This window comes from Setaria italica, chromosome VII (assembly GCF_000263155.2).
Source record: "Setaria italica strain Yugu1 chromosome VII, Setaria_italica_v2.0, whole genome shotgun sequence".
NCBI lineage: Eukaryota > Viridiplantae > Streptophyta > Magnoliopsida > Poales > Poaceae > Setaria > Setaria italica.
The window spans coordinates 564,700-635,209 of record NC_028456.1 but is presented as its reverse complement, the minus strand read 5'-3'; the positions used below and the strand labels follow the sequence as shown (position 1 = coordinate 635,209).

At 45.4% G+C, this 70,510-nt stretch overlaps 5 protein-coding genes across 7 annotated transcripts; 3 read left to right on the top strand and 2 right to left on the bottom strand.

The window, feature by feature from the left end:
* Positions 1 to 673: 673 nt before the first annotated feature.
* Positions 674 to 5,295, bottom strand: LOC101763581 (serine/arginine repetitive matrix protein 1). 3 transcript variants are annotated; one of them, XM_004974896.3, is made up of 5 exons: positions 4,895 to 5,295; positions 3,845 to 4,747; positions 3,046 to 3,242; positions 2,833 to 2,947; positions 674 to 1,274 (listed from the first exon to the last, which is right to left on the bottom strand). In XM_004974896.3, the coding sequence occupies exons 1-5, from the start codon at positions 5,123 to 5,125 to the stop codon at positions 1,188 to 1,190; spliced, it is 1,533 nt and encodes a 510-aa protein (XP_004974953.1). In that variant the 5' UTR covers positions 5,126 to 5,295; the 3' UTR covers positions 674 to 1,187. The 3 variants fall into 3 exon arrangements, with proteins under 3 accessions (XP_004974953.1, XP_004974951.1, XP_004974952.1); XM_004974894.3 differs by having other exon boundaries at positions 3,845 to 5,295; XM_004974895.3 differs by lacking the exon at positions 674 to 1,274 and adding an exon at positions 2,255 to 2,588 and having other exon boundaries at positions 3,845 to 5,295.
* Positions 5,296 to 12,015: 6,720 nt separating this feature from the next.
* On the top strand, positions 12,016 to 17,147 carry LOC101756707. Its single transcript, XM_012847341.2, has 8 exons — positions 12,016 to 12,735; positions 14,854 to 15,033; positions 15,158 to 15,226; positions 15,316 to 15,417; positions 15,712 to 15,801; positions 15,996 to 16,232; positions 16,317 to 16,368; positions 16,920 to 17,147. The coding sequence occupies exons 1-8, from the start codon at positions 12,016 to 12,018 to the stop codon at positions 16,925 to 16,927; spliced, it is 1,458 nt and encodes a 485-aa protein (XP_012702795.1). The 3' UTR covers positions 16,928 to 17,147.
* A 17,208-nt stretch (positions 17,148 to 34,355) lies between these two features.
* LOC101763175 lies at positions 34,356 to 38,328 on the top strand. Its single transcript, XM_004974893.3, has 2 exons — positions 34,356 to 35,089; positions 36,147 to 38,328. Exons 1-2 carry the CDS (start codon positions 34,736 to 34,738, stop codon positions 38,070 to 38,072), a joined length of 2,280 nt encoding a protein of 759 aa, XP_004974950.1. The 5' UTR covers positions 34,356 to 34,735; the 3' UTR covers positions 38,073 to 38,328.
* Positions 38,329 to 39,620: 1,292 nt separating this feature from the next.
* On the bottom strand, positions 39,621 to 42,647 carry LOC101762768 (ELMO domain-containing protein A). The gene is made up of 8 exons (XM_004974892.3): positions 42,546 to 42,647; positions 42,358 to 42,426; positions 41,788 to 41,903; positions 41,537 to 41,591; positions 41,246 to 41,366; positions 40,493 to 40,540; positions 40,265 to 40,359; positions 39,621 to 40,186 (listed from the first exon to the last, which is right to left on the bottom strand). The coding sequence occupies exons 1-8, from the start codon at positions 42,645 to 42,647 to the stop codon at positions 40,085 to 40,087; spliced, it is 708 nt and encodes a 235-aa protein (XP_004974949.1). The 3' UTR covers positions 39,621 to 40,084.
* Positions 42,648 to 66,688: 24,041 nt separating this feature from the next.
* Positions 66,689 to 67,354, top strand: LOC101756307 (circumsporozoite protein-like). The gene has a single exon (XM_004977621.1). It carries the CDS (start codon positions 66,689 to 66,691, stop codon positions 67,352 to 67,354), a length of 666 nt encoding a protein of 221 aa, XP_004977678.1.
* The last annotated feature ends 3,156 nt before the right edge of the window (positions 67,355 to 70,510 follow it).

Here is a 70,510-nt window from a genome sequence, read left to right as displayed (position 1 = left end):
ACTTCATTGAATACAACAAATATTCCATAACTTTTTTTTATCATATATATAGTGTTTGAGATAGAATCCGAGAAATAATTTATGCGGATACTATGTAAGTGAGTTCATTCATGGCTTTGTAGATCCCAAGCGTATAACCAACCACGAACTCAGAGTACGTTACAAATTTCTTAACAATAAATTAAATTAGCTCTAATTGTGTAGACCCATTGATTTACTGTATAATAACCTTTACCAATGACATAGATGAGAGACATGAAGGAAGTACTCCTCAAGATAGAAAAAATAAGGGCAAGAACAACTATATGGATTTCTTCTGAACCAGGTAGTAAATCCAACAGTGGAGTTCCATAACGATGGATCAAATCTATCTCCATCAGGACACAGGTTCAGAATAGTTGATCCAAATATTGAACTTCAAGTGTTGATGCAATGTAATATCATTCATAAATGTGAATGCAGAAGATGATATATATACACACACAGATATATATATATATATATATATAATCTCAAATGTAACATTATATATCAAATACAACTTTATATACATTAGCATATTAGAACTAGTATACGTAAAGGAAACAAATACAAAATACTAATATAGAATAAAGAAACAGAAAAGAAAAAAATAGCTTGTCTTCATAAACAGTCAACATGACACCCCCAAGCAGAAATCAGTTCACATCATGTTGATAGATATCACTGACACATAGCACAAGAAGAAATATATTATACAAAAGGAGGAAATGAAAACCCGACGGGTTTGAGAAAGAACGAGCTGAGAAAAATACAACGCATTTTACAAAATGAAAAGGCGCATGTCGCTGCCATATGGGATTATACTGTCAGCCATACAGAAAAAAGAAAAAGGAAAGCCAGGCTAGATAGTGGATCAGATGGATGAAATGAGCGATTGAGTGATCAGAAATTCGAGTGACAAACTCTCAAATCACCCATGCGAGCTATAGCTTTTCCTTAAAACAAATTTGGCCATGATTACCATAAGCCTTCCATCTCTACCAAGTTAAATCTGCAGCTCAAGCTTACTTGCAGGCAGCAACCTAACAGTGATCAGAAGGATACTAAGAGCTAGATGGCACGACACAGCATCACATAACATTATGCTGCAAACTAAAACATCAAAAGCATTTGCGCTGCGACCACCATGCAGCAGTATTTCCATTTCAACAGCTCACAGCAATTTGCTGAACCGCAGGAGCAAAGTTTCCCTGCCCAGTCACTCCTGCAGCCTCCTCCACATTCTGTGATGCCTGCAACATGTACAAATTTTCCAACATCAATTTAGATGGCCTTCTGTATGTGTTTCCCAAAATAAAAATCAATTTCTACTGCGCTGCATTGTATCACTGCATTGCTGCTAGCAATTTAGACACTATCAGCACATTTCACTCAAATTAAGCAACAACAGAAGTCTTCCTATATAAAGCAAAACAGGGATAGCAATGTAAGGCATATAATATATTTCTTGTAACGTTAATAAATCCAAATATTGCTAGGACGGTTATGGAAGAATATGCAAAAACCAACACATTTCGGTTTTCTTTCATGGGAAGTAATTCAATGTACAAATAATTCATAGGATCATTATCCAAGAATATGCACAACAAAAGACTTTTTTGTTTTGTTTCATGCAAGGTACATCAATACTGCGTCATTCAAAAGGTCAAGAATTTTAATTCAAACCATAATAACAATCACCATAGCAAATACTGGTAGAGTTGAATCTTCAAGATTCAAAGCAAACTATTAGATAGTCCCAACCATCCAATCACCATAGCAAATACTGGTAGAGTTGAATCTTAACATACATTCTTGAACCATCCATGGTTGATCAACTTTAACACCATTACTGTTCTCGCAAACAAAATTGGACCACCAGGGTGTAAGCAAAAATGACTGAAACATATTTTTTTTTCCTATAGCAAAGGTGTGCACAGCCACATTTATTAAATGGTGGTTTTCCTTTTTTACCACTACGTTTTTTGTTCTTTTGGCCACTGGATGGGTTTTGGGCCCACATTTTAGTTGAACCAGTTGAAAGTGGGGGACAGAGGAAAGTCAGATAGATTAAAGAATTAAGGTTCCAAACTAATGGTAAAAGAGGGACTTCCCACTTTTAAATGAAAAGAAAACATAGTATAAGGTTGATCCATCAGTGAAGTAAAGAGGCACATTGTCAGGCTAAGCTCCACATGGTGGTAGCAGGGTAGTGCCCACTGCACAAAGATAAAACCCCCTAATAATATCCTGTGCCCAACATTTCCAAGAACCATCATACGTACAACACTGACTTACCCACACATCAGCGCAATAAAGACTACAAAACATCAAACAGTAGCAGTAGAATGAGAACAGGTTTATTAAACAGGTCCCTGATTTCCATTCTCTCAGGTAATCATGGTCCTAATCAGAAACTCTCGTATGGATTAGATTGCATACTAAAGGAATAAAACAACAAAGTCAAATCTAGCAAGCTTGAATTCCAGTATAGATCTTGGTTCAGCTCTCCAAGTGGTACATGTATATGTTTGCTATCTTCTTTTTTTGAAACAAAGCCAGGTTCTCTGCCATTCCATAAAGAAAGAGAAGAGTTAAATAATAATTCTCTTTCAAAGTTCTCAGTTCTTTGAGCACTCAAGGAAAGAGGATTATGAGGAAAATCAGACAACAAATTTTACTCCAACGGTGATGCATGTGTTACCTCCACATTTACCACCATCATAATTGGCATCCCACCAAGAGACATAAAAGCTTTTAAACATAAGTAGCTCAAACGGAATAAAGCATTTTACTGAACCAGATTCTTACCTGAGTTGGTAACTCAAAGCAGACATACTTCCAGTAATCAACTAACTTGTGATCTTCTGGAACCACCTCTGTTGCTCTTCCAGCACAAAAGATTGCGTAAGCATCAGCGGCATACCTGGAGTAATAGCCAGATTCCAAATTACTAAATGGGAATGGTTAAGAAACAAAGCAACATTAAATGAATGCTCATATTCAAGTATTCAACCCACTCACTTGCCAACGCCAAAAAGCTCCGTAATGTAGGTCCATTCCTCTGAAACATAATCCTTAGACAATTTCTGGATTCTGTTTGCTTTCACACGCTGCAACCCCAGAGGTGCTAGATACTCTGCCATCTTTTCAGGATCAGCTGTACATGCAGTCTGTGCATCAGGATAGCGTCTGAAGAAGCCCTTCAATTTCTTCTTGACCTGCAGCAGTAAACAAAGGGCATAATACTTGAAGTTTAAGCTAGAATGTGCCACCAAAGCAACATAACACAGGGAAATAACCTTGGTAATAATAAATGCAAATTCTGAATTAGTACAACAATAAAACCAAACTAGATAAGTAATTTGATGAGCTAGCAACAGTTATCGGATGATAAATAGTCTTGGTAAAAGAAAAATAAATGTGAAACGCCTAACCAAGCCAGTGTTACACTAAAAACATATAACAGATTTAATAAGCTAGCCTAGTCTGCGGTGCTGTCGAGTCCGTAAAAAAATAAGACCAAACAGACCTGTGCCACATGTAAACTATAGCATGTGTTTCACTGATCAAGTTTGTTTGTCGATCCTATTTGCAAATCACTGGAAACACACAAACAATCATTCTATATTGAATCAGGAAGTAGGCAGAGACGACTATTACTAAGATCACTCATTTGGCATGGCAACCTAAGTTAGTCTCTTTCTCTTTGACAGTTACAGAAACTATTCTCAATGAATCAAGCAGTTGACTGTGAACATAGCTAATTATTTGGTTAAGTAACATTCATGGAGAATAAAGTAGGAAAAATTGAACAGCTCACCTGATCTCCTTTTGATAAGTTGAGGAGCATGCATATTATAATGACCTTCCAGGGGTCATGTGCGTACCTCTCCTGCAGGAGATTATAAGGGGAACGCGGCGGGGGTACCAGCTGATTCAGCGGCAGGCGACGGTACTTGTCTGACCGCTTCTCAGCAGCACTAAGCAATGGTGGTTTCTTTCTTGGCTTCTTCGTCGTGTCCATCTTCTCATCAGGTCTTTTCTTTTCTTTTGCCTTTACCGCTACTTGCGAACCTGAGGCTGAGGGTGGTCGCTTTGTGTTCAAGGTCGTTGTCTTGGCAGCCTTTTGATTTGCAGTGAGCTGAGAAGACAGAAATGACAGGTGATCTCGAGGAGGCGGCCTGGCTGGAGGATCAGGGGTTTTCGGAAGTGATGGAGCATTGCGACCTTGCCGGCGTTCAGGTCTGTAGCAGAACTGGTCGAAGAATGCACCAAAAGGCGAGGAATATTTGGGGTCCTGATCAATGGAGTTGGCATTGGCCATGGTGGGGACCAAGCCTTGGGGCACTGGCTGTTCTTTCAACGACGCTATTCTCATCCTGAGGATCTCCTGATCGGTCAGCACTCGAGGCTTGCCGCTGCTTCTCCTCCTGACACTCTTACTACCACTGACGCCACCATCAACTACTGCTTCCCCTCCTTGGGGATGGACATCAACGGGTGATGGCTGCTGGCCGGATTGCCCCTGCTCCAGCTTACCCCGTCTCTGCTCCTTCCTCGCTGCCGCCCGTTCCGCGGCCACCTCCAAGATTTGGAAGGTGGCTGCCGCCGCAGGGATCGACGGCGATAGAGTTGCCGCCGCCGCCTCGTGCTTGCTTCTCTTGCCCTTCTTTTTCTCCTCCTTCTGGACGGCCTCCTCCACCAACGAAGACGCCGCCGCCACCTCCAAGATTTGGGCGGTGGCCGCCGCCGCCGCAGGGATTGACGGCGATGGAGTTGCCGCCGCCGCCGCCTCGTGTCTGCTTCTCTTGCCCTTCCTTTTCTCCTCCTTCCGGACGGCCTCCTCCACCAACGAAGACGCCGCCGCCACCTCCTGCTTCTTCCTCTTGCGCCCCTTGCCCGCCGCCACCCCCGTCAAGGTTAGGGTTTCGGCAGTGACTAGGGGCGGAGACTCGGTCTTCGAATCCGGAGTCGCCGGAGGTCGAGGAGACTCCGAGGAAGAAACCGCAACCTCCACCTCCTCCCTGTGCCTCTTCCTCCTCTTCTTCTGCCGCATCGCCTCCCACCCCTCTACCATGGCCGCCGGCGCCGCCACCGACATCGCGCGGTGCAGCGGCGGGAGCAGGACGGGAAGGATTCGGACGGGGATCGCCCTGGAGACCGGCGGCGGACCGCAGAGATGACTGGGAGTGACGCCTCTTCTCTCCGCCGCCTCTGATTTGGAGAGCGAGTGAACGGGGGGAGACGAAAGAAAAGGGGAATAGATGGAAGCTTTTCGCGGCAAACTCCTCCGATATTGCCGCCAAAACTAATACTATATCTATTCTAATCTAATTAATAAAATAAAGGAAATGATTTCTTCCGATCACATCAAAACAATACTTGTTTCCTAAAGCATTTCTTCCCTATTTTAATAATTGATTGAAAAAAATTCGGATGATTTCTTTCTCAGTAGGAATTTAACCGTTTTAAATAAAAGGATTCTAAAAATATTATGTTCTTTGCAATTATTAGGATTCCAAGAGATAGAAATGTTTAATAGTACATTTTACTGAAAAAATAGTATTACATTTAACGAATAATTAAAAAATAGATGGCTAAAAAGAATACTATTTTAAAATTATTTTTTGAATGAAATGATATTAAAAAAACTCTCTTTGATTCATAACTTAACCCCTGCTTGTAGAAATTTAGCTATTGTTTTTTAGAATTTTCTTGCCTAAAACTTGCCTTTTAGATTGGACGGTGGATGCCATAATGTACTTGTAACAACATAAAATAGACAATAAATCTATCTAGCATTTAAATATAAAATTTAAAACGTTAAGGGCATTAACGGGTTGACTTGTTTCTCATGTTCATATGTGACATACATAGACAGCTAAAACTGAAGATTTAGGAGATTATATTCAAACTTGATACTGAACCTGCACTATATCAATGAGCATGGATCCTCACACCATCGTGCCCCCTCGTACTTACTCCTTGAGCCCAAACGCGGAGTACATGCAGTACTCCTCCAGCGTGGTGGCACCGATGCACCGGAGCTGGCCGTGGCGCAAGCATCGGCTTGAACAGGTTATTGTGATGCGATGGACTGCTAGGTTTTTCTTCTGCTTGGCCATCTCCTCGTTTTTGGTTTTGTGTTTATACTTCTCACCAGAAAGATAAAACGGCATGGCACATGGTCAAGGTTCCAAGAATGGCATTATAAGGTTGCAAACAGTGGCGGAATCAGGATGGCAAACTTAGAGGGGCTTTGCTTCCTCCTCCTCTTCCTCTCCCTCCTCTTCTTCCTCCTCTCTCTTTCCTTCCTCCTCTCCTTATCTATGTCCAAAAATTGCCCCCCCCCCCCCAATCCGCCCCTGGTTGCAAAGATGTTTCAAGACATGAAAACTAGTCCATTTGTATAACAATGAGTTCATCAATACAATTGTTTTGCAGTACGAAATAAAGAAAAGATTCACCATCCAAATTGAAGACGTGGTAACCATGATACAGTTTCCAGAAAGAAAGTAGCTTTGCTCAAAAGTAAACAAGCATACCAGCTCTAATAGCGCAAGCACATTGACCCACATTATCTCAGTTGTTCATATTAATCCATTTGCCATCCAATTCAAGTCCTTAGTGAAGTAGATATTGTTTCAAGATCTCCAATGGGCAGGATTGATGAGTTCACACAACCACCCACATGCGTGTCTGTTGTTCCAAGAAAAATATTGTGAATTCAATTACATCCCGATACTGGTAATGCACCTAGTAGTGATATGACATCTATATGAGGACAATCCATGAACACTTCAACAGGATGAAACTCAACTTAAAATACTACTCTCTGTATTACTGTCCATAACGAAAATCACGTACAATACTCACTACCATGAATACAGGTGTGACACCACGATAGCAAACCAGTCGCAGTAGCAACAGGGCAAAGCAGGAGATGGAATTAATGGAAGGGAAGGGAATTACAAAGGAGCGGATCGAGGCGCCTGCAGAGATGGAAGGAAGGCTGCAGGAATGGCGAGATCAGGGGCGGATTGGTTTTGATCGCCGATTCCCTCCGGGGGGAAGGCGGGCTCTTCTTGGCGGGACTCGGGAGAAAAAGCGCGCGCGCCGATTTTTTTTTTTTCACATCGTGCTCTATAAATAAGCAAGCCCGGCCCTCTGATCGGATGGATCCATCCACCCCCCTATCCCAGCCAGCCATGGCATCCTTCCGTTCCGGCCCCGGCAATCAGCCCGCCGTCACCATCTCCTCCGGCTCGAGCGTGCGCTCCGTCGTCGACCTCTCATCGTCATCCGACAGCAACGAGGCCACGAGCCGGCCTACTAGAAGGGTGGCGCGGCGCCGGCGTCCGTCCTCGTCCGTCCGCTCACCGGCCGCAGCCTCAACCGATACGGGCGGCGGCGGCGGCGGCGATGAGGCCGCCACGAGCCGGCCGAGGACGGCGTCGCGGCGCCGGCGTCCATCCTCGCCGGCGTCCTCTGCCGTCTCCGTCGGCTCATCCGCCAGAAGCGCCGGCGACGAGTCCACCAGCAGGCTCCGTAGGAGGTACAATAAATGGACCCACGAGGACGAGCGCGAGGTCCTCAACATCATGGGCGATCTCCTTAAGGACAACCATGGCGTGATCCCCGGCGCCTCGCATATTCTCAAGGAGCTCCGCGGCAAGCCCGCGTTCAGCCGCCGTGGCCTGCAGGTCAGGGAGCTCTCCGACAAGATGTACCGGCTCAAGCGCAAGTTCGCAACGACCGCCGACAAGGCTGCGGCGAACCGCGGCAAGCTCCCGCGCAGGACCAAGTACCGCGACGAAAAGCTCTACGAGATGTCCCAGGACCACGATCTGTGGCCGGATGTGGCTGCAGACGACGGCGCAGCCTACCTGGAGGCCAGAGGCATCGCCCCTCGGCCCCGCCGCTGAATCTGATGGCCTGGCCATCGATCATCTCTCCTTGTCCCCTTCATAAATCTTTGCATCACTAATCGTGTCATTTAGTGTTATACATCAAGCTATATGAACTAGTATTGTCTTAATTTTGGTTTTATCAACTATTATGTCCACTCTCTTGTAGCGTGTTTTGTGCTTATGCGTTATAGTACTCCAAGTCCATGAAAGTAGTACAGTAACTAGTCTCTGTCTCTGTCTCTCTGAGGCAGCGCATCAAAGTGTCAAGTATGTATACGTATCAAAGTTACATGAGCATCTTGCTCATCCCAGTCGCAAGTTACCTAGATATTGAACATCTCCTAATATGGAGGGAATTCGATGATTGAGCAGTGCACGATAAATTAAGTTTAATTCAGCGATCATAATGCTTGAAAGTAATTCAGCGATGAGAATCTAATGGATAGGGTTAGTGGTCAGCGGGTGGGGGATTTAACTGCAAAATAATCCCATCACTAATCATATCCATTAGATTAGCATCTTGTGACCTTAATTGTTGCACGGGATAGATAATTTGCACAAGATACGTTCCCCCAACGAGTAAAAATTGTTGGTTCCGGGCACAGCCCAACTCAAGCCTTAAAGGTCCAGTCCACTGTCCACAGTCCCGCCCTTGCTGTCGGCTTGCCTTCCCTTAATTTGCTCTCGATTGCGCAACCACGCTGCCCCTCCCTCCTCGCTCGCCACCACCCACGCTGCTGCACAGAACTGTTGAGTCATGGATTACAACCCATATGGTGGCGCCGCTCCAGATCGACCCTATGGCGGCGGCGGTGGCATCCACCTGATATGTGATTACTACGGCATCGTCGACGACTACAACGCTGATGATGCTGGAGACGGCCGGTTCCAACCTTTAATTAATTATTCATCAATTTAGATAGAGAATAAAATTATCAAAATGTTGTTCAGATCAATTTGTTACGGGGTGTTGCATCCATGCTGTCTTACATGATGTTTTGTTTGAAAAACGAATTTAAATTTGTTTTTAAGATTCGCTTAGATTTCGGTTTAATACAAATCAATTTCTACATCTTAGCCCAAGCATCTCTTTAATTTGCATCCACCTCACAAGGTCCAATGTTATCTTTCCTTTTTATTATGTTGCTTGTGACCCTATTATTTTCTTTGCACGTTTATCTAAACCGTCCCACGCATATGCAGGCTAGCTGACACGGCTAATAAGGTCGACTTTACACACTACACGTATCAGCCTTAGCTTAAAAAGTGTTAAAGACCAACCTCAAGCTTGAGGTCGGGTCTTAAGAAATAAAAAAAATTTAACTCTGCAGCTTGGGGTGGGGGGGTGGGGGGAGGCAACGAACGGAACTTCATGCCTCGGAGGTTTTTTAGTTGCGTGCATAAAATTCATGTCACATCGAATATGAGTATTAAATATAAATTAATTATAAAACCAATCTTACGGAGGCTAATTTGCAAGATAAATTTATTAAGTCTAATTTGTCAATGATTTGACAATATGATACTACAGTAAATATGGGCTAGTGATGGATTAATTAGACTTAATAGATTCGTCTCGCGAATTAGCCTCCATCTGTGTAATTAGTTTTATAATTAGCTCATATTTAGTCATCTTAATTAGCCTTTGAATATTTAATGTGACATAAATTTTAGTCCGGGTTAAAGATCCAAACACCCTCTAAGACCCCCTCGGCATTATACGTGGCAACACCGACATCTACAATAGGCGGGACCCGCCCTTAAGACCCTCCAGGTATTATACACTCCCTGTGCTCTAAGGCCCCGTTTGACACGGCTTTGGCTCGTGAAAAAACAGCTCTGGTTCTGGCTCATATGAAAAAGCAGCTTTTTCTAGCTCTGACTTATTTTGTACGAAAATATTTGGCAAAATGGCTTCTTCTAACTTTTTAGAATAGATGTCTATATGCCCTTGGCTGTGTTGATGGTTTGAACCGATGATTTTGTGGGTTGTTATGTACTTTTTTCCTTGTATTAACTATTTTCTTTTCTTTTATATTTTTCTTTCTGTCCGGTTGCTTATCTTCCTTTTCATGTGGTCCTTATCCTTCCACGGTCTTTTTCCTTCCAGCCCCAGACACCAGACTCCGGCCTTCGCCCTGCCGCTTCTCCATGCTCCATTTTGCTCGGCCCCTGCCGAGCTACTCCACCACCAAGCGACTTCCCTGCCACCGCGCTGCTCAATTCCTCTAGCCCCTCACCACATCTGCCTCACCCCTATCGATATTCGCTGCATTGGAGTCGGACGAACGCCAGGAGGCGGCGCCGGCGGGTTGAAGTGAGGCAGCGCCGGCCGGATGAGGGGAGGTGGTGCCTGTGGGAAAACGGGCAGGTGGATCGGGATGCCCTTCGCCGGATCCATCCATTCCGCCGCTGGCTGCCCCTGCCGGTTCATCGTTGAACGGCGCCGCCAGGAGTTCACGTGAGGAGGAGCGTGAGAGAGGAGGCAGGCGGATCGGGGAGAGCAAACCGTTAGGGAATTGATGAGGGCAGTGGCAAAACTTGTAATTTCTAGCAACTTGATGTATGTGGACGGGGAGAAGCTGGGGGAGCCATTTTTTTGGCTCGTTGCGCGTCGTTGTTTCCGCCTGTAGCTTTTGGCCGGCTCACGGGCTGAAGCCGTTTTCAATTGATACATTTGGAACAGCTTGTGCAAAAGTTGCTGCAAGAGCCGCTCGGAGAGCCAAAGGGGGCTAAGAGTTACTGCCCCGCTTTAGCACCGTCTTCCCATTTGCATGCTTTCCTCCTTGGCAGTGGACATCCTCTCCCACGCAGCCCGCCAGCGTCGCGCGTCGACAACAGCACCACGCCGCTATCTGCAGCGGCGGCTACAGGTACCCTGCCACGCTGTCCAGGACGAGGTTGAAGGGCGCCCATAAAACCTCGCTAGGTCCAACAGCATCGTGCATGCTAGGATTAGGCCCTTCGCCAGCAGACCACACAAGTCGCCGTGGCAAGGCAGCAAGGCCCCGCGCGGCTTCGGCTCGGAGCAGCGCGCGCCAAGAGGCTATTGTGCAGGTTACGCAAGAAAGAAAGAGGACGACGGAGCTAGGAACTGTGTACAGAGGGCCGACCAGATATGTTCGGCAAAATACCATATGCATAGACATTAAAATTAGAAGAAGCATATCTTTTCTTTTTTATTATAGCGCTTCTCATGTATTTTAGTAAGTGTATTTATTTATTTATTTATTTATGCAACTGCTAATTTATGCTTTAGCATAGCATCCACTAAAGCTAAATAGGGATTAAAAAAACTCTGTGATTTAGGGGCCATGGCCCCTGCCAGCCCTCCTTGGCTCCGCCACTGCTGGTACTGTATCTGGCTCGCCGCTAGCAGGACCGTCATCATCATCCATGGTAACACCATTGAGTGATTGTAAATGATTCACTGCAAAGAACATCTTAAAAGTTTAAGTATTCTTGCTCACTACTATAAATCATTATAACAAGTTTGTATTCATCGTATTTTTTTCAGGTTGCTTCTTATTTCACCTTTGACATGAGCTTTCGAATTAGTCATCGGCTTGAAATCTTGGATCACATGGCTAGCTTTATGTAAAAATATATGCAATTTTTAAGATCATATATGATTCATTGCTACTGTTATGCAAGACACGATTTAGCTAGGATCCTGCTGACGATAACCTCGACTCTGTTAGTCCATCCATCGACTCTGTTAGTCCATGTTCTAGTATCGCTGACCTGCTTGGGAATATATAGTGACAGTCCATGCAATCGATCTACTGTTTTGTTAATACAAACAATCCGTGATTTAATACCTTCGTTTCTCGATTTTCATTTTTTACCAGATTTTGGATTCATTCTCCCCAATGGCGATGGCGACGCTTCGTTTCCCGATTTTCTTTTTTCTTTTTTATTACCATATCAATGACTCTTCATTAACGCCGGAAAATGAGAATCCGCCGCCACCGCTGATGTGATAAATGGCACCCACCCTCCCCACTTCCGGCGGGTCTCCTGAAAATTCCGCGCTCAAGCCAACCCTTTCGCGCCCACGCTTCCCGCCAAGAGCCGCGCCATGGCGCCCTCGTCGCCCCGCCGCGAGGCGCCGCCGGCCAAGAGCCCCGATGCGCCGCCCGAGCAAAAGAAGAGGAAGACTCCGCCGCCGCATCCGCCCGAGGCCAAGCGGAAGCCCGTGCCCTTCCAGCGCACGTGGCCCCCCGGCGACGAGGTCCGCATCCTGGAGGCCCTCGCCGCGCACCGCCGCGCCCACGGCGGCGACCTCCCAAAGCCCGCCGTGCTCTTCGCGGCGCTCGATGGGCACCTCGAAAGGAAGGGCGTTGGCGCCAGGAAGATAATGGAGAAGCTACGCAGCTTCAAGCGCCGCTACGTTCTTGACGCCAAGAAGACCGCACCGCCGGCGGGTGAGCACGAGCGCCGCCTTTACCTCCTCTCCAGGGACGTCTGGGCCGGCGACTCCCCGCCCAAACCACCACCCGTCGCTCAGGCGAAAAGCCTCACACCGCTGAAGGCACAGACCGCCGAAGATACCAAGGACAGTAAGGACGCAATCCAAGCCAAGAGCGCCAGCGAACCAGCCGGCAAGGACTTGCCCAAGCCCAGGACTTTGGCAGAGATGCGTGAGATATACCCCTACCTTGTTGGTGAGGCCATGATCCTCATGGATCCGCCGATCCTCCAGGAACTCCTCCCCAGCATTGAAGAGAACGTGGCCCGGACATTGAACAAGAAGATCAAGAAGGCGAGGAAGAAGCTCACCAAGGCCATTAATGAATCGGTAAATACGACACATCCTTCCTGTCATTAATTAATTATTAAAGCTTGGGATGGGCTAGGATTTCCTTTTAACTGATTTATGCTTTGGGTTTCAAGAATTTCTGCTCTTAATTTGTTTAACAATTCTGGTTCAGAAAAGTGAAAGCCTTTTCCTCTTCCGGTTCTCTGATGGATCAGAGTACTATATATGTTCTAGGTGATTATGCTTGTTTTTCGAATGATTAGTTTACTTGACTACTACTATTAGACATGGTTCACCTTCGTGTACAATGGATAATCAAGATCCTAGGGACTGATGGTCCACTTAAAAAAATGCTGTGAGCTGGGGTACCATTTGAATAAACTGCATGGAAGTTGACAAGTATGGTAGCAAATAATTATTGTGCCTATGCTGATCTCAAGATTCCTGGTCTTTGTTTAACCATTGAGTTTATAAAGTTGCATCTTTTCTTGTCTAGTTCCCAGATGTAGTAGGTTAGTTATAAGTGACCATCCTCCTGCTTCCAAGGATTAGTTTAATTACATGAGTAGTCTGTCTCAAAGTATTTAACTGGGAACATGCTATTTGATGTTGAAAAGGACATGGCCAATCTTTGTGTGCAGTTATGATCATCACATGCAATCAGGCCATGTTTAGTTACTCCCAACTCCCAACTTTGACACTATGCAAAAAGAAGATTCCCCATCACATCGAACTTGTGGTACATGCATGGAGTACTAAATGTAGATGAAATTAAAAACTAATTGCACAGTTTTGTTGTACTTTGCGAGACGAATCTTTTGAGCCTAATTAGTCAATATTTGGACAATAATTCACAAATACAAACGAAACGCTACAGTGTGCTACAGTGCTGTAACAGTAATTTGGCACCTCCCAAATTCCCCAACTAAACAAGGCCTCAGTTTGCCTTGGACACTGTAAAATATGGAGTGCATCCCTATTGTCAAATTGCTCCCTTTATTATTTTCCACATCTAAAATGAGAATGCTGATGGGGGGGGGGGGGGGGGGGAGAACTGTGGAAGTGCGATTGAAGTAGACTAACAAACTTCATTGTTTGAAGGCACCAAATTCAGCAAAAAACTGAAATTGTGACGTCAAACTCAGCAAATAAACTGAAACCTGTCAATAGCATTCATCACTGTTTTCGTAGCTGCAATTTGTATCGGATGTTATTCCTGCTCATCATGAAATAAAAAAAATGTATATTCTGACAGATAAATGTTACATTTACGTCAAATTACCCCTCCAATTCCAAAAGAATAACGCTGTCCAGGGGTACATATTCGCATACTGTCTATTGGGTGCTAATATTTTTTTATTACTGCTAGTGAAACTCAATGTTGCCAAAATATATAACACTAGGAGATGTCAACAACAGGTGAGGCTTGGTCCCAAATCTCATTCACAAGCTAAAGTTGTATTTTGGGAAAGTGTAATTTTGCCCATCATATGATGGGTTGGATACATGAAAAATATGTATAGATTTTGTAAAACAAGGTTTAAAATCTATTGGAACAGAAATAACTGGTCAATGCTTCTTATCTGGGTAGTGCTGGCATCCAAAGTGACATTCTTCTACAACCAGATGGATTCCCATATATTGCATTTCATGCTTGCTGTGCAGAATCCATAATTTCTAAGAACACTTGCTTCTTTTTCATGTGCTCCTAAATTTGGATACCCTAGGATGTAATTTTGCCTTCATATGCAGTGTAAATTTACTCCTTAGTTTTTTATTCTTATGTGAGCTGGATAAAATCTTGAAGCAGTGACTCATCTGATGAAGTGTTTTTTATAACCTAGTTATTAGCCTTTCACATAATATATTTAATGATGTTTGCTTCTGTCAAAAATGGGTCAGACTACTGTATACATTTCAATGATAGGAAGTAAGATTCTTCTTAGAATGGGAACCTAGCCTTTGGCTACAAAATTAGATTACTATCCCCTTGTAATTAACATTATTAATGTATATATTTATTGAGTTTAGTTCACCCGTTAATTGATTTATTCAATTTATGGTAAGCAGGGAACATAATAAATGATTAGCCTTCTATAATTTTTTGGTACAATACCATCAAAACTCCAAGCTAATGAATGTAATACTAATATGTAGGCAAGAATGAAAAACATGGAAACACCCACAGTTTTTCTGTGCCAATCAACTAAGCTTCAACTACAAAAGCCAACATTGGACAAAACGGATGGTGAGGATATTTGTGATCAAGGACGATTTGCACAACTGGAGCGTGAAGTAGCGGAATTGAGACAGATTCTCATGGCTTCTCAATGTCAGGTATAGATAGAAAGCAGTCCACACCATGATAATTCAGTGAAGTTATTTGCTTACATTTGATATATATACATCTAGTGTGTATTTAAAATTTCTGTCACGACTTACCTCCCCTTTTTGTTTATAGGGTAAAAAACATGAATACGCAGAGAGTGGTGTTCTGTCAGTCATAGCTGAAAATCAGATTTCATGCAATGTGATTTTCCTCCTTTGTTGATTTCTTTGTATTGCATTTCTTCACATCATTTTTTATTTATGTGTCATATCAAGTTTATTTAATTGTAGATAAAAGTGCCAAATGGCTTGCCCCATAGAAAGAATGAGGTGGTTACATCGAAGTTTAAATTCGAGGGTGTCCTTCCAAGCAATGTCCCGCGTGATAATATGGTATCTTCCCCATTTTTTACTTCGCCATTTAGACATATATAACAAAAAACTTTGGGAACGTCCTCCTTTTAGTTTACAGAAATTCATTTTCTAGTCTAAACTTGAAAACTTCTATAAGGGTGCTGCAATACTTCATAGGTTATCTCATCGTTCTCCTTTTCTTTTTGCAAATTTGTGGTAGGTGCTGAGAACCAAAACAGTGGTTAGCTATTCACTAAAGAAACTGTTTCCGCTAGATACGCTGTCCACCTTTATTATATGGAATTTTTCATCTCTTTCTTCATTTGTACACAGAAACTGCAAGGGTTGATAAAGCCACCATGTAATGCGTTTCATGGTAGGACGAGGAAGATTGACGCACATAGTCAGACTCGACGCAATGTGGTTAGCTTCCTTTTTTTATATTAGTGTTTTTCTGGAATATTTACATTTACTGAACTTGCATCATGCATGGTTGCTTATGTATAGATAAGAGGAAATGAAGTCTATGTTGTTTAGCACCAAAAGATCTGTACAATTTTTAGCTGTATACCTATAACTTAGTAGTCTAATAATCTTCCACATTTCCTTCTGTTTAGGGTGGCAAAGAGGTTGTCTTGCTTTCAGTAGTAAGACCACATATTCCAGTAGGCAAAGCTATTCTTGAAAACAGTTCTCAATCTACAATAGTAGGTGGCATGACACTTGGAACCCAATGGTGTAAGGTGTTTCTAAGTGAAGTATTGCAAAGGGATGCTGCACTGATTCACCCAAATGGGGAGATGATGAAGCTGTCAGATGCACTTAAACGTTCCATTGCATGGCCAAGTTCCCTAGTAATATTTTAATTCATTGTTCTAATTATTATAGGTTATTTTTATTGCCACAGAAGTAAAGAGGTAAAAATATTTTCTTCGCAGATCAAAGATAGTGCCATTAAAAAGGCAGCACCTCACCGACCTTCCCATCAAGGTATTATTAATTGCTAGTCATTGGCTTCTGCTATGCTAAATTTGTGCTCTTGAAATTACCATGCAAAATTCTTGTATTCATCTCAGTTGTTTGTTTGTTTCCAAATGTTGCAAGATAGAAACAAATGCTAAATCATTAATTTGGAGATGCAGCTGAGCAGTTTCCTAAAACAAATGCTAAGTTGCAGGTAGAAGCTGATAGTTCAGGAAATTGAAATTGATTTCTGAAACTTACATGGAACTATGATTTTCTTCTTTTCTGTGATAATTGCTTCAACATGGAATGTGTATGCTACATTGATCCAGCTATGTACTGACCACTAGATTGATGCGATAGCGATGCTTACCGAGTATGCTGATCTTTTGGTTGCATGCTAGCACTCACTGGCTACATTTTGGAAGTGTGCGCTCAATAATGTTTCTTTGTGGGAAACATACAATAAAAACATCAAACTGTATGAGATATCTTAGCTAGTTTTGATATAAATTAAAGTATGTTGCTATCTTATTAACACAGCAGATAATTAATTCATTTTGTGTCATGTTATACAGGTCATTGACAAAGCACCTTCTGCAACTGAGATGGTAACATGGATGTGGATAGTAACATATCATGCTTTTGATCTCCAAATAGGGTAGGTTATTTGGGTATGAATGTTCGAAGGAAAAAAAATCTTGGTACACCTGGACGCATCGTTTATTTGGCTTTTGTTCATATGGGTGAAAAATGTGTGCTGCTACTATCTACGATGCAATTGGAGAAATAACTCTAATGATATGTTCGTGTCTATTTTTTCTGATTGGAAATAGCTTTAACTTTTATTGTTTAATATTCCCCCTAGAATTGTTTCACACAAATATTCCTTTGTAGGTGTTCAATTTTCAGCTCAGAGGTGATTCTAGTTGCAGTTATCCTATATCAATCAATCTCGGCTGTGTGCAGAGAACATCCTATTAAAATTAATATGTTCAACCCATTAACTAAAGAACATCCTATCATCCGAATTTAATTTGGAGGGCTCTGTTTGATGGGAAGAAGAGGTAGCTGGAAAGAAGTGGTATTTGATGGAAGAACATCGTGATGCATAATTTCCTTTGAGCTGAATCAGACATACTATGCTACTGTTTGCATCCTAAAATTGGGCGTTGCAATATGTAACTGTGAATGAAATTATTCCATTTGAACTGTTAAAACAGCAAAATGGGTAGTGGATGGCCAATTCAGACACTATCTAACCAAATTACTTGATCTCAATTTCGGCCTTCTTGTTGTATTTCTACTCCAAAAAATATCACGCACACTGTATACTGGAACGTATCAGTAGGATCATGAGATTGAGAAGCTAAAGGTTTTATCATTGGAGACGGGACAGATGCAGTTGAGATTGCGGGGAGTTGTTTCAATGTATTTGTAGTTTCCAAATAAAAAATGCTACCATGGAGGATTTGACTCGTGATCTGGTTCTTTCCATATGAACAGAAGAAAATTTCTTGTGTGTAGCAGATAATCTACAAAAATTTCAGCAAGCAAAGGCCTACGGACTCACCCTGCAGCTAGATTTATGCCTGTGCATTGTCACAGGAGCTGAAAAAAAAAATCAACGCAAGAGGAGCACGACTATGATCTACCTCATCTTAGTAACATTCTGTATCAAGCGCAATGAGTGAACCAGGCAGCACGGAAAGGATGCTTTCACTTAACAGCACTACAGACATTCATATTAACAGGATACGTACGTGTCCTCTCATACAGTTTGTTTCGTTGAAAAGAAACAACTGAACTCAATACACTTGAAGCACCTACATACCCAGAAGAAATCTAATCACCTGAATTTCGCCAGATAAGAGGTCCTGCTCATTACACACCAATTGCAATGTACTGCCAGGACTCATGACATAAAACTTACATTTCCACCATGCATGACGGTGTTGTTTTTCTTATAAAGAAGACCCGCCAGATTGACTAAAGCATGGCTTAATTTAAGGACTTTTCACACGGTTTGAAGAGTACCATTGCATTCTCAACAATCAATATTAGACCTAGTAAACATTGGCATAGAGTCCAAGGAAGCCAAAATTTTCTCTTGGGTGTAAGCTTGGAGTGCATGTTTAGAGCAAATCACATTCATTCTTCAGAAATTAACAACACATTCATGTACAAAAAAATCCTTGCTACACACAGTTCATTTCTAAAAAACAAGCTAAAAGCCTAGAGTGCTTGACAGAATTGAACAGTTCAACAGCCTTATCCAGATATTTTTTAGCAAAGTAAATTGAACTATAGTAGGTTATTAACTTCATCAAGCAAGGAGGAATATTGTAAGGGCATTCCGATTGTAACGCTGGAATATTCACAAAGTAACGACATATGACTGTAAACTCAGATCTGGGCTCAAGAGTTTGACGAAAGCAAACACAGATTAGGTACTGAAGGCTTAGCTGAAACACATGGGCACCTTGACCAATTTCTGAACTTTTTCCCGGATTGCTAAACTCAAATAACTATATATGTGATTGCTGCGCTGGGAGAGCTCCAGCTACTGTTCACAAATGGAGGACTGCCAGCTGTCCCATGTTGCCTGAGGTTCCGTAACAGCGTGTCTTTCTTTCTTTTTTAAACAGACTGCCATCACTGCAGGCGCCAACACCACTGTGCCATCTCCCCGCCGCCCAAGCCTTCCCCACCGCTTGGGCCTCCTGAAAGGATCTTGATATCGCCTAGAGGGGAGGGTGAATAGGCGTACCCTGAAATTATCGCAACTTAAAACAAGTTTATCAGCGACTTCCGGTATCTCCGAAGATGTTCCCGAAAATTCCGTATTCCGAAGAAATTTCCGGATATTTCCGGAGCTAGGAAAGTAAGCACTAATGCAGCGGAATTAAACTCCCTCTGCCAGAAACTAAAACCTCCGGTTTTAGCTCGTGTAGAGAGGACCCCCGGAACTCAGTGTGGAAAATGAGCTCGAGATGTAACCAGACTTAGTGTAGAGACTCGGTAGGTGTTTCTTAGCAGGCTCATAAAGTTCTTGCACTTCATAAACACAAACACCCAAGTAGATCAACTAAATTCACAAGTTTAACAAAGCAAATGAGATCAACCAGCAAGGAGACACGAGGGTTTTTGTCACCGAAGTTCAGATTCACCACTGTGAATCCTACATCTCTGTTGAGGAGCCCATTGAAATACGAGTCTACTCAACTCCCTTCCAATGTGCCAGGTCTTTTTCAACCACTTTCCTCATTTCCACTAGATGACTTTTTTTTCTTGCGGAGGCAAGATCACAGCCTTCACAAACTTGCCACTGCTCACCACACCTTTGGGAGCTAGCCAGCAACGCCTAGCTGTTTAGGAGGCAAGTCTCCAAGAGTAACAAATGCTTCACTTGAAACTTGATAAGGCAAACCAGTGCTCAAGGAACTTAGTGCTCTTCTAATGCTCAAGAATGGCTCCTCTCTACTACCCAACTCACTAGATCTAGCAAAGATCACACAACCTCACAAAAAAGGATTGTGAAGAGCTATTTTGGCTTTAGTTCAGCTTAGAATAGGTAGGAAACACACTAGCAACCAACCACTAAGGAGGGAGTCCCACTTCTTAAAAACTAGCTGTTAGGGTGTCAGGCCAAAACTGGAACTTCCAGTTTTTTCAAACCAACTAGCCGTTAGTGACATGTGGCATCCAAAATCGGAACTTCCTATTTCTAAAACCGGAGCTTCCGATTTTGCCACTGCTTGACTCGACAAAGTGTGTACGTGTGGCTTTTGTGTCTCTCATCAACTCACATAGGAAACTTGAGCACTAAGACTTTATCAAATGATCATGTGATGCATCACTCTTGATAGTACAGCATACCTATACTTAAGATCAACACATAAAGATAATATTCCTCCTCTTGAGCTTCATCATCATAAATCATGCCATAGTTGATCAATATATCCACTTGAGAGCTGCATCCAACTTTGTCTCTTTGATTTGAGCACTTCAACCTTGAGCTAGTAACTTGGATCAATATTCAACACATATGAATGAAACCTAATTTTAGATCACAAGTCACTTCTTCATATGACTCAATAAATATTTGATGCATCTCATTGTTATACTTGTTAAGGCTTGACTTGATACCTCAAAATCCTCCAAGCAATAGTCATTTCACCCTAGCAAAGCTCATGGCTTAAGCCACCACTTGACCAAACCTCGCTTAGTACCTCGTTGCTAATCCCTTGCTTGATTTCTTCATCCAATATCTACCACATTGAGTCTAGCTTCGTTTTGACATCAAGAATGAAACCCGCTTGAGATCATATCTTAAACTTCAGTAAGCCATTTGTAGATAACAAGCTTCTTATTTTATTTAGAGACCGAAGAATATTTCAATATCATCATGCCTCTATCTTCACCTTAATTTGCTTGTCATATATTACACATACGCATCATGGAATCACACAATATTTCTTACTTATGACATCTATCTTTTGTTCAAGTGATCTTGCAATATGAGACTATCAACCAAGCCTCAACTCATCTTTAGCACCATTGCTAGCTTTCCATGCTTAGGTGAACAATGCCATATGAACCTTTTACTACAATCTTTCCCACAAAAATTATTCACCAATAACATTACACTTGCTCACATGCTTAAGGAGTGCATTAGACCTTTAATCTAATCTAGTTGTCATTCAACCTACCAAAACCCACTAGGGGTCTAAATGCTCTTTCAGTGATTGATGACAACCTTGATTAAAAATATATCAATGAAGCTTTTGAGTGCTGAGATTTAGATATGGCTCCCCTCAACATTTGCACTGAATGAAATTCAACATTTTTGGCTTAAAAAGCCAATTTTCACATTTACAAGATAAACATGAAGCTCTCCCTAAATCTCAACATCCGTGGGGTGCAAAAATAAGTGTGTGAACAAATAACATGTGATGCATGCAACTAACAATTCACCAAATAAATAAAATAAGAGAAAGAGCTGCAGAATGCTAGGCCAAAACCAGAACCTTCGATTTTTGCCTCACAGAGCAGACTAAGACAATCTTCATCCACTAAACTTCCACACTAGCATGCAATAGAGTCTTACAAAAGTTAAATAGGTTCAACACACATAGTAAAACACATTACATAAATCTTCAAGTCCATAACGATTGAATTTATTACAGGGGCATGTTGCATCCAACAGCCTAAAGTTTTAATCCTCCACTTCTTCTCCCCCTTTGTCATCCATCACCACAAAGGATCCTGGGGGCTTCTCTTTCAGCTTAGATGAACAATGTCATATGTCACACTTGTTCTTTTCACCATATGAGCCTTTTACTACAATCTTTCCCACAAAGATTATTCACCAATAACATTACACCTGCTCATATGCTTAACAAGTGCATTAGACTTTTAATCTAGTTGTTATTCAACCCACCAAAACCCACTAGGAGCTTAGATGCTCTTTCACCTCCGCACCTCTCGTGCGGAGCTGACGCTACCCAAGCCTCCCTCGGCTTCTCTAGCAGCACGCGCGCCCTCTGGTGGGCACCCACGCGGCCTCGCGCCGGAGTGCCACCGCGGATGCCAGCGCGCATCGGGGCCGGCACAAAGCCATGCAGTGGTGCTGGTGAAGGGCTGCGTTGCCATGCCTGGAGGCAGAATCGCACTACCCCGACCTCGCCGCCCACGGATCCACGTGCCGCACCTCGGGATGGCGAACGACGCGTACGAGGGCAGCAGCAGCCGCCATAGAGCACAGGAGGGGAACGGTCAGCTGTAGCCATTGCGTGCGAGGTCGGTGGCGGCCATGGGAGTAGAGGGGGGAGGGAGAACGATCGGCAGCGGGGTGGCTCAACGGTGGGGGCGAAGCGTGCAAGGCCAGCCACGGCCACGGGAGTACATGGGGAGGGGGATGGCCGGCGAAAGGGAGGCCGGAGGGTGAGGGCGGCGTGTGCGAGGACGCTGGCAGTGAGAGAGGAGGGAAGACGATCAAGAGGGACCGCAGCCCCGAGCACGCCAATGCACCACTTTGCCAGGCCGCCGCCACCGTAGGTGCCAGCGCCGTCATGACATTTCCCCGCTGCCCAGGTCTCCCTCGCCGCCTGGGCCTCCCCACCTCCCGTCGGTGCCGCCGCTGCCCAAGCCTCCCCGGGCTTCTCCGGCCGCACGCGCGGCCTCCGGTGGGCACCTACACGTCCTCACGTCAGAGTGCTGCCACAGACGCCCGCGCGTGTCAGGGCCGCCACCTGAGGCGCGTTGGGGCCGGCCCATATCGCCGGCTCACATGCTCTACGGGCATAGCGAAGCGCGCCGTTCTTCCTAGTTAATCTTGTCAACGGTTGCCATAGATTGTGTACAGCACCCGATTGGCGCAAAAAAAAAAACTGAGGAAACAAATCAGTGCAGGCAATTAATGTTTTGGCGAGCAACTGCAATGTAATCAAATAATCACACACATACCATTCAGAGATGAACGAAGGATGCCTTTATATATGTGCGAAAAAGTTGTGCATGAATTCCCCCAATGTACAGAAAAGTAACAGAGAAGCGCAAAGATGGTTATTAGCTCAACCAAGACAACGTCACGTACAGCAAGGAATAATGAGCATGAAGGACTAAATGGAAAACTACTTGAAAGAACAGGACCTCTCACATGTACCATCCTAAACAAATGCACAGTGCACCACGTAAACATATTTGAACGGATCGGCCATGAACATACATCGGATGGCACGTGGAAAGGAAGAAAACGGAGGGAGGAGCGGAGCACCAAGGAACGTCGGAAAAAAAATGGCGGGCGACCGTTATTTCCCTCGAGAAAAAAAAAAGGCGGGCGCTTCGTGGCGGGAATCGGAGAAAGCGCGCGCGCGGTGAAGGGAGCGCCACCGGCGCCGCCGCTTCTTCACCTTTCTATCCTACACTGCTCTATAAATAAGCAAGCCCTCCTCCGATGGATCCATCCCATCCCAGCCATGGCGCCCATTATCCCGCCGTCCTCCGGTTCCAGCGGCAGCGAGGACGACACCGCCACCGTCGTCGTCATCTCATCCGGCTCTGAGGTGTCCCTGCCCGCGACCGTCATCGCCGTGTCGTCGTCCCCGTCCTCCGGCGCCACCGTGCGAGCGTCGACCGACGGTGACGAGGCCACGAGCCGGGCGAGATGCTCGCCGCGGCGCCGGCGTCCGTCCCCGCTGCCCTCCGCTGCCGCGTCGGTCGTCGGGGGACCGGCCGTCACTGTCGCAGCCTTATCCCAGAGGCGCGGCGACGAGGCCACGGGGCGCCCGAGATGGTCGCCGCGGCGCCGCCGTCCGTCCCCGACGCCGTCCACTGCCGCATCCATCATCCGTCCACCGGCCGTCGCAGCCTCATCCCATAGGCGCGGCGACGAGGCCACGGGGCGGCCGAGATGGTCGCCGCGGCGCCGGCGTCCGTCCCCGCAGCCGTCCACTGCAGCGTCCATCATCCGTCCACCGGCCGTCACGGTCGTTGCAGCCCCATCCGACGAGAGGGGCGGCGACGAGGCCACGGGGCGGCCAAGATGGTCGCCACGGCGCCAGCGTCCGTCCCCGCCGCCGTCCGCTGCGGAGTCCGTCGTCCGTTCACCGGCCGTCGTCACCATCGCCGAAGCCCCACCGCCGTACGCGTCCGCGTCCTTCTCCGCCGTCAGTACACCGGTCGCCGCAGCCCCATCCTACGAGGTCAGGGGCGGCGATGAGGCCACGATGCAGCCGAGGAGGAGGAGGGCGGTCAAGAGGAAGTACGACCAGTGGAGCCTCGCAGACGAGCTCGAGTTTCTCACCACCTTGGTCGACCTCCGCGAGGCAAACAGAGAGGAGATCCCCGCGGCCTCGTTGATTCGCGACGAGCTGCGCGGCGGCAATCGTGCGTTCAGCCGCCGTGACCTGATTGTCACGGAGGTCACTGAAAAGATGCGCAACCTCAAGGACCAGTTCAAGAACGCTGTCGCCAAGGTCGCAGCAGGCAACGGCGGCGGCAACAACCGCCGGACCAAGTTCGACAACCACAGGGAGCTCTACGAGTTATCCCTCAAGGTGTGGCCGGAGCTAGCCCGCGGCCTCTGATGGGCTCCTTGGCTGTTGCATTCATCTAGTAGCAGTACCAGCAGCTAGTCTCCCCTGAGCATCCATGTTTATTTCAAGTACCGTGTGTCATCTATATGTCGAGCCAATCAAAGCTATCTTATGTGTCTTAATTTTGGGTATCAATATAATGCAAGTATCAACTCTCTTAGTCTCTGATGCATATGTGTTAAGTGGATAAATTTGTTGTTATGTTCCCCCATCCTCCTACAAAATTCTCTTCCAGATTGCCTACTCTCTTTTAGCTTTGATTGAGGATTCGAGGTGATTTTTGATAATTTTTGCAGGATATCTAATGGAATGAATTAGATTCAGGAAATTGGCCATTATCACCTCTCAACTCTTATGATTCAGAAAATTATCCATCACTGCTGGCGGCTACCTTTGCTCCTTCATGTCGAGTTGTTATATGTATGGGCCGGAGTTCGTATCAGCGTGCGCAGGTGCAGGCCTGTTGGGCCATGCCACCTCTAGTTTGGATGAAGAGATGGGCCGGAACTAGCTTTTGGTTGGCGACCTCTCGCTCGGCCTGTGTCGTGACTTGTGTCCTGCAGGAGGAAAAAGGACGGGCCTGGGCTCCAAAGGTGGTTCCTGCATGCAGGTTTTCGACCGTGAAAAAAAAGAAAGAAAATGGTGGAGATAAGAGGGGTTCGGCCTAGAGGGCAAAATGGTGGCCTTCACGTGAAGGCAAAAGGGGGGTTTGCTAGGGTTTATTTGTTAGCACATAGCAGGCTAGTTAGTGGGTTAAATTTAGGATTAGCCTAGGTATTAGGTTTAGTTTGGATTCAAATTTGATTTGAATCCAAACTACACATCGTTGTTACGTTTTCATGCTGAAGAGAAATGCCCGCAAGTGCGTTCATCTTTAATTTCTTTTTGCTAGTAATTTCCTACAGATAGTGATAAGCGCGTGCCCCATAATGGTATACATAGCCATTACCCACCCTTGTTCACAGTTGCAATCGAAGCATTTGATCGCAATTTTCATTATCATAATGCATTCAATTGATTTTGGCTATATATGTTGGTTTCATGAGCAAGGTGCAAATCAGTTTGTAGGCTTCACAAGCCCATTTGAGCATTATTGGCCCGAGGCCTCCAGCACAACCACTTGATTTACACTTATTTCTACCAGATGCAGTCATGGGCTTCATTGATTGTTGGATCAAATTATATTTGTTGGGCTGGCTACTGTGTACCGCGAATGGAAAATCCATCGAACTGAGAACACGGATCCATGGTCATCAACGAGAATTAAAGTGGAGTATACAATAAATTTTCAAATTACTCCCTCCGTTCTAAATAAATTATAAGTCATTCTAATTTTCATGAAGAGCCAAACTATTTTATATTTGATCAAAATTATAGAAAAAATCACAAAAATTTATGGCACCTAATAGCTATATGAAAATATATTTAACGAAGAAATTAGTTGTACTTATTTGGTATCATGAATATTAGTACTTTATTGTATAAATTTGGTCCAACTTAAGATATTTTGACTCTCCAAAAAAGTTAGAATAACTTATAATTTGAAACGGAGGGGAGTAGTCAGTGCAACTTAAGATGGCAGTATCGATGTATCGCACCTGTATTACCCAAATTCGCAGCTACTTGCAAGCAAGTATATATAATTAAGAAGATGAATAGGCTGCTGAGCAGTGTTACTTGCACAAGTGTGAAAAACTTGTCGAAATAAAAGATGGATTCAGACGGACGGGTGTTAGTCAAAAGAGATAGAAGGTTGGCAGCATTTTGTTTGTTTACATTGCTACGTGTTCTGTTGTCAATGTGGTTAGGCACGTGTAGGTTGTACGGTGAGGGCCGAATGACTGAACCGGCAAAGCAGGTAGATGATGCGTGCAGTCAAGTTTCTCCTCCTCTTTTCAGCACTGACCGAGTACAATAATCTGGATCATATTCTTTCTGTATAAACTAGTTAGCAATATTGTTTAGAAGCAACTAAACACTCAGTGACAGATAATGGCTGTACTACTGCATATATAGTCTACTCTAGTCTCTAAATAGCAGTAGTACATTAGAAGCAACCAATTACGTGGCACTGCTGAATGCTGATCCATCATTGAGGAATCCTAATTCTAGTTCTAGCCAACTGTAGCAGTCGACTGGATTGCATGCATGCATATAGGCATTATTTATGTGTGATGCTCTCGATTTGACTGGAGCTGATAATATAATTAAGATGTGACGAGATTATCGACAGATTGCTGACTGATGGTGACTGATGATGTTGAACTTGAACATATATAGCTATTCCGTTCCATGTACTTCAATTCGGATCGGACGTCTCCAACAATCTAGCTCTAGGTTAGTAGAACTAATTTTTTATTCATTGAACAGTGCAAAAGATAAGAGACTCGCTAGGAGTGAAGAGATAATCTCATTTATTTCCTGATGCATCTTCCCTCACAGCACAACATTCAAAGATTTCTTTTAAGAGCAAGTATAATAAGGGGCTATAAGCTGACTGAATACTGACGTGGAGGAGAGAGAAGAGGTGAGAGAGGAGAAACGGACTATAAGCTTACAGCCGACTTTGGGCACAGGAACCAAGAAACTTATGTGAGAATGACTTGTGGGCCATGTATTAATGGTGAAGAGCTAACCATGTACGAGTGGGCTAGGAAAAGGTCGAGAGAAACCTTGCAGCCCGCTTGCTAGCTGGGTTATTAAACTTGCTCTAAATTTATCAGCTTAGAGCTGGTACTGCTAGCTCGTTGGAGTCGTTGGAGACGCTCTTAAAGTCACCGATCCACGATCGTAATTAATGGCTCCAGTGGATCGACTTGACCGATGTTATATGTAAGCCAGCAGTAGTATCTTCCTTCACGTGCAGGCCTCTGTACCCTGCTACCGCTATATATACTTGTGCTAATTTTGTGCCCTACACTTGCGCTATTAAAATATTGGATGTAGCCGGACCATTTGGCAGCACAAAATGAATTTTTGATCATTCAAAAAAATGTATGGAAATGAAAAATATAACTGGAAATGCAAGTCACACCTGTCAAATACTGTGCAAAATGAAAATGCAATGTATCCATTATCATGTAAAATCTCCCCTAAATATGTAGTGCATTCCAAAAATGAAACAACTAACCGTGTTGTACTGCAACGCCGAAAGAAGCGATCGTGATGAATCAAAAGGAACTGATGGAGCTACATTATATTCTTTAGTAAAAGAGAGAGAGAGAGAGAGAGCAAGAGGGCCCCAATTATTTACATAGTCCTGTTGATTGTTGACTTCATTGGGGAATCTCAATCATCCACACCAGTACTTTATGCCTAAGTGGTTGGTTACTGTACAATGATCGATCACAGTCCATGCGTTGTATATGCATATATGATCCAAATCACATTATTACTGATCATACGTGATGTAGCCCCAATCTGCAAGTTGCTTCTATAAAATAAAATGTACTAGTAGCATACTCCATCGGCCCATTTATTTGGTCTCCACATGTCGACCATTAAACAAGTGTGATCGATCTGCATCGATCTGATATGTGATTCTGGATGCATCCTGCCGCTGCAGATGGAAGCAATCATGTGTAGTGGTTTCGGTTGGGATCCATCCATCCATCCATCCATATTCCTTAAATCTGGCACCAAAGTGCTGCAAAAAGCGGAGGGGAGGAGAAAGATATCCTGGCGAGGGTGGTATGATCATCGATGTGGACAAGGAGGCTCCTTGGCCGCATCACTAGTGTGCTGCGTTGCGTGCATGTAGAACGCTTTCAAACCAAAAAAACATGGACAAGATGCCAAAAATGGGGAAAAGCGCAGGCGCCCATGGGCCAAAAGCAACCAAGGAGCCTACCGACCTGAACATGATGCACGCACAACCTGGCAAAAGGCGCTGCCTACTCTAATCTCATCTCTCAGCAGTATTAATTTGTTCTCCCGGAAAAAACATAGCACTGACACAACGAGTTGCTATATGCTCCGATCGAACTGTAATCTTGTTGCATGCATTTAGGGTCAATTTGGCAGGACTCCGTCTAGTGGAGTGGTTTTTCTGTTGGAGCTGAAGCTGTTTTGAAAAACGTTTAGCAAAATAGCTTCACCATGTTTTCATGAATGGATTGAAGGTGTCAAATGTTGATATATGATTTGATTGTTTAGCTGAATTGTATGTTCCCTTGCATTTATAATTTTAGTTCATGTAAATTAAAAAAATAAATAGAAATATTTTCTAGATCTCATCTTTTAGACGGTTTGTGTCTTTGTGATGGCCATATCTTTGCTCATTTGCAATTACTAGCTAGTGGTTTTTACAAAAGATGAGGCATAGTCCTCAGCATTAATAGTAGTGGTTTTTACAAAAGATGAGGCATAATCCTTGCATGAACCTTAGAAGCCAACATAATGCTCATGATGATCCAGAAAGAAAGATCACCCTTGCAAGGTCATCACGGAATCTATCCATTGCCCGATCATTTGATTCTGAAGTTGATGTATCGCTTGCATTTTGGGAAGGAAGATGTCTTGCATATCTTGATGGTGGGCACATAATCAAGATTCTGATTACATTTGCAAAAATGTTTATCTTGTGCATTGTTCACACGAATGAAGTTATAGAGGCACATGGTTTGCAGCAATGATCATCATTTGCTTCTCCAATGGAAAAGTCAGCATCTTGAGAAGTACTCTCCATTTTATTTTCAACACTCCAAAAGCACACTCTACCACATTACCAAGACTTGAATGCAAATGATTAAAGAGCTCATGCGCACCACTTGGAGCAGAACCCCTCCTCAATTCTGGCACATGGTACCTTGCGCCCTTGTATGGAGCCAAGTAGCCAGGTCTGTTTGGGTAACTAGCATCAACATTGTAATATTTTCCTAAGCACACATGTAAAATTATACGAGCTGCATTCTAAATATGTCCATGTACACACTTATGACAACTATAACAGAATATGAACATACCTACAAGAGGGTGCGGGAATTTGTCATAATCTGCCTTAGTGCATGGAACAACACATTGATGTCATGCATAGATCCAGGCTACCCAATAGATGCATATGCAAATCGCAAGTCAAAATCAACAACAGCAAGAACATTTAGTGTCACTTTGCCACTTCGGCCAATATATCTTATGAGGCCATGAGGAGGTGGTGTTGTCAAAATGTGAGTACCATCTAGTGCACAAATGCAATCTTTGAAGTGTGGCATCATCCTACGATCATTACTGATCCTTGAGTGTGTAGTACTGAAGTTAGGATCAATAGGTCTTATGTAGTCCTTACACATACCCACCACACAATTCAAAACCTCCTTGAATTTTCTACCGATGGTCTCTGAAGAATAGTTGAATATACCATCAATAGCACTGTTCAACATACCTTGGCCACACACAAGTAGGAAAAATAGCAAGTGATTCTATAGAATTAATGTGAACAGATGACTCAAAAACATAAGAACTCGCTAGCAAATCATGCAGCTGGTAGAATAGATGTGGGTCCATCCTGAACATCTTAAGGCTCTGTCCTGGAGTCTGAAGTTTTTCCATAGTCCAACCAAAGCCACTCTGTGACGGAGTTCTATTCCCATTTTTATCATGACATGTCAAGAAATATTTGGAAGCAAGAACAACAGTCATAAATTGAATATTTTGAGCACCCCTCAACAATGCAAGAGTTTTCACAATCCATTCATCACCATCAGAAGCACTATCATCAGTCTCATGAGAAGAATTATTAGATCTGTTCATTACACAGATCTGTTCATTACACAAAGAACAATCATTAAAATAGTATCATTATTACAAGTCCAAATAGTAGCAGTGGATAGTCATACAGAGCCTGCAAATTATTACAAACCATTAAACTAGAACCATTCGAAGCAACAAATAAATAGTACTAATTGCAAGGATACAATGGTTGCCAACACCCAGAAATGCTCTACTTAGGTACATCATTTCTAGTCATCCACTCATGCTTTCTAGTCAACCAATCAAATCTCTCTTTAGGTGTGTCCAATGTCATGAACATCTCTCTTTCAGCCTTTTTGGTAAAAACAAGAGATGCAATGAAATGTTCATTTGTTCCTGGAACAGCACCACATTCCTTCACCAATACCATGACATTCTGGATAGAACAACCAGATTTGCCCTCCCTCCTTGCAATGGACTCACAAGATGCAGTTGTTCGCTCATTCATCTCTACAATCTTGCCCATTTGTTCTTGAAACCAAAGACCTGCACTTGTCTTAGGTTTCTTTCCCTTCTTGTTATCAACCCCTCTACCTCTCTTCCCTGTCACACAAGTAGGTGTCACCTCCTCCGGTTCACTGTCATCGACATTGTCAGCTTCATCTTCATCATCAAGGTTAATGGGAGAAGCATCACAATCCAAATTTGTTTGAGAAGGTCTTACACCACTAGAAAACTTTTCAACGGCTCTAGCTCCGGAGGGCTTCTCGCTAGGAGCCGTTTCATTTTTATCCCTTTAGCTCGGCTCCAGCAAAAATAGCTCCAGGAGCCGTTTTTGGAGCTCTACCAAAGAAAGAAATCTCCATTGAAAATGTGTAATGCGGCTCCTTTGCATTTTCATCTCCTTGCATTTATTTGTATATATAATTAGTAGGGGGGGAATGCCTAGACAAAAGCGCCGTGTACACTCTCCCTGCGGGTATGCAAATTTATATGATACATTTTAGTTTTGACCACCGATAACCCTTTGAATATTTAAATTGACTTTTGGAAAATGGTATGGCCAGATTCGTTCCAAATAGTAGTTTGAAAATATTACGATTTGTTACATTTTGAATGTGTTCAATATTTATTAATTTATAGTCAAAGTATTGTCTCGCTACTTAGCTGTTTCGCTATCTAAAATAACAATTATTTGAAGCCGAAGGGAGTGGCATACAATATAATAGTCAGTTTGCTACGGACTCGCGGGCGATGTTCACATGCAGTAGCGACTCTGACTCTAGCTGTGTGGATTGATCGATGACCTGCAATGCAACATCGATGATGCATATCGAGGGGCTGACTCTGACTCCATCACTGGTCAATGCATTTGCAAGTGCGTGAGGAGCAGCACCGTACACACTCGGACGACAGGTGAAACGGAAACGCAAATAGGGAGAGCAACGCCGTGCTATAAAAAATTTCTTGTAGTGGGGCCATGCCCCGTGGGAGCTCTTTGTTTGTGAACTCAAATTTCTTTGCTCTCTAGTACTCTACGCGAGGGAGGAGAGCTAGGCCATGTTTAGTTACTCCCAACTCCCAACTTTGACACTATGCAAAAAGAAGATTCCCCATCACATCAAACTTGCGGTACATGCATGGAATACTAAATGTAGATGAAATTAAAAACTAATTGCACAGTTTTGTTGTACTTTGCGAGACGAATCTTTTGAGCCTAATTAGTCAATATTTGGACAATAATTCACAAATACAAACGAAACGCTACAGTGTGCTACAGTGCTGTAACAGTAATTTGGCACCTCCCAAATTCCCCAACTAAACACGGCCCTAGAGTTTGCATGGGTGCGTGTGCCCTGGCTGGTCCGACGGCGAATCCCGAGGAAGCTAGCAAAGCAAGCGAGGCTCCAGCTCCATGTCCATCTCCAGGCCCAGCCTTCTCCTCCTTATAATTTCACGTGCACGAGAGTCCACGGACTGTTTGTTGCAGGAAGTATTTTACAGCGGCGGCAGCCCCAACACGCGCAGTCTCATCCTCCTCATCCCACGCAACGCAACGCGACCCCAGCGTGTCTTCCCAAGTCTGCATGGCCGCGTCGGCGTGTGCACGCATGACCTCTCTCTACTCCACCAAACTACTTACTCCTAATATAAAAATAAACAATAAGCTCCATCAACAAGGTCAAACACTAGTTGTTCATCCCTGTGCCGTCATAGCAAATCTTATGCCACTTCTTCCATCCACTCCTTTCCCTGAATTCCCGTTACAAGTCAATGCAAATTAATTCATTTCTTTTCTTTTCTGTTCATTCCTTTCCTTTTCTTTTGCATGTAATGAGTCAAGTATACAGTACTTTGATGATCCGAATGGGAAAACAACAGCATGCATATTGCTGCGGCCTTGTTGCCTTTACGTACTTGTAGTGCCTGCTCATTGCTCTTTCAACAATTAAAGGCTTTAATTTAGTTGTGCCGGTTGAGTTCCACTAAGGAATGCTCAAGTCTCACTTTTGGGGCCATTTGTCAGGATGTGTTTCTGCGGGTGGCCAGGCCTAACCAAACCAATCATGCAGGGTGATACATCACGTACATGTTGGGTGGAATCCTTCCAAACGCCAGCGCCAAACCAGAGCCATAGACCACGTCGTCGTGGTTATAGCTAGCTAGCTAGCTACTGCTTCGTCTCATGGAATATGGAACATGATGGAGATGATGATGGATATCCACCACGAGGACGATCGAGGCACGCCAATCATCGATCCATCTCATGGAATATGGATCGTCCGTTCCCTTGCTTCGTCTGCAGCTGCCATGCATCTGCAACAGTGAAGCGACTATGCTGTGTGGTTCAATTCGTACGGGCCGGGCCGGGTCCCATATCAAGATCCCATCATATAATAAGCCTTTCGATCCCATTGTTTACCATTCACACCCCATTAGTACATTTCATTGTTGAATAAGTACAATGTTAGTATGAAAATTCGCCCTAAAATAATGTTAGTATGAAATCTCGTTTCTGCCACACATTTGAGAGGAACAAATGCAAGTGCCGCAAGCAGCATCCCATCAGCTCATCATAAAAGCCACTAGAAGCGGCAGGTAGGCGTGAACGTGATTAGGCTTAATCACCAGGCATCACCTCACCATCATGGATGCGATGGGATGGGATGCAATGCAACGCAATTAATCCACATGTGTGAACAGTGAAGGAGGTGCCGACCAAGATGGTGATGCTGATCGAGTCCGCCAATGGCCATGGCCATGGCCGCCCTGATCAATTCATTTCGTCAGAGGTGATGAGACTGATCCACAGGGCGCCGCGCGCAGCCTTCCCCTCCCACTAGTGCCCGAGGGAGGGAAAGCCTGCTCTGCTCTGCTCCTCTCATCCTCATCCACCCTCGCATTGTTTCGTCTTTCGTAGCCGCTACCTACATTAGGAACGACGCAGCAGCCTGAGGTGCTCTCCTACCTAGCTTAGCTACAACCATAACTGCCTATTAATCCTGTTTTTGGAAAACGTACTACTCCAGGAAATGCACGCATAACATAATGGAATGAAACCGTCCAAAGTAGTATCTTGTTCTTTTTCACAAACCATATTTTGCTTGGTTACCAAAGGGCTTAACAACTCCTAAAAGAGATTAGAAACCGTCCAAACGAGCCAAGTGGAATCTTTTCCTTTTTAAAATCCCTGATAGGACCAGAAGTCAGTGGCCGTGAGCCCTGTTCTAAGAAGCCCGAAAAGTTTATGTTTTCCGAACCAGAATATGGTTTTGTTTTTCGTGGCAGCACTGTGTAGATTTTTCTTTTGATCAAAGCACTGTGTAGAATATTGGCCTGTGTCAGCTGCTGAATGTTGATCCCAGTGGGAAAAGGAGGGGAATCTTGAGGTTGCAGTTTCCCAAGCTTGGCGACGATCATCATCATCATCATCAGTTTCCCAAGTTACCAATACCAAATACAACCCGGAGAGACGACGACGACGACGATCGAACAGGAATTTCCGAATAATAAATGTTGGGGTTGGGGGGGGGGGGGGTGGGGGGGGGGGGGGGGGTGTTACGATACGATTCGAGCTTCGTCAGAGTTCAGAGCGAGCTTTGGGACGCGACTGCGAGTAGGTCCGTCCACAGATACTGCGAGCGGCTCCCTGCTTCTCTGCTTGCAGCTTGCTGTATACAATAATTGCGTCTCTCTCTCTCTCTCGCTCTAGCTCAGTTGAGAGGAGGATCGATAATAATAAAATAAATAAACAAACAATAATTAAGAGAGTGAGTCGTCGTCGTCGGAGCAGTACTTAGTCGAGCACAGAGAGAGCACCCAACGCAACAGAGTAGTGTAGCTCAGAGAGGTCCTCCCTACTAGGCAGGCTCCCCTCCCTCTTCCTTCTCTCCCGGGATTCCCTTGCTATGCCATTGCCTTGCCATGTGATGCTCCTCTCCTTCCCTTCACCTGCATATTATTATTAGCAGCCGCAGCAGCAGCGCGCAGCAATTAAGAGCACCACCAGCAAGCAGCAGGCCAGTTGCAGCTCGCCACCTTCCTTCCTCTCCGCTTCTTCTTCTTCTTCTGCTTCTGCTCCAATCAACGACGAGAAGGAGGAGGAGATGGGGACGGGGTGGCGGAGGGCGCTGTGCACGTCCGTCCAGCGGGACGACGGCGATGCCAAGAACAAGAAGCGCCGCCCGCACGACGCTGCCGGTGGAGGTGGAGGCGGATTCTTCTCCGCCGTCAAGAGCGCCGCCACCGGCAACAGCAGCAGCAACCCGTCGACGCCCACCCTGCGGTGCCGGACCAAGCCCCTGCAGCAGCCGGCGGAGGCCGCCCCCGTGACGCCGCCCTCCGCGCCGGCGCCCGCCAGGAAGCACCGGATGCCGCTGCTCCAGGCGCTGTCGGCGCCGGCCTCGCCCAGATCCCCTTCCAGATTCGCGCTGCTCAAGGCCTCGCTCCTCCCGTCCAAGGTCGGTAGCATTTCCTTTCTTATTCTTCTTCTCTTGATCCAAGGCTCTCTCTCTCTGTGTGTGTGTGTGTGTGTGGACTTGACTAGAACTAGAAGTTTGGTTGGGGAAAGCAAGCAAGCAAGCAAGCAAGCAAGCCGATGTGAATGTGATGAACTGAAGAATAAACTTGCTTAGCCCAGCAGCAATGAGAGCTTGTCTTTTGCCTTGCCCTTGGCCGGTGGCGATTGGTGATCCCCATCTCCATTCTCTAGAAACCAGCAATCATTGCCGCCACCCTCCCCTGTTTTGTCCTAATCCTCCTCCCCCTCTCCCTTGAGATTCTTCCGCTCCACCTTGTGATGATTGAGCAATTATTATTATATCATCGTCCTCACCCACAGCTGCTGCAGCTTTTCCAATCACCTTTGTTTTTCCTTGCCACCTTCCTTTGCATCTCAGAGAGATTGCCTGTGATTTCTTTCTGACTGTGAGGATCTATCTTCTCTTCTTTCTACACTGGCTAGATTAACAACACCCAGCAACCTTTTCCTACTTCTTTCTTCCATGGATTGGATTTTGGATCTCATCTCTCCCCCATTCTCCATTTTGGAAGAAAAAAATAAAAATGCTACACTAGAACACCTAGGAAGGAGATGGATTGTGGTGCTCTCTAGTACTGTATTGTACACTTTTAGTAGCAGCAGCAGGATGCAAATCCCCTGCTTTTCCTTGTGCCGAGTGGAAGAAAGGGGAAAAGAAAGAATGAAAAAGCTGAAGGTGGAGCCTAGAGCGCAAAAAGATGGATCCAATCAGATCAGAGCAGCTTTAGCACGAGGGATTTTGGTTTCAGTACTCCAAATGATCCTACTGCTACTGCCCAAAAAGTCCCATCTTTTCCCTCATCCCAACGTGGCTTTCCTCCTCATTTCTTTCTTTCTGCCAAATTTGTTTCTTCATTATTCTCTGTACTCATTCTGTTTCAATCAAATTTACAAACAAAATGTGTGATTTTGTGATCTATATGAAGAATCAAATCTTTCAGCTGCTCATGGTTGGAATAAACAAATGATGTGTGCAGGCCCGGTGCGGCGTGTGCTCCCGCGGCGTGAAGAGCGGCGGCAGCTCGGCGGTGTTCACGGCGGAGTGCTCCCACGCCTTCCACTTCCCCTGCATCGCCGCCCACGCGCGCTCCTCCTCCGCTAACGGCGTCCTCTCCTGCCCCGTCTGCGCCGAGCCATGGCGCCAGGCGCCCTTCCTCGCCTCCCTCCGCCTCCACTGCTCCTCCTTCCACGACGACAACAAGCGTCGCGCCAGCGGCGGCAGCGACGGCCGCAAGACGCCGCCGCCGCCGCCATCCTCCAAGCTCTACGACGACGACGAGCCGCTGCTGGCGCCCAAGGCCGCGGCCAACGGCGGCGGCTTCAACCCGATCCCGGAGGCCGACGAGGACGACGAGGAGGAGGAGCAGGGCGCCGCCGAGTTCAGGGGCTTCTTCCCGCGCCCCAGGACGACGTCGGGGCTCGCGGTCACCGTCGCGCCGGAGGCCGCGCTCGTGTCGACGGGCCGGCGGCACGGCAAGTACGTGGTGGCCGTGAAGGTGAAGGCGCCCGGGCTGCGGTTGTCGTCGGCGTCCCCGCGGCGCGCGCCCATTGATCTCGTCACCGTGCTGGACGTGAGCCAGGGCATGATGGGGGAGAAGCTGCAGATTCTCAAGCGCGGGATGCGCCTCGTCGTGGCCTCTCTTGGCCCCGCCGACCGCCTCTCCATCGTGGCATTCTCCGGCGCCGCCAAGCGCCTGCTGCCGCTGCGCCGGATGACGAGGCAGGGCCAGCGGTCGGCGCGCCAGATCCTCGACCGCCTCGTCGTCTGCGCTGCCGCCGCGACCACCCAGGGGCAAGAGCAGGGGCCGGGGCAGCAGCAGAGCGCTTGCGTCGGCGACGCGCTGCGCAAGGCCACCAAGGTGCTCGAGGACCGGCGCGACCGCAACCCGGTGGCCACCGTGATGCTGCTCTCCGACACCCAGCAGCAGCAGCAGCAGCGGGATCAATCGACGACGAGGAAGCAGTTTGGGCGGCCAGCCATGGCTGCTCCGGCGACGCGGTTCACGCACGTGGAGATCCCCATCGGCGACGCGCCTCCCCTTGTCCGGCCCGAGGAGGAGAAGGAAGAGCCCCCGGTGGAACACGCGTTCGCCAGGTGCCTTGGTGGGCTGGTGAGCGTGGTGATGCAGGATGTGCAGCTGGAGCTGGTGTTCCTGGCGGGGGAGATCACGGCGGTGTACTCGTGTGGCCCCGGGCAGCAGGCGGTGGCGCTGGCCGGCGGAGGCAGCGGCGGCGCCGGGGTGAGCGTGCGGCTGGGCGAGATGTACGCGGAGGAGGAGCGGGAGCTGCTGGTGGAGCTGCGCGCGCCGCTGCAGCAGCAGAGCCACCACCCGCACTCGCTGTCGGTGCGGTGCGGCTACCGCGATCCGGCGTCGCAGGAGGCGGTGCGCGGCGCGGAGCAGCCGCTGCTGCTGCCGCCGCTGGCACAGAGCGAGAGGTCGTCGCGGCGGCTGCACGACCTGTTCGTGGTGACGCGGGCGGTGGCGGAGTCGCGGCGGCTGGCGGAGCTGCAGGACCTGGCGACGGCGATCCACCTGCTGTCGTCGGCGCGGGCGCTGGTGCTGCAGTCGCCGCCGACGCAGCAGCGGGAGGAGCTGGTTGGCAGCCTCGACACGGAGCTCAGCGACATGCAGTGGCGGCGCAGCCAGCAGCAGCAGCATCGGCATCAGCAGGAGGACGACCAGCAGCCGCTGACGCCGACGTCGAGGCGCGGCAGGAGGCCGGACGGGGAGGCGGCGGCGACGACGCCCGTGGGGACGCCGCGGTCGGGCGGTCCTGGCGGCGAGCCGCTGACGCCGACGTCGGCGTGGCGCGCGGCGGAGCAGCTGGCCAAGGTGGCCATCATGCGCAAGTCCATGAACCGGGTGAGCGACCTGCACGGCTTCGAGAACGCGCGCTTCTGATCGCCGCCGTGCCGTGATTGAGTGCCTGTAATTGAGTTTGGTTTCGTTTTGTTTAGCCTTTTTGGATGGATGTTCTTTTGCCTTGTGAATTGAGATGAGAATCAAACAGAAAGAGGAGACGAGCCCGCCGCCGCCGGAGTGTGGCGGACGGCGGCTAGTAGAACATGAACACTTGAACAGAGCAGTCAGCAGAGCTGCTCTTGTTATTACCAACCCCTTTATATGGATTATTATGATGACGATTAATCAAGTCAAATAGGATGGATGGTTTCTTTCTCGAGAACATTGCGAAAGATCGTTATGGAATAGCAGACTGAGAATATTGTTGCTGTTCGTTGCTTGTTGCAACAGAAGATTAGAGAAGGCAGAGAGATAACAGATAATAACCAAATGTTTGATCATTCAGTGATGCTCATAACTGATGAAGGTCTGAAGTGAAACATGAAAGGGAAGGGGAAGCACTGCTGACTGCTGTGCTGGCTGCCTGATTCAGTGATACATGCTCATCATTCAGTCATGGTCTTCTGTTGCACACAGTGGCAAGTGTGTGTGTGATTCTAATTCTACAGAGGCAGCAGAGTGGCCAGCTGCAGGTGATCAGGCAGATCGATCAACCATCTCCATCATTTCTTGCTACCAGCTAGCTAGCTCACCATCTGATCCTGATCCATCATGGAGGTACGGTCAACATGCATGGCCATGGGAGCTTCTCACCTCTCCTCGTCGGTGTGCAATGCATTGGGAGGGATCAAAAGCCAAGGAGCAGCAGGGGAGATAGAAGGAGGTCTGCTGCCAAACACCTTCGTCACGGATTGGATTGAACTTGAACTTGCTATATACATCGCTTGGGATCCATATCACCTTCGTGTCAATGTTCCATCACAAAAAAAACAAGCTATGGTCATTTCACGAGGTCAAGATCACCCTATCCTGCAAATAACTGCATATGTATAATTTTTCTTATTAAAAAATAACTACTTATGTAGCGCTTTGGCGTGGAGCCAGGGATGTCTTCATGCTCTGCTACAAGCTCAAGCCCATCGTCACTATCGTGTATAGCTCCATTTCAATTTATTCTACATTGCTAAATTACTGTAGCAACTTTGACCGTTTATTTTCCCCCTACAAAACCTTTATAAATACTTACAAGACTTTTTTTTTTGAGAAAAAGACATATGGTAAAAATTGCTACAGCACCTTGCCTGTCATGATCCATCAGCACACAGCTTGAATTGTTTCTTTCCGTTCTGTTCAAAAACTTGGTAATCTTTTTTGAACAATGCCTTGTTGGTTCCTCTCCTCTTCAATATCATTCTGCTCTGCTCTGCTCTGCCAAATCTATCTGTGTAAACTGTAATGCTACAGAGACCCCTATCCCTATGTCTATGTGCAGTGCAGCAGAGCCACGTATACATCTCTCATGCATACAAGGACACATCCCTCCTTTTCAAATTTGCATGCCCTTTTTTTACCAGTAATAATTAATCAGGATAGATCTGGAGCAAGAGAAACCAAACAAGCACATGCACCAGATGTACGCAATATGTATAATATCTTTATGCATACACACACAATCAACCAAGCACAAAAGGTCGGTCCTTGCATTGGGCCTCTGATCATTGGATCGGTAGCTAGCTAGCATATGCATATGCTTGGACGGATCCAGTCAAAGCAAACAACTACAGCAAGTGGCTCCTTCTCTTCACATGACTGCAAACGCAAACAACTTGACCTCAACAGAAGCTTAGTTTGCATCATTTGCTCTTGTACAATAAATCCCTGCGATATATACACTGCACAACTGTGCACACACACACACACAGTATGTGTGTATCCCTAGTATAGGCTGGCTCCTCGGCAAAACTGCGTCGTATTTCCATCATCAACAAGAGATGGACACTGAAAGTATAGTGTGGATGCTGCATTCTCTTTTTACAGGCTGATGCTGAAGCTGATCTGATCATCATGTGTTTCATTTTCCCTTGACTGGATCATATGGAATAGTCTACCTACTATTTGTGCAAGAGGTTGTAAGCTGGGAGGTCATGGATGCCATGGACATCCTCCAGGGAGAGCTCCCTCTCCAGCTGCTGCTTTGTGGCCTCCATCACCTCCTGCATAGTATGTGTACTCGATTGTTCATGATACCGATTAGTTCAGGAGATCAATCCAAAGGAGAAGGATGAGCTTACTTTGAACTGCATATACGATGCTCGCATTGCTAGCCACTGAGCATCCATCATCTCGAAAGCGATGCAGTATAGCACGTCAAATGCATCCTCGTGTTCTAATAATTTGCATGATCCATCCATCCATATATGTGGCAACCAGAATAAAAAACACTTAGTAGAGTGCATGAGAACATTACAAATCAGTCACTCCAAGATTTGACGGAAATAACAGCACTACTAGTTACCTACCTGTCAACACTTTGATAAAGTTAATCCCTGGCAAAGATTTCGGCCGCGCTGAAACCAAAAAAAAGCAAAGGAAAGCAATCGAATACAGTCAACATCCTTTTCCTTTCTTTCAGGTATCGCATATCATATCTGAATGAATAAGCAAAACCAGCACAGCTACTAGCTACCAGCAGTTATGGAACCAACAATCATTCATTCACTTGTTGCTTTCAAAGAGATAGTACATGAACAATCAAACAAATTGAAATGAATAAACAAGCCTTTATTTCCTGTTCGAAACCACATGATGATTCTGGTGAGACCAGCTTGTTCTGTATACTAGTATGGATGATCAGGCAAGGCAATCATGTGTGGCACAACGCATATATGCAACGGGACGAGACGGTTGCGCATCGGTTAGCAGTTAGCACCAGCTGCATCCATGTGCCCACTATTATAATGCTCATCATCAAACAGTCGTAATCAAATCCAAAGATTCCTCATCTTGAGAAAGGGAACAAAACCTAATACTATACTGCAATGTGGCTGCATAATCATGGAGCTGTTTGACTCGTACGAATGCAACGCACATGGTGGGTTAGATGTACGTACTTTGATTACTACTTTTAATAGTGTTTTGACCAAAAACAAATCTGTTACAATGCAATGCACATAGTTTATACATGTAAACTCTTAATTTTAAGCAACTAGACAGTTTCACATGTAGAGATTAGATGCCATGCCTGGACCCCAAGGGTAAAAAAGAAGGAATACCTGAGTTGAGCTCCAACAGCTGAATCAGCATGTAAGAGATGTTTACACCTGCAACCGCAAAGGGGTACTCCCATACGGCTCGCATTCCTTGCTGCTTCAGCATCAACCTCTTGAAAGGAGCCTGCTTAATTGTTGGATCACCCACCAGCAACCGTCAGTTTATATGCATGTCAGGTGGACACTTTGCTCACTTAGTAAGGAGTTAATTTTATATACAAGATCAATGAATCCAGATTTCATCTATATAATCTTGGTTTCTGGCATATACATATACTACAGAAAAGGACATACCGGATATGTTCTAGCGAAAAACAAAAGGTTCTCAAGTGAAATAAATCCACAGCCCCTGAAACCAAAGTCAAATGATATTGTTAAGCTCTTCGTCTGTCAGGCAAGAAAAGTCTGTTTTGTTTGTTGGAACAAACCAGTGGCTGATTGCGGGCTACTAAGAAGAAAGAGACAAGGTGCATTTAAATTTACAGTGTGAAACTTAGTTTAGACAATCTAAAATAGGGCGTAGGGGAAAAAAAACTCGAAGTAACCTGAAATCAGTCGCTGGGTTCACGCCCTGCCACCCCATATCTTTCCACTGCGCTGAAACTAAGCTAGTGAGCTCTGTATCAGGAAAGGAGGAATTCCAAAGAGCCCTAAGTGATTCCTAATGCCAAAGTCCACAATATAAAAAAATGCACAAGTCAACATCTATTTGAAGTCAATAAGGTATAAATAAATGAGCAAAACAAAGAGCAAAAAACAGTTGCAAGCTGAAGCATACTATTGTGCTGGATATTATTGCGCTGGATGTAAACTAGTGCAAGTTAAAAATTGAAGTATATTATTGCGCTGAATGTAACTAGTTGCAAGTTGAAGCATATTATTGTACTGGATATTGCTAGCATGAAAAATCTCATGGTGAGCTTACATGATAGATTAACATGCAGGGCTGAAACCATAACTTTTCATCTCTTTTTCTATCCATACAAACGGCCTTTCTAAATATTCGTTTTTAGATAACAAAAAGTTAATTCCAGCCTTTACATCATATGGATGCACCATGCACACAGCCCTATTGCTAAGTACTCCTGAAGCTAGTTAAGCACACAGTTACTTACCTGATGATCTGCTCGAGTTTCATCATAAGGTACATTTAGCCTTTCCTTCAACTTTTGCAATCTCTGTTCCTGAAAATTTACGAAAAGGTTACTTCATCTGCAAGAAGAGGAGAAGATACCATCCAGAATCCTCGAAGGGCGCATGTATGTTGGCTAAACACGTTTTAGTGATGGCAGAACATCTGTACCTGAAGAGGGGTCAGATCAAACACTATCTTCTCTGCACTAACTTGTCGCCTTTTGCCTGAGCCGTTGAAAAGCCCTCCAAACCATGTCCTATTTCCAACCATACTAGCATCAACTGCAATGGGGTTATTTATGAAGCAATTGAAAGAATCATTCCACTAGAATAGTTACTAGTACTATTGAAACATAATGTTCATAGATAACATGACACGCTACAGACACAAAAACTATCAGAAAGAATCTTTAATGGTTTCCCTAAGACAGAAGGAATCTTTTATGCTTAAACATTATGAGGTGATAATGTATAAAATTAAAGATTATGCATTATTGGGAAAGCATAAACATAGTTATCTCAGCTGATAATCCTGCAAAATGGTAATGAAATTTTTGTCAATAGTAGCGATTGTACGAACTGAACATGAAAACTAAAATGGATGACTAACAGGCTTGAATTTGTGCATTAAAGAAGAATTCTGCACTTCAATTTGCCTCAACATGGCCTTCTGTTATGCAAACTTCCATAGCAAACATAGAAATGCAGTGCACATAAATGGATGGCAAAAATGCATTGGCATTTTCAGAATTGATTATAATCAAAGAAATTTACATTGACATATGGTACCTGTTAGCGTTGGAGTTGAGATGCAACGGAATGCCCATCAAATTGAAGGAGGCGCCCTTTGTCAATGCGGATGGACTAGCTAGTAATCAATCAATCAATCAATCAATGTGAGTGGACGAGCGAGGGTGGCGCATCAGGAGCTAAGTGGGGAGCCATGATCCATAAACACACATGCGTGTTCCTCTGCCTCCTTGCTGTTTCTTGATGGTCGTTTTGGAGGAGGCATACGCTACGCCGTTGGGCCTCCTGCTGCTGCTGGTTGAGAAATTAGATTGAAGGAGGGAAGGGAGGGGGAAGGTTGGAGAATTGGGAATGGATTATTCCAGGTTCCCCAATCTCTCCTCCGTCAACCAGCCCAGCCCTGCCCTTGCCCGGATCCTACTATGCCAGCTCAAGGCATGCTATTCTTCTTCCCATGGTGGCGTGGCGAATGGCACGGGAGGTTTTCGGCACAGCGCCCGCTCATGCCGCCCATCCACCCATCCCTTTCTTTGCTTCCTTGGCTGCGCCGGCCGGCGATCAATCTGCTGGCTGCCTCCGGCGATCAAACCGTCTCGTCCGTCCATGAATCCAAAGGCCCAACAGATGCATCCGTCCGGAAATAAAAGGCCCAGCAGATATTATCGTGACAGATACTTTCCTATCTTTTTCTTTTCGACAATTTTTGTACAGATCTTTTCCTGCAAATTGATGCAAGATACTCAAAGTTTTTGAACGGATGCATATCACACTCATATTTCTATTTTTTTTCCAACACTTACATAAGATATTTAGCATAGCAAAACAATATTTTTTTCCTAAAACCAAACAATATGATATATATAGGATACAAAACTGCTTGTTTCTTTCATGCTGTTACATATTTATATTCTTTAGGATAGTTGTTTTGATTCAAAGTTACTTTGAATTCAAGTTTCTTTCGGCATTAGAAAAAGTGAAAAAAAAATGTTTCCTCTTTCCTTCCCTTCCACTTCTTCTCTTATCGGCCTGTTAACTCGATGAAGCCTGCTAGCGGCCCAACCCACGGCATCTCCGCCTCTCCCCTGTTCCTAGGACCAAGACGAGCTCGGGTTCGGATCAAACAAACGGTCAACTAGTCAGCCATCCACGTAGATGCTCCATTCGTTCGGAGATTTCAATATTTTTTTTTGGGGTGGTAAGCGGGAGGAACGCGAGCGAGGGGAACAGGGTGGCGGCGGTCTCGACGCGCGGCCCGCGGAGAGCAGCGCGTGGGAGCTGACGGGCAGAGGAAGATGAGGGAGAGGATAATCCATAGGCAAAATCGTCCGTTCACATGAGTTGGAATTGGAAAAGAAAATAAAGAAAAAAAAAAGAAGAAACACCAATCCGCGTGCCTCGATGTCAAATTTTAAAAGGGTTGCGAATTGGGTGTCAAATAATGGAAAGCGTGTAAATTGAGGTCCAAATACTGAAATATCTCGTTAGGCAGTCCACAAGTCAACCAGCTAGTCATGCTGCTTTTGCCGTAGAAGGCCCTTGTATTTTTAGGTAATCAACCCGCAAGGTGACGTATGTGTTTATGTGTGACGTTTAATACTCTTTCCATCTTAAATTGTAGGTTATTTTATCTTTATGAATCTAGAAATACCAAGATGATCTACAATTTGAAATGAAGGAAATACTATATTAGTACCGATTAATTAAACTCATGGGGGACGTGTCTTTATTCCGTCATTTTATTGTCTATCCAAGGAAGAATAAGGACACCTCCAGTAAAAGCACTTTCAGGGGCGGATTCAATGGGGGGGCTGAAGCCCCCTACCCCATGGATCCTATGGAGCTCCAAAACCCCCTACAAATTTTAGATGTAGATGAAAAGGAGAAAGAAAAAAAATAGGAGGAAGAATAGGGAAAGAGAGGAGTGAGGAAGAAGAAGAGGAAATTGAGCCCCTGTTATGTGATCTTGGATCCGTCCCTGAGCACGTCAACTATATACGTGTAACATGGCCGTATCACAATTTATCTACGTGGACACCACCCGCGGCCGGCGGCTGCCTCGCTCGTCTGCGTGGCCACGCACGACGGTTTCCCTAGCTAGCCTGGCCGTTCAATGGCTGCAGGCCATATAGCACCGTGTGCCTAGCTCCTGGACGTACGCAGCTTGGTCAATATCATGAATTAATTCTAGTAAGATCAGAGCCTTCATCCTTTGACACATTCCATCGTATAGATTGGAGGTTAATTCGACGAAGAGCGTGTCGAGCGCCATCCACAAATTAAAAGCCAGCAAATTAAATTAGTAATAACACCAGTAGAGAAAGGACTTTCGATCTAAAGATATATGTCTCGGTCATTTTTAGATCAGGGATTAAAGGATCATTAGTCCTGAGTCAAACGGCCACCACCGACAGCTACATTCGATGGGAGATTTAGTCCCAGTTGTAACGGCTAGGATGGACCAAGGAACTTGGTGGAGCATTTAGTCCTGATTGGAAAAACCAACCGGGACTAAAAGCCTCTCATTTAGTTCCGATTGGTGTTACCGGGATTAATCATTTAGTCCCGGTTGGTACCACCAATGATTAAAAGAGAGGCCTTTAGTCCCGGTTAGTTTTTCCAACCGGAACTAAACGCCCGCCCTATAAAAATCCCCTTCTTCCTCCCAAGCCCGAGCCACTCATTTTTCATGGTGAGCAAGCAAGCTTAGGGAGGTGTTGTCTAATTTTTTTCCTCATTTTCGTGGGGATTTCACTCTCATCCAAAGTGTTGTAAAGGTTAGCTACTTCATCCTCCCTTCATTTATTGTTATTATACTTTGTTTTATGCTTTAGAGATAGAAAAAAAATAAGTTTTTTAGAATGAGGGAGAATGGAGAGTATTTTTTATTTATACATGTTTTGAGCTAGAATTTGATGGATAGCTTGCTTGTTATATATGATTCGTATTAGATAAATATCTTGATCAATATTAGGTATGGAAAAAAATAGAGTAAATATGTTTTTAATATTTAGTCATTGCAATAAAATTGAGGTAAATAAATTGTAAGCGTAAGAAATAGAATTTGGTCATTGCTACAATTTTTTGGATAGTTTGCATGTTAAATTAGAGTGACATGAAAATTACACCGGTCAACTTAATGCTAGAATTGTGGAACAGGACAACAAAGATACACTAAAGATTATTAACACTCCATAGTGAACTCCACGGAGTCAAGAATCCAAAAGTAATGGTAGAACAGAAAAACTTCAATTCACAAACTCGAGCTGAATATCATAAAAGAATCTTGAAATAATTTTCTAAACGCCTTTTAGAGCCACATTCTCATAATAGAAGTATGGTGGCCCAATAGCCTGTTCAGGTAAAAATTTGTTCACTGACCTTGACCCATCGGTTTTTGGTTGGTTTTGGCTTGCTAAAATGGACCATGCTGAGTGAACAAGTCTTTTTCCTAGACAGGCTATTATGTGCCACTGTACTTCTATTATGAAAATGTGGCACTTGCTCCAAAAGATATTTGGACAATTATTTCAAGATTCCTTTATGATATTCAACCCGGGTATGTGGACTCGAAGATCTTCTGTTGTACCATTATTTTCTGGTACTGGAGGAGCGGAGGTGACTCTCCATAGACTTCGGAGAAGATTGACGTGTACCTAAGACCGTTGGTTGATGAACTTTTACTGCTCTGGAAGAAAGAAGGTGTATGTGTGTGGGATGAGGATAAACAAGAGAGCTTTGACCTATGAGCATTGTTGTTCATAACTATCAATGATTGGCCTGCGCTGAGTAACCTTTCAGGACAGACAAACAAGGGATATCAGACATGCACCCACTGTTTAGATGACATAGATAACATGTATTTGAAACACTGTAGGAAGGTCGTGTATATGGGCCATCATCGATTTCTTCCTGCTAACCAACTATTAAGAAAGGAAGGGATGCATTTCAAAGGGGCGCCAGCCATCGTAGAAAACCTGCACACCATAATGGAAAGCATGTATTTGAGATGATAAAGGATGTAAGAGTAGTCTTTGGAAAGGGTCTTAGTAGTGAACATGTTCCGAACGACGATAACGGACGTGCACCCATGTGGAAGAAGAAGTCAATATTTATCTTATTAGGAAATCTTAAAGGTCCGCAACACAATAGACGTGATGCACCTGATGAAGAATGTTTGCGTGAACGTGCTAGACTTTCTAGGTTGTTATAGAAACTCAAAAGATACATTGGAAGCATGACAGGACCTAAAAGGTATGAAGCAACCAAATGACCTACGTCCGGAAAAGAGAGATAAAGGTCATCACTACTTACGTCCTGCCAGTTACACTCTCAGCAAGGAAGAGAAGGATAACATGTTTGACTGCATGGATATGATCAAGGTTCCATTTGGGTACTCCTCGAATATAAAGGGAATAATAAATATGAAAGAAAAGAAGTTCACAAATCTAAAGGCCCATGACTGCTACATGTTGATGACCCAGTTGCTTCCGGTTGCACTGAGAGGTATTCTACCAGAGAATGTATGATTGGCGCTCGTAAAGCTACGCGCATTTCTCAATGCGATTTTGTAGAAGGGAATCAATCCAACCAAGCTACTAAAGCTACAGAAGGATGTGGTACAATGTCTTGTCAGATTTGAGTTGGTATTTCCACCATCCTTCTTCAATATTATGATGCACATCCTGGTTCACCTAGTCAAAGAGATTACTATTCTCGGTCCAGTATTCCTGCACAATATGTGGTCTTTTGAGAGGTTCATGTCAGTCTAAAAAACTATATTCTTAATCATGCTCATCGAGAATGAAGCATCGCCAAGGAATATGGAACAGAGGAGGCCACTGAATTTTGTGTTGATTTTATTGAATCAATTAATTCGATTAAGGTTCTAACATCACGCCAAAAGGGAAGGCTACAGGGAACGGGCACCCTTGGAAGGAAATCAAGTTTTAGCAATGCTAGTGTTGTGTTCCATAAAGCACACACCATAGTTCTGCAACAATCATCCTTTGTGGCTCCGTATATCGAGGAACACAAGCAAATTCTGTTTTCCCGATACCCAACGAAATTCGATGCCTGGATTATACGTCATCACGTGGATACTTTTTCTTCTTGATTGCATCAATACCTTATGGTTAACTTCATGATTCACGAACAACTCGCTTGGTTAGCTAGGGGAGCTTCTAGCACAATCATGAAATTCCAAGGTTACAAGATAAATTGTTATACATTTTACACGAGAGCCCAAAATCAAAAAAGCAACAACCAAAATAGTGGTATCTGTATAGATGCCATATACAACAATAGGAGCAAGGGCTCATATTATGGTTTCATAGAGGATATTTGGGAACTTGAATACAGACCGCTGAACATCCCTCTATTTTGTTGCCAATGGGTGAAGCTAACTGGAGGTGGCATAACGAAAGATTAGTATGGAATGACAATAGTGGACCTGACCAAGACTGGATACAATGATGAACCATTTGTCCTTTCTAATGATGTGCATCAAGTTTTCTATATGAAGGACATCTCTAGCAAACCCAAGAAAAAAATCAGAAGATAAAAAAAAATCATGGGAGCCAAAGCGCCACATAGTTCTTCCATGTAAAAGAAAAATCATGGGAGTTGAGGACAAAACAGACCAGTCAGATGATTATGATTAGTTTGATGTCATGCCTCCATTCGCTGCTGTTGAAGTTGACCCAAGGATCATGCTAGCCAAAGAAGAGGCTCCGTACTTATGCCGCGATCATGACCAAGGAACTTTCGTCAAGAAGAAGTTTTTTAACGTTACATTGTAATGCACTAAATATGGTGCACCTTTATAATTTATATAATGCTCTATAGCCATAAGAACCTTTCAATTATATTGTAATGCTCTATGGTGAAACTTTATTCGATCAATATAAATAATGTTAACCACATACATCAATTGCATTTTTGTGCGTTGAAATTATTTAATTGAAGAGTTTGTTGATCAATTGATGCATTAAAATAATTATTTTAGAAACTTAATAAACTAGTATAGAATTAGTGACTGATTCAAACTTATTTTAAATATACGTTCTAATTTAATATATTTTTGCATGTTCAAAATATGTAAATTTTTTATTTTTCTTTAATAACACCGGTACAAAATAACTTAAAACATATATAAATTAAAACTACAAAACCAATTGCAGCACACGTGGGAAACAAAATGAGGGGCCTTTAGTCCCGATTGGTAATACCAACTGGGACTAAAGGGGTCTTTTTCATCTTCCGTGTCCACCCAGGACTAAAGGGGGTTATAAATATCTATTCTCTGCCTCCTTCTTCCTCCTCACTTCACTCTCCTGATAAGGCGTCTCTTGTCTGCTCCGCCTCGACTGTCGCGTCCGCGTCCGCCGCTGGCTCCCATCGACGTGCTGCACCACCCCATCCTCCTCCTCCACCGCCACTTCCCACGCCTCTCCGTCATCCTCTGCCCCAGCCGCGCCTCTCCGTCATCCTCCGCCCAGCCCGACGCCCGCACACGCCTTGTCTACCTAGCCCGGCAGTGCCACTCCTGTGCCGCCATCGATGGTGCGACCCCAGCGTGACCCCTCCACCGCCAGCACTGCAACCCTCGACGCCGCCCCTCTCTCCAGCGCCACCGGCTGGCCGGCCGCCGCACACGACGCGGTACCATCGCTGTTGGCCTCTTCTCCGACCGTCGCGCCGCGGTTCCTCATCGTCGCCCTGCGGCTTGCCACACGTGCGCCATCCCCGTCTCCGACCTCTAGTCGTTGCCGTGCGCCTCCCGGCCACTGCCGCCTCACGAAGAGGTACGTGCGCGTGGCAGCGCTAGCGCAAGCCCCCGGCTTGCTGACACAAGTCATTTTTTTAAATTAGGAAATTCAATAGAAAATTAGTAGAAATCAGTAGAAAATAGTTTAAATTTGTATACTTTAGTAGAAATTAGTATAATTTGGGATAAATACTTTGAAAATTAGTATAATTTAGTTGAAATTAGTAGAATTTAGTAGATTAGTGGAAATGCTTAGGAAATTACTATACTTTAGTAGAAATTAGTATAATTTGGTAGATTAGTGGAAATGTTTTGAAATTAGTATACTTTAGTAGAAATTAGTCTACTTTATTATAAATGCTTAGGAAATTAGTATAATTTAGTAGATTATTGGAAATGTTTTGAAATTTGTATAATTTAGTATAAATGCTCAGGAAATTAGTAAAATTTAGTAGAAATTAGTAGAATTTAGTAGATTAGTGGAAATTCTTAGGAAATTAGTATACTTTAGTAGAAATTAGTATAATTTATTATAAATGCTTAGGAAATTAGTATTGTTTAGTAGATTAGTGGAAATGCTTAGGAAATCAGTATAATTTAGTAGATTAGTGGAAGTGTTTTGAAATTAGTATAATTTAATATAAACGCTTAGGAAATTAGTATAAATGCTTAGGAAATTATAGAAAATTAGTACACTTTATGGTTTCATGTGTATTTATTTCATGTAAATATTTTTAATGTTTAATTTCATGTAAGTTTCATGTAATAAATTGTACAAGTTTTGTTGTATAGTTTTAAGTGTATAGACATTTATTGTGCTACTTTATACAATCTTTAATTTCATGTATCTATGATTACATGTGTGTATAACTGATATCATTATTAGTTGAGATGGGAGACGAAGAGGATGAAAGGTATACAATGGAGCAGATTATTGCTGGCGGTAGTGGCTCAAAAGTTCCAAGAACCTACACAGAGGATGAGGGTAGCCAGTTGGATATATTCCTCAACATGTCCAGTGATGGCAATGATGAGCCCGAGCATGGCGTTGATGATAATGCGGAACAAGAGAAAGCCGTGATGGAAGGTCCTGATAAGGTATATATCATATTTATTATTTTACTCCATATATAACTTCATATTCATTATTACATATTGTTGATGCCAGATTTTGACACGTTTTGAATTGGCGTTAGAGAAGGAAGACATTGGCCGATGCGGCAGACTTAAAGGTTACAATTGGGAATCGGCTGATTGGCGCTACAGTTGGGAATCGGCCGGTTGGTGCTGCAGTGTTTTGGGCGATTGGCGAACGGAGTTGGTGGGGGTTGGCCGATTGGAAGGCTGGAGCGATTGGGCCAATATGGGCTTAAAGTGGGCTAGAAAAAGAAGATAGAGAAAGATTGGCCCGTGGAGAATGATAACCAACTCCGATACGAGTTGTGTTTGTAAATATTCATTTTCGTTTAAAATTAGAGATAGATCCTAGTCGGTTAGGAAATCAGTTGTACCAGGCTATAAATAGCCATCTTCAAAGATTTGTAAAGAACACATCAATCAATACAAACAAATCTACTTTTTCATCGTACTTTGCTTTCAAGTCGGCGACTTCGCCAATACATCATTTTCTTTCACGAGTTCATACGGGTTGGCAGGGCTGCATGGACACAATCTCCGGCCGATTCTGTAAGTTCCGTTTATCGAGTAATATGTAAGCTTTAACTTCGGGCGCATCGCTGTCGTTTTGTTTAGATTTATTCACAAGTTATCGATATTAACTAGAATTATAGGTTTTATCTATTGTTCTAGTTTTTATCACCAGTTATCCAGCTTGAGATTTGAACTGTCAGCTTTACTACCGTTATTCTTATTTATCATCATAGGGCCGATTAGATCTGTTTCAAGTGTTGCATTTGTGGCGTTGTTCAGTCTACTCTAGTAGTTTCTTTACAATCGCTGCGTGATTATCGGCTGTTCTATAGCCGGTCATCTTCATAGCAAATCGGCCGATTCGCTGATACGCTTTTCGAGATAGATCAAAACTTTAGCCAATCGAAACCCCTGGAATTTAATACATTTCTTTCCTTGTCAATCAACAGGTCAGATTGACTGGCACGCCGCGCGAACCGCACCAGGGCGATCACCCGAACAGGAGTTAAGCAGATTCTCCTGGGTCGTGTGTCCAACGCTGAAGATCATCGGTCGATTTTTTAGCGTCAACACACTTTTGGTACGCTCGGTGGGACCACTTCAAAGCCTAACATGTCAAAGGCCGCCGAAATCTCCGAAGACAACGTCATCGAGATCACGTAGGCGGATCTGAAGGACGACCAGAAGGAAGAATTGGCAAGACACATGGAAGAATACAGGAAGACATGCTTGCAATCTTTCAGTCGTACCAGAAGTGGGGAGACCGTAAAGAAAGCTCCTCTTCCAACTCCCCGCCAGATCACCGTCACTGAGGACTCGGGCAAGATGTCTGACATGATTCAATAGTCCGTTTACCAAGCTTTCATCGACCAATCCTTAGTGATGACCAACACGGTATTCAATGCCGTCATCAGTTCCCTGGTCAGCGAAGTAGCTCAAGGATATCAGGGGCCAGCGTACGCCCCGCCTATTGTAACTCCGGTCAGAAGCTTACCACGCACATCACTCGGCTCCTCAGCCGATACCAACACAATATGGAGGATACAACACCTCAATGCCACCAGGATACAACAACGCTCCATGCTTTCAACGCAAATGCTGTGTCAGCCTGCTCAGCTTTCCTCCGTGCAATCTCTGCCCTCGAGCTCAGTGCCTTGGGGGGCAGCAGCAGCAGCAACTGTTTTGGACCAATCGGCCAGTTATGGAGGCTCTTCGATTTAGGCACCGTTCCAATCGGCTATCCGACTGACGGTCCCACAGTATCAGCCGGCCACGTCAGAAATCAGCAGGGGGGCAGAGGCTGCAGAAGCACTCAGAAGTGCAGCACCGATGACGCTGTATGACGAGATGACAGATTCGTTACGCCACCAACTGTCAACCGCTGAGCCGGCCACGTTGCCACAAAATCTGCCGCACGCTTTGATCCATCACCCGACCATCCCACCGCCGATCCATCAACACGTGCTGATCCCTCTACTAGTCATTCATCAGCAGCAAGTGGATTGGACAGCAAGGATAGCAGAGGTGATTCAAGATCAATTCGGGTTGAAGCTGAAGGTACAAACCTATACGTATAAAATGCTGTACCCACCTGCCTATGACTTATTGCTGTTTCCCCATCGGTATAAGGTTCCTGACTTCACCAAGTTTTTAGGACTGGATGACACGTCAACTGTGGAGCACGTCAACAGATTCATCATCCAGTGCGGAGAGGCCGCCACACAAGATGCTCTGCGGGTGCGTCTTTTCTCGTCGTCACTGTCCAGGTCGACTTTCCAGTGGTTTACTACGCTACCGCCCAATTCCATCGTTACTTGGGCTGATCTGGAGAAGCAATTCCACAAATACTTCTACGCGGGAGTCCATGAGATGAAGCTCTCAGATTTGACCAGCCTCAGGCAGAGGAGTGATGAGCTAGTGACCAATTATGTGCAGAGGTTCAGAGAGGTCAGAAACAAATGCTACACCCTAGTCCTGACCGACGCGCAGCTGGCCGATATCGCCTTCCAAGGTCTCCTGCCACACATCAAAGAGAAGTACGCTTCCTAGGAGTTCAAAAGCTTGAGTCAGATCGTTCACCGATTGGCCAGTCAAGAAGTACATCCTTTTGATCAGCGGAGAAATTTTCAGAAAAAGGTGGCATACTTGGAGGGATCTGAATCTGAGGAGGAAGCGGAAATCGGCCTAGTAGAATGGGTCAAGGGGAAGAAGCCGATATCATGTCCTTTCGGGAAGAAAGAGCCAGAAGCGTTCGGTTTTGACACGTCCAAGGCTGACAAATTTTTTAACTTACTTCCCCAAGAGGGGCAGATCAAGCTCTCACCTTACCATACCATCCCATCGGCTGAGGAGCTCAAAAAGATGAAATATTGCAAGTGGCACAATGCCACGTCCCACGACAAAAACGAATGCAAAATCTTCCGTCAGCAAATACAGTCGGCCATTGAGCAAGACAGACTCAAATTCGAAGTCCTGGCGAAGCTAGTGAAGCCGATGAAAATTGATCAGCATCCTTTCCCCACTAACATGGTTGACACGGGAATAAACGTGCTTCAAACCAAGGTGCTGACGTTGGAATCGGCCAAGAGAAGCGGCGCTGTGGACCCCAGAAATCAGGTTACAGTTGAAGATGTCAAAGGGAAGAGACGGGTAGAAGACGAGGGCGAAGGATCGGAGAGACTGCGTAGATCCATCACCTCCCAATTCTTACTCAACAAGTACCAGCGACAGCAGGAAAGTTTGAGATACCGCGAAGAGATGATTCGCCGACACGAAGATCATTGGCGATGCCCGTTCTTCATCCACTGCTGGGAAAATAACCTCAGATTACCATCAGCCGATAATTGCCCTGAATGCAGTGGCCCATATCGCGACAATCGCCCGTTCAAGAGGTCACGTTCTAAGGACAGAGGATCAGAGCCAATCAGTAGAAACTAGCGCGAAAAAGAGGATCGGCGCCTTTCAGTGCGTGATCGGTTGGGGGGCAGGGTTGACCGGTATGATCGGCCAAGGGATAGAGCTGAACAGTATGATCGGCAGGGGGGCAGGATTGACCAGCACAAGAAACCGGGGAGGCAGAACCAGCGCACACGATCGGCTAGAAGAGATGGCCGATGCTAGGGTGTTAGATGAAAACCCCCTGGGGTGAGAACCAGACTGGGAGCATGTCAAATCACCGGCCAAACTAGTGAACCCCAGGTGGTGCCCTGACGGATTGACCAAATCCAAAAAGGAAGGATCCAGCATCTGCGCCAATGGGAACAACAAGAAGAAGAGTAGAGGCAGATGATAGATAAGAAAGATGACAGGTCTCGGGTCTGGCACCCCAAAAGAAATAACAATGAGGAAGGCGACGATCAGGAATCGGCGGCTGATGTCAGCATGGTTTTCATCTTGCTGATGGAGTTCATGGCTCCCGCCGATCAAGACGACACGACAAAGATGGAGGAGCAGATGGCGCAATTGGCTTTGGAGCTAATGACAGCCACTTTTGAGAAGCTGGAAGAAGAAAAATGACAACATCTCAAGGCCCTGTTCCTCAAAGGACACGTCAATGGGCGACCTGTCACCAGGCTACTAGTAGATGGAGGCGTTGCAGTCAACATCATGCCGTGTGACATGTTCTGGAAACTAGCCAAAAGCGATAAAGATCTGACCAAGACAGACATGATGCTCAAGGATTTCGAAGGCAATGTGTCTCCTGCCCGCGGGACGCTCTGCGTTGACCTCACCATCGGCAGTAAGACCCTTCACACTACTTTCTTCATTATTAATGGCAAAGGGTCCTACAATATGTTGCTCGGTCGCGATTGGATACACGCGAATTGCTGCGTCCCGTCTACAATGCACCAATGCCTCGTACAATGGGTTAGCGACAACATCGAGATAGTCACCGCCGATTCCGCCTACGGTGTTGCTGCGGGCGACGTGCAACAGTGGAGCTCCGAATACGTCAAGTGCATATCCGGTAAAACTTGGGACACCGATTTCCTAAAAGTGTCCGATTTTGGCCTACAGCCGATCCGAGCAGTCGGCTCTAAAGATTCAGATTAGATGGATCAGTTCGCCCGAGAAGACGGGAAGCTTGGGCATGGATTTACGTCGGCCGATTCATTGGAGATGGTGGATTTATGAGATGGTAGTAAGCCAAGGCCGACGTACATTAGTGCTAGCTTGGACCCTGAGTACAAATGTAAATTGACAAGTTTATTAAAAGAATTTAAAGATTGTTTTGCTTCGGAATACCATGAGATGCCTGGTCTAGACCGGTCCATTGTCGAACACCGGTTGCCTATAAAACCAGGATATCGACCGTATCAGCAGCCTGCACGACGGTGCAACCCTAAAATTCTACCTGATATAAAGGCCGAGATTACAAGATTAATCGAAGCGAAATTTATTCGGCAGTGCCGTTACGCCGAGTGGATCTCTAATATTGTACCCGTATACAAGAAAAACGGAAAGCTGCGCGTGTGGATTGACTTCAGAAACCTTAATCAGGCTACGCCGATGGATGGGTATCCAATGCTGACAGCAGATGTGTTGATAGATGCCGTCGTAGGACATAAAGTCATCAGTTTCATGGATGGTAATGCTGGTTGCAATCAAATATTAATGGCCGAAGAAGATATTTCGAAAACGGCTTTCAGGTGTCCGAGCCACCTCGGTTTATTCGAGTGGGTAGTAATGACCTTTGGATTAAAGAACGCCGGTGCTACAGATCAACGGGCTATGAATTACATTTTCCACAAGCTTATTGGTATGCTGGTGGAAATCTACATCGATGATGTCGTGGTCAAGTCAAAAGGACATCAGGAACATCTGGCCGATTTGCGAAAAGTTTTGGAGTGCACGAGGAAGCATGGTTTGAAAATGAACCCGAACAGGTGCGCATTCGGCGTGTCGGCTGGACAGTTCCTAGGATTCATGGTCCACGAGCGTGGAATAGAAGTCAACCGAAAGATCATAGCCGCTATCAACAAGGTGGTAGCCCCGCAGAATAAAACTGAGCTGCAGTCCCTAATCGGCAAAGTCAACTTCATCAGAAGATTTATTTCTGATTTGTCTGGGCGTATTCAAGCTTTTACTCCTCTGTTAAAGTTGAAACCCGATCAGGAATTCGTATGGGGAGAAGAACAGCGCAAAGCATTAGAAGACATCAAGCAATATTTGATTTCGCCACCTGTATTAGTCCCGCCACAGGCTGACAAGCCGTTTAGACTATACTTATCAGCCGATGAGCGGGCTATCGGTAGGCGCTGGTACAGTAGTTCGAAGGAAAAGAACGGGTAATATACTATGTCAGCAGAAGACTCCTGGATGTAGAAATGAGATACTCACTGGTGGAACGGCTGTGCCTGTGTCTGTACTTCTCATGTACCAAGCTCAGGCACTACCTGTTATCGGCAGAGTGCATAGTAGTGTGCAAAGATGACGTGGTAAAGTACATGCTATCACTGCCAATTTTGAAAGGGCAGATTGGCAAGTGGATCCTAGCTCTGTCAGAGTTTGACCTAAGGTACGAATCGGCCAAAGCTGTCAAGGGTCAAGTCATGGCCGATTTCGTGGCTCAGCATTGCGGACCGGAAGTCGCTGTCGTTGAACCAGTTTCATGGACTCTATACTTCGATGGTTCTTCATGTGGGGCTGGGTCAGGAATCGACATCATCCTCATATCGCCTCGGGGGGCAAGTTATGATTTCTCTCTGCCGATAGAAGCATCTGCGACCAATAATCAGGCGGAATACTGAGCTGTCCTAAAGGGCATTCAATTATTGAGAGAGATCAAAGCCGACGCTGTGGATATTTTTGGGGATTCCGTGCTCATCGTAGACCAATTAATGGGGAGATCTGAATGTAAAGATGACGTCTTGAGGATTTACTACGAAGATTGCCTCCAACTTTTGAAAGAATTCAAGTCCGCAGTTATTGAGCATATTCCCAGAAACTATAATGAAGAGGCCAATAGGCTTGCCCAACACGCGTCCGGGTATCGGCTGATTCAAGGCGCCATGACTCTGGAACTCACGGCCGACGATTGGTGAAAGGAGATCGCCGATTACTTGAAGGATCCATCCAAGAAAGTGGATTGGCGAGTGCGTTTTCAAGCCACGAAGTATGTGCTACTCAAAGATGTTTGATTTTACCGAACGATTGATGGAGTTCTGCTCAAATGCCTGGGAACGGAAGAAGCAAAGGTCATGATGGGAGAAATCCACGAGGGTGTGTGTGGAGCTCACCAATCGGCTCACAAAATGAAGTGGATGATTAGAAATAACGGGTATTATTGGCCAACGATACTCGAAGACTTCTTTAAATATTATAAGGGGTGTCAAGATTGTCAGAAGTTTGGCAACGTGCAGCGTGCACCAGCCTTGGCTATGAACACGATAATCAAGCCATGGCCATTCAAAGGTTGGGGAATAGACCTTATTGGACAGATTTATCCTCCATCAAGCAAAGGACACAAGTTCATATTAGTAGCCACTGACTATTTTACCAAGTGGGTGGAGGCAGTCCCATTGAAGGCCATGACATTGACCGCTATGGTCGATTTTGTAAGGGACCACATTGTTTATCAGTTCGGTATCCCTCAAACCATCACAAATGATCAAGGGATGATGTTCACTTCAGGAGAGTTCGAGCAGTTCTCCGCTGATATGGGAATTAAGTTGTTGAATTCTTCTCCGTATTATGCTCAAGCTAACGGTCAAGTCGAATCGTCCAATAAGGGGATAATAAAGTTGATCAAGAGGAAGATAGAAGAACAGCCTAAGAAGTGGCACCTATGTTTGACTGAGTCTTTATGGGCTTACAGGATGGCCTGCCACGGGGCCACTAGAATATCTCCTTATCAATTGGTATATGGGAATTAAGGACGAGGTCAAGTTGCACATCACTTCAAAATCAGTTGACGGCCGATGACTATTCCCTCCTCATGAAGGGAGAGCTCGACGATTTGGCAGGTTAGCGATTACGGGCCCTGATCAGCATTGAAGAAAACAAGAAAAGGGTAGCTAGGTGGTACGATAAGAAGGTCAAGGTCAAACAATTCTCTCAAGGAGATTTGGTATGGAAGTTGGTGCTGCCGATAGGGTCTAAGGATCCCAAATTCGGTAAATGGTCGCCCACTTGGGAAGGGCCGCATAAAATCGGCCGATGCGCTCCGGGAAATGCGTATATACTGGAAACCATCGAAGGAGAGGAGTTCACAAGAGCCTTGAACGGAAGGTATCTGAAAAGATACTATCCTAGTATATGGGTGGATGCATAACTGATGATAGGGTGCATCAAGATGACGTGGCCAACTCTTATTGGCTCCTGTTGGTATAGCCGATGCAGAGATAACATCACCTGAAGGACGAAACATCCGACTAATCTAGCCAATTTATTATTCGGTACAAATGACAAAGTACATGACCGACACGGTACAAGTGGCCCTTAGAACAAAAAGTACCAACACACTTATGGACCATGCTTTTTCTTAATCTCCCTCTCGATTCGACCTAATTCTACTAAGAGGCGGATGCTCTTTTCCTCCAGATCCTCCATGGCGGCTTCAACCTCGACCTGACGAGGAAGTGGGTGGCTCCTGTCAAGAGGAGGTTGGGAGGTCCCTGCTGCGGCATCCTCGAGGGCGACTAGGCGAGGGAGTGGGTGACTCCTTTCAGTTGGCGGCCGCCTAGAGCAGTTCACGTCCATATGGTCCAGGATCTTTTGAATGTCAGCAGCGACATGATCTTTGAGTTCTTCATAATGAGTCCTGATCAGATCTCTGTCCGCTTGCATTAGCGGTTCGTCAGAATGCGTGATCTTGATCGCTCGTTCCAGGTCAGGGCTAAGGCATCTCGGCTAAAAAGTGGCAAATAACTACCCAGCGTCAGAGTGATTGAAATGTCAGGTGGAGAAACAAAGGAAGATTTCGTACCTGATGGACGGAGAAGGAAGAAGACAAAGAAGACATCTTGGCGTATAGTCTGGGGGTATGGAAATCAAGTCGCTGGAGGAAAAGAGGATGGGCGATGCGAATGCCTTTAGAAACGATACGGAGTCCCGTCGGAGTAAAGGGTTAATAAATGAAAGGTTGCCGAAGAGGACGGTCCAAATTTGAATCCGCACGTCAACGGCAAGAGGACATTAAACATTTACAGAGCATTCAATACTTTTACAGTTCACCCGAGGAGGGCATTAATAGCCGCAATCGCTCGTCGCCTAACTTGATCGGCCGAGTCTAAGGTTCTCTGGTCGTCATCAGCCGATCCAGGGACTTCTGGCATGTGACGATGGATTTTTATTGCTTCATGGGCCAGGTTCTGCCTCTTCTGCTTCAACTCGGCAATGATAGATGGGAGGTCTTGAAGTCTCTTCTCTTCGACGGCTATGGCCTTGGTCACCTGCTCCATCTCCTTGGCAAGCTCTGCCCTTCGCCGTTTAAGGCGATGTATAGCACCAACAATATCCGGGCGGGAGCTTTCAAGGAAACTGATTCGGTGATGTACCTCTTGGGCTCGATGTTTGTAGGAATCTTCCTCCTCGCAAGCTTTCGCTAATTTGGCACGATCAGCAAACTGGCGCAAGGCCTTGAACACTGGAATCCGTATTGACTCAATGTATGCGGTAGGTGCCAGAGCCTCTTCTGCCTCTTCAGGAACTCAGCCTCTGATGTCACTGAAAAGCTGCCGAATCGGTGAGGCGTCTTCCACTAAACGGCCGATGTCATCTTGGAGGAGGGTGCGTATGCTCTCAAGCTTGGCACGGACGTCATCAGGGATCGAGCTCAGTGTGACTTGGCGTGAGGCGACCTCTTCGTCATCAGAAAGTGCGACCGCAAAAGAAAAGAGACTGTTGTTGGGGGTATCTTGCTCCTGAAAAAGAATAAAAAATAAAATACAGATTAGCCGACGGTGATAGGAAATCAGCCGATTCGGGTGTCAGGTTTCTTACCTCCTTAATGCGGATTTCTTCTGTTTACGCCGGTGGGAGTGCTACCCTCATCTTGGGAACTGGCGCGGTTGGTTCATCAGAGGAGGAGGATTCAACGATTATCGGCGCCGTGCTCGGGCCAACCTCCTGGAAAGAATAAAAAAATGGAGCTCTATAAGTGCGAGGCAGGTAATTAAGTTTGATGGTGGATAATGACTGCTATACCTCCGCGAGTCGTCCGGTCGATGGCCGATGAAGGGGCACAATTGGCGTGTCCAGGGTAGCCTACATCGGAAATCGGTTAAATTTTAATTAAGGATTGAAAGATTTGTTTCAAGCAAGGTTTTCTCTACCTCAGTAAGCGGGATTGCTGGTGTCCTTGCCTCTACCTGGATGGTGGCTGATTGCTGCAGCGATTGCATTGGAGCGATTTGCGCAGCCTAACAGAAAGAAGAAGTTAATACCGACAGAATATTTATAAGAATGCACGATATACGAAGTTAACTGAACAACTTCTACCAACAATGATGCAGCAGCCGCTCCAGCTTCTGTAGCAGCCTGGGGATCGACTTCCTCGATAATCGGCAGGGTCGGCGCAGCTAAAGATTCAGCCGATGCCGTCGCCGACTGATCGGCCGATTCTATACGGGCACGCATTCAGCGACTTGTCTTCTTTAAAGAGGTTTTCTTTGGCGTCTGTTTTGATTGGCCGGTGGTGATGTCGTCGATGGTTGGGGCATGATAGCCGATGAGTGGGAAGGGTGTGTATGGGTAGCGATTCTCTATCGGCCTACCACTCTGGCTGCGCGTTGGAGGAAGTCAACTTTCAGACTGTAAAAGAAATAAGAGTTAGCGGCAAATTTGCAGCATAAGAGGAAATGACATCGAAATCGGCCGAGAAAAGAATAGTACCGCTGCGTTTGGGTCGATGTTGTCAGGGTCCAGGTCATTGCAATATGTCGCCGGAGATACAGAAAAGAGATGCTGCTTCCATTCTGCCCACCATAATTTGAATTGTTGAACAGCAAATGGAGCGGCTATCCAATTGTTCAAATCAATGGTGCTGGAATCAGGCACTAAGTCGCATAGCCGGTTATAGTCAAGGCCCTTAGTAAGCGCATCTCGAAATTTTGCGCGGTCGGCGAAGTAAACCCGAATCGGCAACTGACCAAGGCCAAACTGCCGTGCTGCAACTGACGGGTTATAGAACTCATAAGTTGGGGAGTCCTTCCCAGAGAAGAAGTTCGCTGGTAAAATCCCTAGCTTGATCAAAGCGTCTGTGAGATCATTGTCAAAAGTGTTGGATGTTGAATCGTAGCAGAAGGGGAGCTCAAAAAGCGGCTCTGTTCTCTGATATGGATACCAGCTGGTAGTTTCTTCTCTGAAGCCATTGTAAAAACATTTGAAATACTCGACTGTCTTGGTGGCAGTGAACTGGCAACCCGGGAAAGCTGATGCCGCTTCGCCAAAACAGGTGCACCGTCGTCGTACTGTGGGGTTTTCCTCTGACTCAATGTTGGGGAATGTCTTGGTTTCTATCTATTGCTAGAGATCTTGCTCATGTACAAATTAAGCTAGAGGGTTATGAACCACTAGGGGCCACCAGGGTTACCAATCGGCTCTCCCTTTGATAGTTTGACGCTGATCTAGTGCATCATGTGGTAGGCCGATCCTAGCAGATGTTTCCCGAGAGGGATGGCGGCTCCTCTTGACAGGGCTTTAGCCAGGGCTTGTGTGTTGGAAGAAGGGCCGACTGCTCTACCACAGAAAAGATGCTTCTCTAGCCACATCATCAAGAAGGCCGCGTATTCTCTCTCTAAGATTGTCCCGGTCCTCATGTTTTTATTGATGTACCCCTTCCACCCGCCGATTCCTTTCGTTTCCAGCTGATGGGTCAGCTTGACCAGATAACTGAAGGGTGTATCAGGGGAAGAGATATCGAGGCCGGTCAGCATCAGAACATCAGCGAGGGTTGGGGTCATGGGTCCATGCCTAAAGAGAAACGCATTGAGCGCGTCAGACCAGAAGTAGGAGGCGGCTATCACTAAGGGTTCATTTTTCTCCATCTGGGATAGAGATAGATTGATGCACTGGCCGATTTTTAATTCATCCCACTGAACTCTCTTGGAGTTGGCCATTCTTTGGTACCACTCTTTCCAGCCAGGGGTTTCATTCGGCCAAGATCTAAAAGTGCCTGACCAATGATTCAAATCCATAGGTGATTGCTTAAAAGGGATTCTATGGGTTTCTAGATTAATCAGGTTGGTCGGGTCTGGGTTCCCCATAGGGCCTAAGCAGATGAGACCAGGAGCTTCAGAAAGGCGGATGGTGATTTGGTGTCTGACCGCCTAAAAAAGGTAAAAAGGGAAGAACTAAGAATGGATCTAAAGGATTCCTGGGCGGTAAAAAAGGAAAAGTTTCGGATACTTACCTCTGGGATGAAGCTCATCATCGCTGATGGGGTCACCGGTGGGACCACTATCACCGATGGAGTTGCCGGTGGAGCTTCTGTTGCCGATGGAACCGCTGCCGCCACTGATGGAGCTGCCGGCAGAGCCTCCGTTGCTGGTGGAGTTGCTGATGGTGCCGCCATTGAAGGGATGAAGCAGAATGCAGACGAAAGAAGTATTGTCAGAGAATGCGGTTGGAAGCCAAAAGGGCGCTGGGTGACGATGGAAAGTGATTCGCTGAGGAGGAAGTTACTGAGCTCGTGGAGAAGAAGCGGCAGGGAATGCCAGTATTTAAAGACAGTCCGAGAGAAGGGGTAAAGATGGGATTTTTACCGCGCCGTCTACACGAATTCCGGGGGAGCGGTTGTCTCAAGCTTCCAATTTGAAAAGATTGCAATGATCAGGTAGAAGACAGCGAAATAGAAGGAGATTTTTGCCGTGTTTGTTTCGGAGGAGAGGTTAAAAAAAAGAATTTTGAAGTAAAAGTCATGTTTTACTCGGAAACTGGGGGGGCATGTGTTGACGCTAGATTTTGACACGTTTTGAATCGGCGTTAGGGAAGGAAGAGATTGGCTGATGTGGCAGACTTAAAGGTTACAATTGGGAATCGGCCGATTGGCGCTACAGTTGGGAATCGGCCTATTGGTGCTGCAGTGTTTCGGGCGATTGGTGAACGGAGTTGGTGGGGGTCGGCCGATTCGAAGGCTAGGGCGATTGGGCCAATATGGGCTTAAAGTGGGCCAGAAAAAGAAGATAGAGAAAGATTGGCCCGTGGAGAATGATAACCAACTCCGATACGAGTTGTGTTTGTAAATATTCGTTTTCATTTAAAATTAGAGATAGATCCTAGTCGGTTAGGAAATCAGTTGTACCAGGCTATAAATAGCCATCTTTAGAGATTTGTAAAGAACACATCAATCAATACAAACAAATCTACTTTTTCATTGTACTTTACTTTCAAGTCGGCGACTTCGCCAATACATCTTTTTCTTTCACGAGTTCGTACGGGTTGGTAGGGCTGCATCGACACAATCTCTGGCCGATTATGTAAGTTCCGTTTATCGAGTAATATCTAAGCTTTAACTTCGGGCGGATCGCTGTCGTTTCATTTAGATTTATTCACAAGTTATCGATATTAACTAGAATTATAGGTTTTATCTATTTTTCTAGTTTTATCACCAGTTATCCAGCTTGAGATTTGAACTATCGACTTTACTACCGTTATTCTTATTTATCATCATACGGCCAATTAGATCTGTTTCAAGTGTTGCATTTGTAGCATTGTTCAGTCTACTCTAGTAGTTTCATTACAATCGCTACGTGATTATCGGCTGTTCTATAGCCGGTCATCTTCATAGCAAATCGACCGATTCGCTGATATGCTTTTCAAGACAGATCGAAACTTTAGCCGATCGAAACCCCTGGAATTTAATACGTTTCTTTTCTTGTCAATCAACAGGTCAGATTGATTGGCACGCTGCGTGAACCGCACCAGGGCGATCACCCGAACAGGAGTTAAGCAGATTCTCCCGGGTCGTGTGTCCGACGCTGAAGATCATCGACTGATTTTTTAGCGTCAACACATATGTACTAATTAACGAATCTTGAACTTTTAGCCCTCTAGATCGATGAACTAGAAGAAGCCGCGAGGTCATACAAAGATAATGGAGGGAAGGCTTCACATCACCGAAGTGACAGAACAGGGCCAGCCAATTGCTCCCGAAAAAGTCGCTAAAAAGTTCATGAGTCAATGTAGGGCTATTGTAAGGGACAACGTGCCCATCAACATTCAAGAATGGAAGGGTAAAAAAGGTGATCCATACGTGCTCCTGCAGACATAGAAAGATATGTTGTGGGAAGATGTCAAGAAACACTTCACACTTCCTGACGGTGTCGATGAAAAAGTTGTGAAAGACTGGACACTCAAGAAGATGGCAACCCAATTCCAGACATTCAAGAAGAATCTGGATGCCAAAAAGCGCCGAACTCCAGATTTTAATGACCGGCCAAAGTTAAGATATCACTGGAACTCATTTCTGGAATACAAGAGGAGTGAAGGTAGTGCGAACAAGGTTCGTGTCAACTCAGGCAATGCCCAGAAGAAGGAGTACTATCGTCGTCTAGGGCAAGGTGGTTATGGGAGTGCAATTCCCAAATGGAGAAAGATGGAACAAGATCTAATCGATTGAGGTATCGTTCCAAGGACTATTGACTGGCCCGATCGATCAAAGAATTAGTATTATGCTCACGGAGGCACCCTTAGCCCTGAGGATGGGACACTTATTTTCAACAAAATAATATGTCAAAAGGCCCTCATGTTTATAAAAGATATTAAAGATTCTAAAGCGTGAAAGTTTAAGCCTAATAGAGAGAACGGTGAGCTGAATTTGACGCTCGGGAATCCGGAACACCCAGGATGTTGCCGAGGCTTCGGGGTGGTTCTGTGGAAGTTTGCTTTCTGTAGGGATATAGACACATACAGAAGTCGGAAGAGAAGAAAGGAACAGTAAGAGGAGAGGTGGCGGTGTATGTTAGAAGCTAAAGTGCATGAACAATACATAAGAATGAAGGAAGAAATTAATCGGCGAGTGGCTCTGGTAGTTATCGAGATGGCCCAATCTGGAGCACTACCGGATCCCAATGTCATCGTCAGCCCTTCTCAACACTGAATCAGCTGTGCTTCCATAGGGGTCACCAATGAGAACATGCCTAGCTTACCCGTGGTTGTGCAGGACAACCAACGGTACCCTGTGGATGACATCACTCAGCGCACCTCATGTGAGCTGTACATACCACTTGACAACCTCACTATTAAGGTATACATATTTATAATTTATACAATTATCTCAATTGATCCACACCTTGGGAGTTTAATAACTTCTTTATTTCTCCTATATGTACAGGTGGTGTACGGATGTGTTTTACCAATCCTGCCAGGGTAGACAAGCCATGGCATGAAGATTCCACCTGGATGCTCCAGCGTTGGGGTGGAGCAGATTTGTGATAGTAAATATGAAGGCCTAGAGTTTGACCTCCTGGGAGGTAATGGGGAAAGGATACTAGGAGATGCACTTCGCGATACCATTCTATGGCACAAATGCTACATCATCATCCCCGGCCAAGAGGCATCATTTCTTCCCGTAGATCCCCCGCAGCCACCATCTCCTCAAAACTCAAGACCGTCATCTCCAGCACATCCACCTCCAGGACCGTCGTCACCACCGGGACCGTCGCATCATGCTTGATCACCATCCCCAGCACCATCAAATCTTGGAGGTGCGAGCGATGACGACCAAAACACCCCTCCCCGATCACCGTCTGCAGCGCTGGGACTAAAGTCTGGTGCGAGCAAGGAACTTGCAACACCTCTCAAGAAGTCGCAACCATCGAGGAAGAAAACAAAGAAATCTGAACCTATTAAGGGCCTGTTTGGGAGCACTTCACTTCACCAAAAATCACTCCACTCCACCAACTCCAAAAAAATCGCATCCAAACGCGTTCGGCTCTAGCAAATCCGGCTCCAGGAAAAACGTGGAGCAGGGGGGTTGATCCACATTTTTGGTGGAGTACCTCAAGGGGTGCTCCAAAAACCTTGAATACAGACCTCGTTGTGGAGTTCGTAGTTATTTACCCACCATGCCATCCGTTACACAGTACCCCTTTGATTCCGGTCAAAAGAAAATAGAACAGCAGACTCATCCGCTACTCATCTGCTGCGCCCGAGCCCATAGCCTCCGCCGATTCGCCGACCGCCGTCGGCGCTCTTCCGGCAAGATGGACAGGGACGGAGGCGCCGACCTGGGCGCCACACCGAGGGAGCCCCCCGTCGGCCTGGGCGCTGCGGAGATGGAAGGGCCCGCCGGCCTGGCCACCGCGCCGCGGGCGGCCCCCGCCGGCCTGGCGGCCGCGCCGCGGGCGGACCCCACCAGCCTGGGCAGCGCGTCGCGGGCGGCACCCGCCGGCCTGGGCGGTGCCTCGCGAGCGGCACCCGCCGGCCTGGCCGCCGCGCCGCGGGCGGACCCCGCCAGCCTGGGCAGCACGTCGCGGGCGGCACCCGCCGGCCTGGGCGGCGCCTCGCGAGTGGCACCCACCGCCCTGGCCGCCGCGCCGCGGGCGGACCCCGCCAGACTGGGCAGCGCATCGCGGGCGGCACCCGCCAGCCTGGGCAGCGCCTCGCTGGCGGCCCCCGCCAGCCTGGCCGCCGCGCCGCGGGTGGCACCCGTCGGGCTGGGCGGCGCACCGCGAGCGGCCCCAGCCGGTCTGGCCGCCGCGCCGAGGGTGGCCGCCGCCGGTCTGGCCGGCGCGCCGAGGGGCGGCCCGACCGTTGTGGGCGGCGTGACCGACGCGACGAGGGAGGCATCAGGCATGGAGCAAGATCCGTCCAGGGGTGATTTCGGGGACCAGGATGATGGTGACCAAGGTCTGGCCGTCGGCGGATGAGGTCGTGACCGTGTTGGCAATTTCAGGGGTGGCGGCCAAGGCCGTGGCTGTGTTGGCCATGGTGGCGGCCGTGGCCGTGGCTGTGGCGCCGGGCATGGCAGCGAGAAGGCATCAAAGAGAAACGCTCCTGACATGGTAATGGAGTGTTCTCAATTAGGTCGTGCTTCGAGTAGTGTTGTTTTAGATGTATATAAATTTATCAGTGGCTTTGAGATTGTCTAGGAAGATTTTACACGTCGTGCATTTAGTTCTGATAGTATAGATACTAGCTGGCTTGCTGTAGTGCCATGACGAAGAATCAGAATATTGTCCGAGTAATAAACTTATTTGACCATCTAAAATATCAGGCTCTGTTTCCATGTTCTCCCCTGCTACTGTAGAATGACAGTTGAGTCATATATTCTACTTGGGACCATTTGTATATAGTAATCTTGTGATTATAAATCCTTATGAGTAGCTACACTAATGGTATTCAGAATGAGTCAAGGTTAGCTATTTCTGACCAGATTAACTAGATTTTCTGAACCTATCACATATGAAACATAGGGTGTATTTAGTTGCTAGTCTGCTAGACATCATGTGGTGCATGCTAAACTCTCCTGTGAGCACCTCCGATAGGCAAGGTATTTGTACCGCTAGAACAGTTATATGGATTGCATGTTATATGGATTGTGACTGAATAACAATTGTGGTTTTATCAACGAGGTCAAATTACTTTGAATGCTTGCACTTCAATGGACTGTCATATGTTATTCAGGGTGATTCAATTGAATGGACTCATGCAAACACGACGATCATATGTTCGTTGTTTGCCAAACAAGTTAAGAAAGGGAATAGACCGAACACTCATTTGAACTCAGTAGGCTATGATGAGGTCAACAATGAATTTTTCAACCTCACTGCAATTCGTTTAACCAAGCGGCAAATGAAGAACAAGTGGGATAAGTTGAAGACCGATTTAACAACTTGGAAGAAATTAATGAGGAAGCAAACGGGTGCGGGATGGGACAGAGCAAGAGGTGTGATTGATATGGATGATGAGTGGTGGAAGAAGGCAAGGGCGGTGAGTTCTGAAACTATTTTATTTCTGTTAAGCAATAGTTTCATGTCATTTCTTTTTGTAAATAATGATGATGTCCTTGCAGGAGATTCCAGGTTGCGGCAAGTTTCAAAAAAAACCGTTGCGAAATGAGGAGGACTTGACAGTGATGTTTGGTGACATAACTAATGATGAAAGCGATCATTGGAATCCTATGAGCTCTAATCCCATCATACCACCAACACAAGAGGATGTTGACAACGGACATGTGAATAAGATTCATGATGTCCCTGATGATTGTGACGATGACGGAGTTGCTTGGGATGAAACAGATGAGGTCCAAGAGGTTACTCCTTCTCCTACTATTTTGTTAGCAAACAAAAGAATTCCACCAGCAAAGAAACAAAGAACTGGAACAGCACAAGTTATTCAGGAACAAGTAACTAAGATTGCTGAGTCCGCTTCCTCTTTTACATCTAAAAAATTGGGTGAAGTAACTGTGCAACAAGTCATGGACCTTGTGTTGGAATGCGGGGCAGGGTATGATACAGATGAGCATTATATCGCCACAGAGTTGTTTGTGAAGAAGGACCAAAGGGAAATGTTCATGACCCTGCCAACAAACGAGATTAGATTTAATTGGCTTCGCAGAAAGTACAATGCCAAGTATGGAAATTGAGGAATTGTGTCATTTTAATAATTCTTTTTTGTTCGTATGAACTATTGTTATTGAAACTACAGTGTTATTTCAATTTTTAATTACTTGTTGGACTGAAGTATTGTCATTCAACCTTAAGTGTTATTTTAATGCCAAGTACTTATTTTATTTTATATGTCATATGATCTCTTATCTGTAGGAAAGTGAGAGCGATAGTGATGACTCCAATGATGAAAGTGAGGTCTTTTGGAATCTTATGTTGGGTACTGCAGAAATTGTAGAAATATATTCTGACCTTTACCTTGTTAAAAACCCACCAAGGACATCTGGTGTAAGTGGAACAGGATGGCTGCTAGAGACAATGAAAAGTCCTGGAGAATGTCATAGACAACTACCTATGAACAATGAAATATTCTTGGATCTTCATGGTGTGTTGGTGGGAAGGTATGGGCTGCGACCTTCTATGCACATTAGCACAAAAGAGATGCTTGCTATGTTCCTATACACATGTGCTGGAAACGAGTCTAATAGGAGAGCTCAAAATAGATTTAAGCATTCTGGCGAAACTATTAGTAGGAAATTTGATGAGGTGCTAAATGCTTTGATGGCTATGGCGAAAGATTTCATTCGACCAAAGAATCCCAACTTCCCCACAGTCCATAAAAGGATAAGAGATGACAAACATGCATATCCACATTTCAAAGATTGCATTGGTGCACTTGATGGCACTCATATCCGTGTTGCTCTTTCACCTGATGAGCAAGTGAGATATATTGGAAAGACCGGGGTAGCCACTCAAAATGTACTAGCGGTATGCGACTTTGACATGCGTTTCACTTATGTTTCCACGGGACAACCTGGAGCTATGCATGATACAAGTGTGTTGTACAATGCACTCAGAGTGGATGAAGAATTTTTTCCACATCCTCCACAAGGTAACATGTGTTCAATTTGATATATGAATGTGATTAACATGTAGCATTAATCCATAACTCATATTATTTTTTTGTGAACATAGGCAAATACTACGTTGTGGATGCGGGATATCCTAATCGTCCTGGCTACCTCGCTCCTTACAAGGGTGAAAGGTATCATTTACCGGAATGGCATAGAGGTATTGAACCTAAGACGCCTATGGAAAGGTTCAATCGGGTTCACTCATCTATCTGCAATGTGATTGAGCGATCTTTTGGACTATTAAAAATGAAGTGGAAAATTCTTTGGAAGATGCCACCATATTCCATGTACAAGCAAAAGATGATTGTTGTGGCTACCATGGTCCTTCACAATTTCATTCGTGAGCATGGAGGTCAAGAATGGAGGTCAAGATGAAGACTTTGCTCGGTTTGATTCATGATCCTAATTTTGTTCCTACAATACCGAAAAGATATAACAAATATGCAGTTTCGCAAGCGGCGTCAGATGGGTCAACTTCCGCACTCAACGCGCCAACTATGGA

What these genes read in the sequence shown, in the direction of transcription:
- LOC101763175 (XM_004974893.3), top strand. Translation starts at nt 34,736, where the DNA reads ATGGGGACGGGGTGGCGGAGGGCGCTGTGCACGTCCGTCCAGCGGGAC. An exon ending in CCTCGCTCCTCCCGTCCAAG is followed by an intron (nt 35,090 to 36,146) that starts GTCGGTAGCATT and finishes TGATGTGTGCAG; the next exon opens with GCCCGGTGCGGCGTGTGCTC.
- LOC101763581 (XM_004974894.3), bottom strand. Translation starts at nt 5,125, where the DNA reads ATGTCGGTGGCGGCGCCGGCGGCCATGGTAGAGGGGTGGGAGGCGATG. An exon ending in ACTTATCAAAAGGAGATCAG is followed by an intron (nt 3,243 to 3,844) that starts GTGAGCTGTTCA and finishes TTACTGCTGCAG; the next exon opens with GTCAAGAAGAAATTGAAGGG. An exon ending in GAGCTTTTTGGCGTTGGCAA is followed by an intron (nt 2,948 to 3,045) that starts GTGAGTGGGTTG and finishes CTATTACTCCAG; the next exon opens with GTATGCCGCTGATGCTTACG.
- LOC101762768 (XM_004974892.3), bottom strand. Translation starts at nt 42,647, where the DNA reads ATGGTTGGAAATAGGACATGGTTTGGAGGGCTTTTCAACGGCTCAGGC. An exon ending in AAACTCGAGCAGATCATCAG is followed by an intron (nt 41,904 to 42,357) that starts GTAAGTAACTGT and finishes CTTTGGCATTAG; the next exon opens with GAATCACTTAGGGCTCTTTG. An exon ending in CTTTATCAAAGTGTTGACAG is followed by an intron (nt 40,360 to 40,492) that starts GTAGGTAACTAG and finishes GCAAATTATTAG; the next exon opens with AACACGAGGATGCATTTGAC.
- LOC101756707 (XM_012847341.2), top strand. Translation starts at nt 12,016, where the DNA reads ATGGCGCCCTCGTCGCCCCGCCGCGAGGCGCCGCCGGCCAAGAGCCCC. An exon ending in TCATGGCTTCTCAATGTCAG is followed by an intron (nt 15,034 to 15,157) that starts GTATAGATAGAA and finishes TTTTGTTTATAG; the next exon opens with GGTAAAAAACATGAATACGC. An exon ending in GTCAGACTCGACGCAATGTG is followed by an intron (nt 15,802 to 15,995) that starts GTTAGCTTCCTT and finishes CCTTCTGTTTAG; the next exon opens with GGTGGCAAAGAGGTTGTCTT.
- LOC101756307 (XM_004977621.1), top strand. Translation starts at nt 66,689, where the DNA reads ATGGACAGGGACGGAGGCGCCGACCTGGGCGCCACACCGAGGGAGCCC.